We start from the raw sequence: 60,948 nt of genomic DNA on the forward strand, positions 1-60,948 counted from the left end.
CTCTTGTGTAGACTGTGGCACAGCTCTGGGCCTCGGTGCTGGTAGGAGGATTGGGCCGGACTCTGTGAGGTCCCCCCAGTTCTGAGTTCTGGGGTGGGTGGTCCCCTCGGGGCTCGCTCGAAGTGCTCACTGTTCCCCTTAAGGGCCTGGACCCTCCCCTTTGCAGGCCGGAGGAGAAACTCAGAACAGGACCCCGAATCTGAACAGAAAGCAGGGAGGGGGTCCCACAGGTGGCCGCAGCTGCCCAGGGCCTCCCGAGGGTCCTAGGTTGGAGAGAGGCTGGGTCCTCACCTCCTCCTCACATCCTGCCTGGCCTCCCAGCGCTGACCACAGGGGCAGGTTTCTGTTGAGGCCCCTGTTCCAGGGCTGGGGGTCTGCTCAGTCCTCCCTCGGGGGCCTGGGAGTCCACCCTCTGCGGACCTGAAGGCTCACCCCTCACACCAAACACCTGACCTCCTGAGGACCCCGACCCAGAGGTCAGGAAACATCTCATCTGCTGACCGAGCTCTGACGCCTCCAAGGCCCCCACGGAAGGGCAATGGATCCCTCCCTGTGTTGGGGTCTAACGTCCTCAGTCCTTCCTTCCTCGCGTGCAGGCTGGACTCTGGGCAGGACCTGGGATTGTTCCGTCTGCCAGTGTGAGTCCCTGCTCCTTATACCAGGTCTCCAGTCTCTCAGAGACCCTGACGTCAGGACAGGCCTACCGTGCTCATCCCGCCCCGGGGCCTCCCACGGCCACCTGCAAGGGCGGTGATCTGGTGGGTCCCTTTTCTCCTCCCTCAGGGTCCCCTCAGTCCTGCCTAAGGGCCCTAACCTTAGTCCACCAGGGACCTGACATTTTACCCTCTGCGCTCATGAGACCCCGCCCCTTATCCCAGGTCCCCAGCTTCTCTGAGACCCGGATGTCAGGAAGTGCTGCACGTGACGGCCCCCCAGGACCAACTCAATTCTGGGATCCAGGTTGCCCTCAGTGCTCCCTCAGGGCCCTCACCTTGACTCCACACAGGACCTGGGATTCTCTCCAGTGCCCACCAGACACTCCGCAACTGATACCCCCTCTGCAGCCTCGCTTAGACCCCGCCCCGTGCTCCCCCATTCCAGGGTGTCTGAGACCCGGATGTCAGGAAGTGCTGAAGCTGTTCATCCTGCCCTATGTCTCGAAGGGCCAACTTGGCCCTGGGATCCAGGCTCCCCGCAGTCCACACTCAGTGCTCTCACCCTGACTCCACATAAGACCTGGCACTCTCTCCTGTGCCCGCCTAGGATCCCGCCCCTTATACCCCCCCGCCAGCCTCTCTGAGACTCCGCCCCGTGCTCCCTCTCCCCAGCGTCTCTGAGACCCGGATGTCGGGAAGTGCTGCACGTACTCATTCCGCCCTATGGCCTCCCAAGGGCAACTCTGTTCTGGGGTCCAGGATCCCCTCAGTCCTCCCTAAGGGCCCTCACCTTGACTCCACGCAGGACGTGGGATTGGCTCCCGTACTCATCACACACCCCGACCTTTATACCGTCTACCCAGCCTCTCTGAGACCCCGCCCTGTGCTCCCCCTCCCCAGCATCTCTGAGACCCGGATGTCAGGAAGTACTGCATGTGCTCATCCCGCCCTATGGCCTCCCAGGGCCAACTCTGTTCTGGGATCCAGGCTCCCCTCAGTCCTGCCTCAAGGCCCTCACCTAGACTCCATGCAGGACCTGGGATTCTCTTCTGTGCCCACCAGACACCCCGACCCTTATACCCTCTCCCTACGCTCTCTGAGACCCCGCCCCGTGCTCCCACTCCCCAGCGTCTCTGAGACCCGGATGTCACGATGTGCTTCACGTGCTCATCCCGCCCTATGGCCTCCCAGGGCCAACTCTGTTCTGGGGTCCAGGCTCCCCTCAGTCCTCCCTCAGCGCCTTCACCTTGACTCCACGCAGGACCTGGGATTCTCTCCCGTACCCATCAGCCACCCCGACCTTTATACCGCCTACCCAGGCTCTCTGAGACCCCGCCCCGTGCTCCCCCTCCGCAGCGTCTCTGAGACCCGGATGTCAGGAAGTACTGCATGTGCTCATCCCGCCCTATGGACTCCCAGGGCCAACACTGTTCTGGAGTCCAGGCTCCCCTCAGTCCTCCCTTAGGGCCCTCACCTTGACTCCATGTAGGACCTGGGAATCTCTACCTCGCTCACCAGAACCCCGACCCATATATCACCTCCCCAGCCTCTCTGAGACCCCGCCCCGTGCTCCCCCTCCGCAGCGTCTCTGAGACCCGGATGTCAGGAACTGCTGCACGTGCTCATCCCGCCCTATGGCCTCCCAGGGCCAACTCTGTTCTGGGGTCCAGGCTCCCCTCAGTCTTCCCTCAGGGCCCTCACCTTGACTCCACGCAGGACCTGGGATTCTCTACCTTGCTCACCAGACCCCCGACCCATATAACGCCTCACCAGCCTCTCTGAGCCCCCACCCCGTGCTCCGCCTCCACAGCGTGTCTGAGACCCGGATGTCAGGAAGTACTGCATGTGCTCATCCTGCCGTATGGCTTCCCAGGACCGACTCTGTTCTGGGGTCCAGGCTCCCCTCAGTCCTCCCTCGGGGCCCTAACCTTGAGTCCACGGAGGATCTGGGATTCTCTCCTGTGCCCACCAGACACCCCGACCCTTATACCGCATCCTCAGCCACTCTGAGACCCCGCCCCTTACACCCCCTCCCCAGCGTTTGTGAGACCCGGATGTCAGGAAGTGCTGCACGTGTTCATCCCGCCCTATGTTCTCCAAGGGCCAATTCTGTTCTGGGATCCAGGTTCCCCTCCTCCTCCCTCAGTGGTCTCACCTGAACTCCAAGCAGTCACTGGATTCTCTCCTGTGCCCGCCTGAGACCCCGCCCCTTACACCCCCTCCCTAGAGTCTGAGACTGGGATGTCAGGAAGTGGTGCAGGTGCTCACCGCGCCCTATGTCCTCCCAGGGCCAACTCTGTTCTGGGGTTCAGGCTCCCCTGAGTTCTCCCTCAGGGCCCTCACCTTGACTGCACGCAGGACCTGGGATTCTCTCCTGTGCCCGCCTGAGACCCCGCCCCTTATAACCCCTCTCCAGCCTCTCTGAGACCTTGCCCCTTACACCCCCTCCCCAGCGTCTCTGAGACCCGGATGTCAGGAAGTGCTGCATGTGCTCATCCCGCCGTATGGCTTCCAACAACCAGCTCTGTTCTGGGGTCCAGGCTCCCCTCAATTCTCCCTAAGTGCTCTCACCTTGACTCCACGCAGGACCTGGGATTCTCTCCTGTGCCCGCCTGAGACGCCGCCCCTTATACCCTTCCGTAGCCTCTATGAGACCCCGCCCCTTATACCCGCTCCGCTGTCTCTGTGAGACCCTGACCCTTATACCCTTCCCTGCCTTCAGTCCTGGGTGGCCCTGGGGCGGAATGAGCACTTGGCAGCGAGTCCTCACTTACGTATCCGGGTCTCAGAGAGGCTTCAGAACAGGTATAACCGTCCGCTCTCAGGTGTGCTATGGCTAGAATCCCAGGTCCTGCGTGGAGTCAAGGTGAGGGCCTTGAGGGAGGACTGAGGAAAACGTGGACCCCAGAACAGAGTTGGCCCCTTGAGGTCATAGGGCGGGATGAACACATCAGCACTTCCTGACTTCCGGGTCTCAGAGAAGCTGGGGACCTGGGATAAGGGGCGGGGTCTCATGAGCGCAGAGGGTAAAATGTCAGGTCCCTGGTGGACTAAGGTTAGGGCCCTTAGGCAGGACTGAGGGGACCCTGAGGGAGGAGAAAAGGGACCCACCAGATCACCGCCCTTGCAGGTGGCCGTGGGAAGCCCCGGGGCGGGATGAGCACGGTAGGCCTGTCCTGACGTCAGGGTCTCTGAGAGACTGGAGACCTGGTATAAGGAGCAGGGACTCACACTGGCAGACGGGACAATCCCAGGTCCTGCCCAGAGTCCAGCCTGCACGCGAGGAAGGAAGGACTGAGGACGTTAGACCCCAACACAGGGAGGGATCCTTTGCCCTTCCGCGGGGACCTTGGAGGCGCCAGAGCACGGTCAGCAGATGAGATGTTTCCTGACCTCTGGGTCGGGGTCCTCAGGAGGTCAGGTGTTTGGTGTGAGGGGTGAGCCTTCAGGTCCGCAGAGGGTGGACTCCCAGGCCCCCGAGGGAGGACTGAGCAGACCCCCAGCCCTGGAACAGGGGCCTCAACAGAAACCTGCCCCTGTGGTCAGCACTGGGAGGCCAGGCAGGATGTGAGGAGGAGGTGAGGACCCAGCATCTCTCCATCCTAGGACCCTCGGGAGGCCCCGGGCAGGTGCGGCCACCTGTGGGACCCCCTTCCTGCTTTCTGTTCAGATTCGGGGTCCTGTTCTGAGTTTCTCCTCTGGTCTACAAAGGGGAGGGTCCAAGCCCTTAAGGGGAACAGTGAGCACGACGAGCGAGCCCCGAGGGGACCACCCACCCCAGAACTCAGAACTGGGGGGACCTCACAGAGTCCAGCCCAATCCTCCTACCAGCACCGAGGCCCAGAGTTGTGCCACAGTCTACACAAGAGATGCGGCCCTCCATTCCTCTTACAGGGGCTCCAGGAACCGGGAGGCGAAGGCCCAGGTCTGAGGACCGTGTCCTCAGGGCACAGAGCAGAGGAGTCCCAGGCAGCGCCAGGAGTCAAGGGGAGGTGCATGCCCTGAGTGTGTGCCCAGGGGCTCCCCCTCCCAGAACAGAGGGCACCCCACAACATGCAAGTCACCCCACCCCCCTGACAGCCCCAGAACCTGGGGCTGTGCTGGCTGCACCCTGAGGAGCCCCCTCACTTCCTTCTTCAGGTTGGCAGGGGACAGGCCGCCCAGGAGGAGTGCCCCTGTGAGGCCCGAGGGCAGCCTTTAAGAGGAGACCTGTAAGTGGCCTTTGTCAGAGCTGCCCAGGGTGCCTTTCTCCGCCGAGGCCGCTCACACCCCCTCTCTTCCCCAGGTATGAGGTCCCCGCCTGTCATCTGTGCGCACACTCCCGTGGGCGGCTCGACCCCAGTGATCAGGTCCCCGGTCGAGATGAGTGAGCTCCGCCAGCCTCAGGCCGACCTTCAGGCCCCAGTCCCGGCCCAGGTCCAGTGGAGGCGCTGCTGCTGGGGGCTGCGGGGGAGAAGGCCACATCCCCCTGGTCCTCCGCCTCCCCTGGAGCACCCTCCTTCTCCACCTATGCAGAGTCCTTGCCCCAGGAGGCACTTGTTGTGCTGATGGCTGACCTGGTGGCGTTCCTGCTCAAGTATCGCCCCAGGGAGCCGACGTCCAAGGCGGAGATGCTGAGTATGGTCCTCCGGGAGCATCGGGACCACTTCCCCGTGGTCTTCAGCCATGCTTGCGAGTGCATGCAGCTGTTGTTTGGCTTGGACGTGAAGGAGGTGGACCCCCGCGAGCGCGCCTATGTCCTGGTCCCCACCCTGGGCCTCACCTGGGATGCGGTGCTGAGCGACGGGCAGAGCACGCCCGAGGCCGGCCTCCTGGTGCTGGTCCTGGGCGTGATCACCCTGTTCGGTGACCGCGCCCCTGAGGAGGAGGTGTGGGGAGTGCTCGGCAACATGGGGTTGTGTGCCGGGAGGGAGCCCTGCACCTATGTGGAGCCCAGGGAGCTGCTCACCGAAGTGTGGGTGCAGGAGGGCTACCTGGAGTACCGGCAGGTGCCCCACAGCGACCCTGCCCACTACGAGTTCCTGTGGGGTGCCCGGGCCTACGCGGAGACCAGCAAGTGGCAGGTCCTGCAGCATCTGCTCAGGGTCAGTATCTTGGATCCCAGGTCCTTCCCATCCCTGTGTGCAGAGGGTGTGAGCGACGAGGAAGAGGGAGCCTGAGCCAGAGCAGCAGCCAGGCTACTTCCAGGCCCAAGTTCACTGGTAGCAAGTGAGACTGGTCCTTCACTCGGAGTTTGAAGAGAGAACAGTCGAGTTTCCAAGTAGTGAGGGCCCCTGCGAGTGGGGGGAACATGGTGTGTAGCATCTTTGGGTTCCTGTTGTGTAAGATGACATGGAATTTCATCTCTGTTTTCTTTGGGAATTTTTCACATATTGTCTCATTTAAAAGAAGGTTTAATAAGCTTCAGTATCTAAGTTTGCAAATGACATTAATCACACATGTATTTGCATTAGTTCAGTTCAATGACAAGAGTTTTGCAATTGTGTAAAACAAATTGTAAGATTCCCATATTATTTTGTGATGGTGAACAAGATAACATGGCATTGGAATAGGAATTTACTTGGAAATGTGAAAGTAATTAGCAGTACAACTGAAGGCCACCACGTTGTCCCTCGGGACACCCCGTCGTCCTCTCAGTGGTGGGTGCCCTGCCGTGGGACTTTCCTGTTCCAGCCATAGGGCAGGGCCAGGCCCCGGGCATGTGGGCCAGAGGGGGAGTGGCTGACCTGGGGGAGCGGGCACTGCCGGCACCCATCTTCCTGGCGAGACATCACCCGCAGGGCCCTCAGGAAGGGAGGCAGTGGGGGGATGGAGGGCCGCCAGGTGGGGTGTAGTGGAGGCACATTGTTGGGGACACTGGTGGGGGCGCCGTGACCCCCGGACTCTGGTGGCTGTTACAAGTTCCTCTCTGTGTTATCATGCCCTCTGTTCAATGGTTTCAGTCAAAGTTTCTCTTAGTAAATTTCTCTGAAAGTTTCAGCTGGGTCTGGCCTCTGTTGTGGGCAATGGAGGGAAAGGGATGCTGCAGGTGAGGGCGGGGGTCAAGCGTCGGAGTCCTGCTCAGCACCCATGGGACACCTCTCCAGTGAGAGGGTAGGGTAGGCACTTTGCAGACCCAGAGATGGTGAGCGCTTTTTTCCATTTCATAGGTGAACTGTAAAGTTTTAGTGAAAACTGATAATTGCCTAAAAAGGCAGTAGAGAAGTTAAAATGTAAATGAAAACCTTGACTATCTCAGCAGGAAAAAGGGAACATAGGAGCAACAATAGTTGGACAGACACTGCTATGGACTGAATATTTGTAAACCTCTGCCCCTCATTCACCTGTTAAATTCTAACCCCCAAAGGGATGGGATTTGGAGGTGGGGCCCTAGGAAGTGATTAGCCCATGAGGGGGGAGCCCTCATGAATGATTACCTCCCTTATAAAAGAGGCCCCAGACGGCTGCCTCATTCTTTTGTGCCATGTGAGAAGATGGCTAGTTGATACAACTAGACAAGAAATCAGTCCATATGAAGAAGAGCTTTATGACTATTATTTATTACTCAGCTGTACAAAGGAACGAAATTGGGTCATTTGTAGATGCGTGGATGGATCTAGAGACTGTCATACAGAGTGAAGGAAGTCAGAAAGAGAGAAACAAATATCGTGTATTAATGCACATATGTGGAACCTAGATAAATGGTACAGATGAACCGGTTTGCAGGGCAGAAATAGAGACACAGACGTAGAGCACAAACATATGGGCACCAAGGTGAGAAAATGGTGGGGGCGGGCGGGGGGTGTGATGAATTGGGAGATCGGGATTGACAAATGTACACTAATATGTATAAAATGGGTAACTCATAAGAACCTGCTGTCTAAAAAAATACATAAAATAAAATTCAAAAATTAAAACAAACCAAAGAAATAAGAATAGGTTTATGACATTATCAATCACAGTAGAAAACCACCTGTGAAGACAAGTGGACGTACTTGCCACAATGGGCTCTGCATCGCCAAGTTTGCTCCCCCAACTCCGCAGCCTTGCAGGGAGGCCTTCCTATTGGTGGAAGGCCAATGGGCGTGTCTTTTGCTTCCGGAGGCACCAAGCCTTGGGACCTCAGGCCCTCAGTGCGCGTGGCTATTGGTGCTTCCGTAGCAAAGCCCCTCCTCACGTGCTCTTCTGATCCAACCACTTTCCCTGTAAAGAGACGTCTAGAACGTTCTCCCTCATCTTCCTGGGGCTTCCGGGAGCAGCCGGAAACGCACGTGGCGTTCGCACAGAGTGCCTGGGACAGTCGGCAGCACAGTTCCTGGCTGCTCTGCTGAGACGAGCTCTTCAGCCCCTCGTGAGCCGGACTCCGGAGCCATCCACAGAGTCAGAGCAAGTCAGGAGACAGGCGGGGGCTTTGCCGGGGGCTGGACTCTGCAGGTACCGGGGGCTCTGGGAAGGAGTGGAGGTCGGGGGAGGGCTACGGGCTGCTCGGTTGGGAGTGGGGGAGCGGCGGCGGAGGGTAGCGGGCTGAAGGGGGGCTGAGGGAAGGGTCCCCCAGTGAGCGGGTCAGAGGGGAGGACCGCTGGCTTCCGGGGTGGCTGGTGGGGGGCGTTCTGGAGTCGGGGTGCAGAGGGTGGGGCTAATGGCTAAGCGTGGGTGGGGGGCCGGAGCGGAGGGCTTGCTGCCGGTCGGGTGGGGCCGGCTTTGGGGCCAGAGGAGAGGATGACTGGCTGCGGGGGTGGGGAGCACGGGACGGGCGGGCCTCACCCCCCACCCCCCACCCCCCACCCCCGGGGCCGAGACCGGAAGGGAGGGCTAACGGTTCCTGCGTGTGGCGGGAGGAAGGGGTCGCTACTCCTGGCTGAGGCGGGGGTCGATGGGGAGGACTCCCGGGCGCGGGTGTGGTAGGCATTAGGGGAGCTCCCGCCGGGGCGGGGCGGGGGGGTGGACGCTCGTGGCAGTTAGGGGGCTCCAGCTCCCGGGTGGGCGGGGGCAAGACGGGTGGGCTGTGCGTCTGGGGTACGAGAAGCGAGAGCCCCCGGCGCTGAGTGTGCTCGGGGGAGGACTCCCCGGTGTGGGGAGGTGAGAGAGGCAGTCTGGCCCGTACGCATGGCGGGGCGCCCGGCTTCCAGGGCCCAGAGCAGAGCGCCACCAGCTGGTGGGTGGGGGAGGGTGTATGGAGGGGATGTAGTGCGAGGGGCCGGGGAGGAGCCGCCTGGCCACGGGGGGCGTAAGTGATGCTGAGAGGGGGAGGCGCTGGGGCTGCTGTGATCTGGTGGAGGTTGTTGGCCATGGCAGATGGATTTGTGGGGGTCCAGGGAGGGGCTCTGGCCCGCTGCATGAGGCATCGAGAGCTTCAGGTCGCCTCTGTCCGGGTGGCACAGGAATTGCAGAGGTGGGTGGGCAGGGCAAGGCCCTGGCCTCCACACAGAGTACACAGATTCCTTACGAGGGTGCTTTGCACATTCACCCGGACACGCCGTACCAGAGTTGTAAAAATGTCTCCATAAATTTAGCAGTATTGCAAGTTTACATGATAAGTTTTCTCGTCACGGGGGAATTTTATTTGATGGTACTAATGATAATATATCTTCAAATATTGGGAAACCCATGGATCAAAGAAAAAAATCACAGAGGGACTTAGAAAATATTTCAACGTGAATACTAAAAAAGCACAACTTACCAAAATTAGTGGGAGGCAGCAAAAAGCGACAGGAGGAAACTGCATTCCTCTAAATGCTTCTGTTAGAAAAGAGTCAGGACATAAAATCAGTGAGCTAACAGTCCATGTAGAGATGCTAGAAGAAGAAGAGCAAAGGAAACATAAAATGAAGTAATAAGAGAGCTAAGAGAGGAAATCAGTGATAGAAAGCAAATTATGGACACGACGAACAAAGCCATGCGCTTCTTTCAAAAGAGCAAGGAAACCGAGAAAGCCCTAGAACGATGAATCACGGAAAAATAGAAAGAACGCTGATCACCAATATGAGGAATGAGAGAGGGCCAACGTTACAGATCAGATGTACATTAAAAAAGAGGATATAGGGGAATATTATGGAAATGTTTATGCTAACAAATTGGAAGGCTTGAGAAATTCCTTGGGAAAAAGGCAGCTTCCTAAAACTGAGGCCAGAAATGTAGAAAAGGTGACGAGCCTTCTATCTGTCTTTTTTTTTTTAATTATTTTATTTTATTTTATTATTGTTTCTTGAGTCGTCCGCAACAAGTGCTCTTTTGTTATTATTTTTAAATTTTATTCTTACTTTTGGCTGCGTTGGGTCTTTGTTGCTGCGCGCGGGCTTTCTCTAGGTGCAGCGAGCGGGGGCTACTCTTCGTTGCGGTGCGCAGGCCTCTCATCACGGTGGCTTCTCTTGTTGCAGAGCACGGGCTCCAGGCATGTGGGCTTCAGTAGTCGTGTCACGTGGACTCAGTAGTTGTGGCTCGTGGGCTCTAGAGCGCTGGGTCAGTGGTGGCGGCGCGTGGGGTTAGTTGCTCCGCGGCTTGTGGGATCTTCCCGGACCAGGGATCGAACCTGTGTCCCCTGTACTGGCAGGTGGATTCTTAACCACTGTGCTACCAGGGAAGTCCCTAGCTTTCTATCTTGTAAATAAATGTAATTTATAAAAAAAGTTTCCTAAAGTCAAACAAACCAAACAGGGCAGGGAGGTGCTCCAGGCTGCTGCTGTGAGGGGCACTAGGGTGGCCTGTGTGGCACAAACATGATCCTCTCCTCTTTGCACCCACAGGCCGATTCCCACACTTCACCAGCCTGTGCACACCTGTTTGATCGCTTCCCCCCACCCTCAGGTCCTCGAAGATGGCGATGGCTCTGGCGGTATTGCGGGACTGGTGCAGGTCGATGGGCGTGAACGCTCAGCGATCTCTGCTCATCCTGGGAATCCCAGATGACTGCAAAGACCAGGAGTTCCAGGAGGCTGTGCAAGCTGCCCTGCGTTCCCTGGGCAGGTACCGAGTGCTGGGCAAGGTCTACAGAAAGGAGCTGGGGTCGAGTGTTGCCCTGGTCGAGTTTGCTGAGTGTTTAAGTCGAAGCTTGCTCCCCCGCCAAATACCAGGCAAGGGAGGGCCCTGGACTGTGGTCTGCCTGCCCCAGGCCCCTGATGCTGATTCACAGGATAGACCCAATTTCCCTGCGCAGCCCCAGAGACAAGCAGTGGTTGGCAGGGCAGGTGAGGCAGGAACTGCAGGTCACTCAGGAACTGCAGGGGAGGAGGAAGCTGCAGGGGAGGCGGGAGTCGCAGGTATGGAGGGAGGCACAGGTGAGGAGGAAGCCTTAGGTGAGAAGGGAGCTGAAGGTGAGGAGGGAGCTGCAGGTGAGGAGGGAGGTGGAGGTGAGAGAGGTGCAGGTGAGGAGGGAGCTGAAGGTGAGGCAGGAGCTTCAGGTGAGGCAGGAGCTGCAGGTGAGGAGGGAGCTGCAGGTGAGGCAGGAGATGCAGGTGAGGAAGGAGCTGCAGGTGACGAGGGAGCTGCAGGTGAGGCAGGAGATGCAGGTGAGGAAGGAGCTGCAGGTGAGGAGGGAGCCTCAGGTGAGGCAGGAGCTGCAGGTGGGGAAAGATCTGAGGGTCGAGCAGGAGCTGAAGGTGAAACAGGAGTGTCAGATGAGGAAGGAGCTGCAGGTGACGACGGAACCTCAGGTGAGGCAAGAGATGCAGGTGAGGCAGGAGCTGCAGGTGAGGAAGGAGCTGCAGGTGAAGCAGGAGATGAAGGTGAAGCAGGAGCTGAGTCAGATGAGGAAGGAGCTGCAGGTGCGGAAGGAGCTGAGGGTGAAGCAGGAGCTGAGGGTCAAGCAGGAGCTGAAGGGGAAGCAGGAGCTGAGTCAGATGAGGAAGGAGCTGCAGGTTACAGAAATGTTGCAGGCGTGGCAGGACTTCTGAGTATGGCAGGACCCACGGGCGAGGCAATGACTGCGCCTGAAGAAGCAGTTGTGACAGCGGCAGGCGCCATGGGTGAGGCAGGGCCCGGGACCCAGCAGTGGAGGCAGGCCTTGCAGCCCCTGCTAGACAGCATGGGCTACCAGGAGCTGGGAACCTTCTCTGGGATGGAAGAGCCGGGCCACGGGGAAGAGTCCTCTGAGAGCTGGCTGGAGCAGGCCAACGACATGCTGCACCTGTGGCGCCACGTGTCTGAGAGGGAGAGGAGGAGGAGGCTGGTGGAGAGCTTGCGCGGCCCCGCGCTGGACCTCCTGCGCGGCCTCCTGGCGGAAGATCCCGAGCTGGCTGCCCAGGACTGCCTGGCCGCGCTGGTGCAGGTGTTTGGGAACAAGGACCCCCGGGGGAGTGCTCGGCTGAAGTTCGTGACCTGTGCCCAGCGGCCCCAGGAGACTCTCTCTGCGTACGTGATGCGCCTGGAAGGCCTGCTGCAGTCGGCCCTGGAGAAGGGGGCCATCCACCCGGCCATGGCGGACCAGGCGCGCGCCCGGCAGGTGCTGATGCGGGCCCGGCTGAACGACACGCTCCGGGACACGCTGAGGACGATGCGGCTGATGAGGAGGCCTCCCGGCTTTGCGGGGATGCTGCGGCTCATCCAGAAGACCGAGGCCCGGGAGGCCGACCCGGCTAGCAGGGAGCACTTCCCAGGGCAGGAAGAGGCCCGTGTGGACGTTGGAGGCCTGGCAGCAGCCGCCCAGGCCGCCGCGGCCCATGAGGCCATCACCGCAGGCACCACTGCACATGGCACCAAGGCCTCCCCGGCTGGTGAAGATACCACCGCCCAGGCCGCCCGTTCCAAGGAAGGGAGCGCCGAGGACCACCCGGCACGTGAGGAGGCCAGTGGGGCAGTTGCCGGCACTGCCAAGGCTGGCGAGGCGGGCCCTGAAGACCATGGTGCCGCCAGGGCAGCCCCTGGCCCTGGGGAGACCAGCAAGGCATCCGCGGCCACTCAGGAAGACGGAAGTGCTGCCGCCCCTGCGGGCCTAGGTCAGGCAGGACCCTCAGATGTCCCCAGGGTCCCCATGCCTGGCCGGATGGGCAGTGCTTCCCCGGTGGCCCCAGGAGGTCCTGGCTGGGAGCCAGAGGGCCTCACCCAGGCAGAAGGCCAGGAGGCCGAGGAGAGCCCCGAGGAGGGGCTCAAGCCCATCCCAGAAGAGCCGGGAAATGAAGACGGGGCTGCAGAGATGAGCCCCCCGGGGTCCACCTCGGGCCAGTAGGCTCAGCAGGTCCCGGGGCCCCCAGGCTTGGAGGCAGGGGGAGGCCAGGCCCGGCAGCCTACTGGCCCCATATTAGGGGCTACTCAAGGTGCCTGGGCCTCCCTCCTGAGAGGGGACCCCTATTCGTCATCCCCTGGGGCAGGTTGCTCCCTGTACTGGCAAGCCCAAATGTGTCCCTGTAGGCCCCAGAGGGACCCAGGTGTCAAGGAAGCCCCCAGCCCCCGCTCCCCTCCCCCCAACACACACACCCTAGCCATCGACCCCCCCCCCCCGCAGAGCCCTGAGGTGTGCCACGTGCCAGCCAAGGCTCTGGTCTCTGTGGGCCAGTGTCGTGAGCTCGACGTGTGCTTTCTGGGCATAGATTCAGGCCCAGCGCTGCCTGTTGTTGTGGAAATGTGCGTGTGTTCTCCTCTGAGCAGTTCCCCCAAGCCCTGCGCGGCGTGGAGACCCCGAGCCCAGTCCCAGGAGCCGGCGGGAAGGACGGGATGGACGAGGTCACAGCCAGCACCCACCCCAGGACCTGGGATCCCACCTGGGACCTTGGGAAGGAAGACCTTGACCGGGGCTGCAGGAGGTCTGCGGGAGGCCCCCCAGGGCTTGTGTTCTGCTGGGCCACCCCGTTGTTCCTCGGGACTCCACGTCCCCGGCTCGGTGGCGCGCGCCCTGCTGTGGGACTGTCCTGTGGCCGCCATAGGGCAGGGCCGGGCCCCGGGCATGTGGGCCAGAAATGGAGGGTCTGCCCTGCGGGGAGCGGGCATGGCCGGCGCCCATCTTCCTGGCGAGAGGCCACCCGCGGGGCCCTCAGGAAGGGAGACTGTGGGGAGACGGAGGGCCGCCGGGTGGGGTGTAGCGGAGGCACCGTTTTGAGGACCCTGGGGGGAGGGCCGGGACCCGTGGGCTCCGGTGGCCGTTAGAAGTTCCTCTGTGTGTTGTTATGCCCTCTGTTCAATGGTTTCAGTCAATGTTTCTGTTTAATAAATTTCCCTGAACGTTTCATCTGAGTCTGGCCTCTGCTGTGGGCAATGGAGGGAAAGGGCTGCTGCGGGTGAGGGCGGGGGTCCAGAGTCCGATTCCTGCTCAGCACCCATGGGACACCTCTCCAGGGAGAGGGTAAGGTAGGCACTTTGCAGACCCAGACGTCGTGAGGGTTTTTCTTCCAGTTCACAGGTGAATTGTAAAGTTTTAGCGCCCTTGACCGTGGGCCGCGTCTCGGACGATGCTCGTGCTTGAAATCGTGGGTGCTGTGCACGGCCCGGAAGGCCAGGGGTCACACAGGAGGACCTCTGACCTCGTGGGCCACACGTGGGTCCGTGCACGTCTGCCTGGCCCGGGGGCTCCGGGACCAGAAGGCCGTGCCCGGTTTGCACGAGCGCTCGGCCCGTGGCTCTGCACCCGTGCACGAGTGTCTTCGTGCCCCCTGCGATGACGGGCGTGAAGCAGGAGGCTGACGTGCTGACGGGCCTGCCCTTTATGATGTCACTTGCTGGCTGGGCTGTGATGTCACCCCCGAGCCACCGGAGCACTTCTGTGAGGGGCTGAGCGGGAGTGTGAGCCCAGGGTGCTGCCGGCCGCGCTGCACTGTCCCGTTTACGTGGCGGAGGGACACGCCGCGCTCCGCATGGCTGCGGACGAGAAGGGCCCCGCCGCGCTCCTCATGGCTGCGGACGAGAAGGGCCCCGCCGCGGGCAGGGCGCCCGGCTTCGGCGAGGCGCCTCTTCCTCCCGACACAGCGGCTCCGGCCCTCGGCTCAGGGAGCTGCACCCCCCAGTCCCTCGCCCTGGACCAGCCCGTGCCCGCGGGACACCCCGACCTCAGGCTGCTGCCTGGAGAAGCCGCTTTCCAGGATTTGACGGAAGAGCCTTTGTTGAAAGGGCCTCGCACCGCCTGCGAGGCCGTGTGGGAAGGCAGCCTGCTCTTCCACCCCTTTCCCAGGAAGCTGTGGACGATCGTCCACAGCAGTCGCTTTGCGTCCATTTGGTGGAATGAAGACGGGACTTGCATAGGCTTCAACAGGCCGCTGTTTCAAAAGGAGGTTTTGGACAGGGATGGCCTAGACAAGGTGTTCAAGACAGAATGTATGAAGAGCTTCACCCGCCAGCTTAACTGCTACGGATTCAGCAAAGTGCACCAGGACATGCACACGTCCCTCTGCGTGACCAACCTGTCCACGAAGGAGCGGCCCGCCCACGTCCTGAGCGAGGTAAGGAGGGCGGGGGATGGCGGGGGAGGAGCCCTCTCCAGGGGCTGAGCCGCTGGGCCCGGGGGTGGGGGGCGGGTGCCAACCCCGGGGCCGCCTGGGACGGTGGCAGGCGTGTCGGGAGAGCTTCCTTTAAAGGTGGTACTTGGGGACCGGCGTGTCGGCCGGAGCTGGCAGTGCCGCGCGCTGTGTTGGGACGTTGTTATGGGGGGACCCGAAGCGTTCTCAGCACAGGGACGTCACTTCTCTCCCTCCTCCTTTTCCCTTTGGTGTGTCTGTGTGAGGTGATGCGTGTGAACTGGACCCCCTGTGGTGATCGTTTCACAGCACACGCGGGCAAGGCGTCATCCTGTATTCCTGACACGTGGGCAGTGCCGCTCGTGCCTGACACGCAGTCACACCGGGGGACAAGAGGACACTGCTGCAACGCTGGCCCTTCCCGTCCTCCTGCTCGGGGACAGTGGCCCACCGGGGGGGAGGGGGGAGGTCTGTGTGCCCCCTCGACTCCCATAGCTCCAGAGCATCACTTGAGTGGGGGCGCAGGTCCCTTCCTGGGAAGCAGTCAGTGTCCCCGATCTGGCCCCTGGAGGTGCTGGCCAGGGGGAGATTCGGACACTTCCTTAGAAAGCTACCGAACCTTGTTGCAGTCTCGTACCTGCAAACGCCAAGTCCCCTTTCGTGGGCCTTGTACTCATACTAAGGGGCCATTTTCAGTCATTTTCCAAGGGCGAAAGGTGATGGTGAGTGAGCGAGTCTCGGGGATGTAAAAGCTGGGGCACAGCGTCCTGCTGGGAACGGGTCCCGCTTTCTCCAAAGAGGCCTTGGGTCGGCTGGGGGAGGGCGCCCAGGGGCCCAGCCAGGCGGCTGCTGCTTGCGAGCAACTCTTTTGTGACTCGGGGTTTCCTTTTCTCTCTCAACTGCGACCTCAGTTACACTTCTACCACAGTCCCCTGTTTCAGAGAGACTGCCCGCACCTCCTGGTGAGGATGAAGCCGAGAGTGCGCACTAAACCAGCATCCGGGCCGGTGGACGGCGAGCCGGCAGCCCCGGGGCACCTCCCGGCGCCCAGCGCCGCGGAGCCGCAGGACGGCCTCCCACCGTATCCTGAGCACATCCAGGGGACCCCGAGCCACCCGCAAGTCGACCATGCCTCCGCCCTGGCCAGGACTGGCTCTGTCGCTCCAGCCCCTCCTCGGACAGCAGCCGAGCCCCCCGCGCCGCATCCCAGCATGCAGGTTCTGGTCCCTCTAGTCCCTGTCCTGGCAGAGGTGGCCCAGCCAGCCGAGGTCCCCTGGCTCTGCTGCTCCTGGCCTCCCGCCCAGATGAGTCCTCCCTGGCCCGTGCCGGGCCTGGCCGCCGCACCCCCCGAAGTCCTCAGCCTGCCCCCCCACCCCGCGCAGCTCCCGGGGGCCGCGCTGCTGCCTCTTGCGCACCCTGGATGCCTGAGGTGGCCGCCAGGCCTGCCGCCCCCCTGACCTTGATCCGTTGGCCGCTGAGCCACTTCTGCCATCGCTGCGTGGGCTCCCGCTCTTTCCTGGAATACCCGGCCCCTCCAGGCAGGCCCACAGAGGACCCTGACCAGGCAGACCCTGCAGACACACGGAGGTGGTGACGCGGCCAGAACCTTGCAGGGCAATAAAGAGCACGGGGACTTGAGAGCGATGTTCCACCCAACACGTGTTTGGCGCCTCCGTCCTGGGCGTGGCTGAGCAGTTGATTCCCCTCAGCAGGAAACGATGACAGGTGACAGCCCACCCCCGGCACGGTGCGGGCACCTAGCAGACACCTGGAGAAGCCCCTCAGACGCCCTGTGTCCACTCACTAGAAAGACCCTTGAAGGGCTGGACAAGCACAAGGAAGGCCCTGGCACCCGCGGCTTCACAGTTGCGGGGGCATCGTGTCCAGCAGGGTCTCGATTTGACAGATGAGAAGAGCTCAGGCCTCCCCGGTCAGAGGTCTGAAAAGAGCCCTTCCTGTCCTGAGACGCACAGGTGTGGAGGTGACGGTCCCTGGCAGGGGCCTGCGGGTGTTCAGTTTGGGGGTGCTCTCTGGTGTCTGGACAGCAGGATTGAGGTTTGCTTTTCACTGCAGGTCCTGCGTCTGGAGACATTTTCCTGCTTCTCTTTTCCTTGCCTTTCGAGCTAAACACTTCAAGGGCGCCATGCTCCACCACCCTCTGGGCGCTGGGGTGTCGAGCTTATACTGCGAGTCCTTGTGGTCAGTGCCCAGTGGTGTGTACAGAGCACTGAAGGCCAGAGCACACCCCCAGCTCACAGCTGCTGCCTCCACGTGTGGGGGATGTGCTGGGGGACCTGGCCAGGACTCTGTGGCTGTCACAGCGATAGGGCGACATCCCCTTCCAAACACTGCTAAGAAGGGGGCGGGGAGCGGGAATTGCCTGGAGTTCCAGGGGTTAGGACTCTATGCTTTCACTGCGGTGGCCCGGGTTCAATCCCTGGTCGGGGATCTAAGATCCCCCAAGCCTTGTGGGGTGGCCAAAAACACAGAAAAAAAAAAAAAGGTGGGTTGGGGGAGGAGGGGAAGTAGACCCAAGGTACCAGGAATGATCCAAGCACCAGTGCTAATCCCAAGGTGCATGTATTTGGAGATAGCACCCTTGGGGAAGTCAGTAAGGTTAAATGAGGTCACAAGGGTGGGACCCTAGTCCGACAAGAGCGGTGTCCTTTGGAAAAGAGGAAGAGACACCGAAGATCTCCCTCCCTCTCTCCCTCCCTCGCCCTCTCTTCCTCCCTCCCATCCTCCCTCCCTCTCTCTCCCTCCGTCCCTCTCTCTCTCCATCCCTCCCTCCCCCTCTGCCCCCCTCTCCCTGCTCCCTCCCTCTCTCTCTCTCTCTCCCCCTACCTTCCTCCCCCTCTCTCTTTCCCTCCCTCGCCACCCCTCCCTTTATCTCTCTCCCTCCCTCCCCCTCTCTCCCTCCTTCCCTGCTCCTTATCTCTCTCTCCCTTCCCTGTCTCTCCCTCCCTCCCCTCTTCCCTCTTGCCCTCCTTCCCTCCCCCTTCCCCTCTCTCTCTCCCTTCCTCCCTTCCCCTCTATCATTCCCTCCATCTCTCTCTCTCTCTCTCTCTCTCTCCTCTCTCCTTCACTCCCTACCGCCTCTCTCCCTCCCTCATTCCCCTTCTCTCTCTCCTTCCCTCCGTCCCTCTCTCTCTTGCTTTCGATTCCTCCCTCCATCCTGTGTCTCTCTCTCTCTCTCTCTCTCTCTCTCTCTCCCTCCCTCCCTCCCTCCCTCCCCCCAACCTGTGCAGGGAAGCAGCCAAGTGAGGGACCAAGAGAAAACCAGCTGTGTGCGAGCCAGGACGAGACGCCTTCCCTCACCTGGAACTGCACTTTCCAGCAAGTTGAGGTTGGACTTCTAGCCACCAGGACTGGGACCCAGTACATTTCAGTAGTTTTGGCCACCTCCTCTGTGGGACCTTGCTATGGCAGCTCTAAGCAGACTAGCACAGCCTGCTTTCATTATGGGTCCAGCGACCAGACAGCACCGCAGTAAGGGAATCACAGATTTGAACAGCACTGTGCAAAGACTAGGTCTCATGACATGTGTAGACTATTAGCCCCAAGAACAGAATAGACACGTGCTCGTCAAGCGTACCTAGAACGTTCTCCAGGGTACTCCACGTGTCAGGCCACACAGCATCCCCCAGTGAACTTAAGGGGATACAAACAAAAGGGCTGAAATCATACAAAGTACGTTCTCTGGCCAAAAGAGAGTGAAATTAGACCTCAATAACAGAAGGAAATGTGGGAAATCTGCAAAGAGAGGGAAATTGAGCCGTGCGTCCCCAAATACCCGCATTAGTCTGGGACGATGCCAAATCCCACGGCACAGGATGAGGGGCTGAAACAGCAGACACAGATTCTCACGGTGGTTCCGACCAGGAGGCCGAGAGGGAGGGTCCAGCAGGGGTGGCTTGTACTGCGGCCAGTCTCCTTGGTTGCAGGTGGCCGTGCTCTTACCGCCCCTCACGTGGTCACCCTCTGTGCACGCACCCCCAGCCCCTGCCTTCTCTCCTTGCGTGTGCTGATCCGCTCTTCCCTCAAGGGCACCAGCCATCTTGGATTAGACCTCATCCTAATGGCCTCATTTCAACCTAAGAACCACTAACTCCAGTCACAGTGACATTCTGAGGTTCTAGGAGATTAGGGCTTCAACATGCACATTTTGGGGGGACGCAGTTCAGTCCATAACAATAGCCCAGGGAACGGACAAGGCATCACAAGGGAAATTAGAAAATACTTTGAAATGAAGAAAACACATACCAAAGCCCCCAGGACTTATGGCACGCGGCCAAAGAGGCACTTGGGACCTAAAGCTGCAAACACCCCTGTTCCAATGGAGGCGACACCTCAAATCAACAGCCTCATCTTGAACAGGGACAAGCGAGAAGAAGAGGAAGGCGAGCCCAAGCATCCTGACAACAAATTTTCACGAGAAAAGAAAAACTGCGCTAATCTACGTACGCGGGGATCACAAGACGTGTACTGGTTGGGAACCTTCACTACATGGGGGAGGGCGCATCTTTCTTACACGCTCAGTAACAAGAGCTACATCCACCGACCACTTCATTTGGCCCAGGCTTTTTACAAGCAGGTCACATCATGGGGAAATTCACACCAATGCTTTTGCCTTGTACTATTAGGAGGCCCATTTTACAGATGGAGAAATCGAGGCATAGGGAGTCTCCATGATTTGATCAGCTTGTCACTAGAAGGACTCTTATTCAAGCTACGCATCATATGCGTGCAAAGCCCCATCCCCGCACTGGCCTGACCTGTCTCCCCAACAGTCAAGGGGGATTCAGCTGTCCTCCACGGGGTCCTACTAGCTGATGCCTCAGACCACATAATGGAGAAAACACAGGGAAGCCAGGCATTAGTGCCCATGAGAGCCTGACACTGGATTCTGCCCACGTGGCCTCCCCAGCCCCATCAGGTCACCATCTCTCGTGAAATGGACACGAGGGCCAGGGAGGAGGGTGAGGGTCTAGGACTGAGGGCGTGAGGATGGAGAAGGGTCCTGGACGTGGGGGTCCGAGGCACGGCCCTCTGAAGGCGGCTCCTATGCTCAGGCTTGGGCCCTGCTCTCTCCTTCCACTGCCCACTCTGCTCCCTTCTGCCCCAGCGGCGTGGTGGCCCCACGTTCTCTTGCAGGCTCACTTCCCCGGGCACACTGGCTGTCAGGCAGGCGGCAAGCCTGCATTCAAAGCACGGGGACCGCCGGGCCGGTGGACTCTCCGCATCCCCACGCGGCGTGAGTGTCTGTGCCCTTCAGGGCCCTGCGGATGCACCTCCTCCTGGATGCTTGCTCACACGTGGCTTTACACCCTGCTGCTGTCTTCTGAATGTCACTTGGCTTCACACCCTGCATCCCGCCACCAACCCAGCCCTATGCCTGTGCCCAGCCCCAGCTCAGGGACCACGGACAGGCACATGCCCGGGTCCCCGCACTTGCTCACAAAGGCCCCTAAAGCAGCAGCCGGCGATATTTGCCACAGAGGAGGGTAGGCGAGAGCCAGGCAGGAGGTCAGCCCTTTGCCGAGGAGGCTGGAGCTCAGAGCAGACTTTAGCTGGGGCTGGGGAATGGGGGCTTCTCGGGAAACAGGGCCACGGCTGAGACAACTCACACCAGCCCCTCAGGGGGCAGGCTCAGCACACGTAGAGAACGTCAGAGCTTCCCGCTGACGGGCAGCAGCTCCCGTGTGCCCTGCCCCGCCCTGGTCAGGACTGGCTGGGTGCCGGGGTGGTGTGTGCTCGTCCAGAGTCTACTGGGGAGGGTGCTGCTGCCCCCCTGAAAAGTGCCTCCCTGAATGTCCCTGGGGCGCTCTTGGCGTGTCCCGGCCGCTGCTGCGTTGCCTGCCACGGCCGTCCCTGGGCTAGCACTGTCCCCCATCAGTCAGTTCACTGCACGAACGGGCACTAGGAATCCCTGCTTTCCCCCGGCAGTGCCCCACGGGGCTCTGGTCCTGGAGCACCCGTTGTCCCAAGAGCACCCCTTTCCTGCTGGGGTCCAGGGCTGCAGCTCACCGGCAGAGGCATCTGCTCCCACCTGCCTCCCCCGGCCAGCCCAGGGCAGGTCAGATGGGATCTGGTGGGTGCTGTTCCTTCCACCTCTCTGGGGCGGCGGACCCTCTTCACAGCCTGCATCACCGGGACCCCAAAGCCCTCTCCTGCCTGGCTCCTTTCCAAACCCTCATGCGGGTCTGCGGGTCTGCGGGTGGCTGGGACCTGGGGGAGCGTCCTGGGGACCACCCCTGCCATCTGCTACAGCCTGTCCGTCTGCTCAAACACCCTGATCGGGGACACGAGAGTCCTAGGCGGCTCTGCGGGTGGCTGACAGGACACGCCTGTGCCTCTCGCACTCAGGCTCAAAAACCAAAACCTCACGGTCACATTCAGAAGGCCATCAGTGTACTCAAACATTTGGGCATTACGTAGGGAATGATTTCAAAATAAGTCGGAAGCACAGAGATTCGCCCCACATCCCCGCGGCAACGATCATCACTTACCAACCACGAGGAGGCTCGCCGAGTGGCTGCATCACGTCCTGCCAGCTCCACCCGAACCATGATATTGGTGGGGGTGGGGGATGCTTCTCTGGGACTTTCAGATAAACATACATGCACGAGGTCATCAGGACCGGGGCCTAAGCGGCTCTTAGTCGGGGGACAGGTTCCGGACAGAGTGGGCGCTGTGGGCAGCAGGGTCACCCTGAGGGGGACTCGGGGCTGGGCCCCACGAGGACGCCCCCGACCCCAACGGGGCCGCTCGGCAGCTGGCGGCTGCCCTCCTGACAGACTCAGCACAGCCCCGCGGGGACGGATGGGTGCAGCTCAAGGACCTAAGGGTGCGGGTTGCTTGAGGGAAATGCCCTCCGCCAGCTCCCTGTGGGGCAGCCTCTCTCTGGAGCACCTCCAACCCTGCCCAGGGCCTTAAAGGCACAGAGTCTGGCATCTCACATCTAAGGGGCAGAGGCGCCGGACGTAAGACCCTGGGGGAGGAAGCACAGTGGTCTGTGTCTGTGTTGTCATGGCTTGAGGACTAACCCCCGACCCCGGTGTGCCTTCGATACAGATGGCCGTGACAAAACTGCTTCTGCTCAGAATTCAGTGGCAAAGGGTCATCCCATGACCCCTCCTAAGTGAAGAGGACGCTGGCAGTGCTGTGTCCCCACTTGTGCGGGGAGGAGAGGAAGACAAGATGGGGACGAGCACCTGACGGCTCTCCAATGCCACACTGCCTAGTAGAGGCTCAACAAAAGCAGGGCTTACCTTTTGTGATGACAAAATCCCCTTCTTTTCCGGCAGGAGTGTCTGAGCAGGTTACATTGGCCCTGAAATTCTCCACCTTTTCCAAGTGCCCACCTGCTATATGGCAGGTGCTTCAAATCCAGGATCCCACGTAAGGTTCACGTTGTCGTACGGCGCTCAGCAGGGAGGGCCGCCTCTTTAGCCCCCGGCCCCGTCTGCACCTCCCACTGCAGTGACCTCCCAATCCCATTAGGCCCAGAAGTTGCTCCTTCCTTTCGATGCCAGGTCACAGCCCAAACCTGTGGGTCTCTGATGCCGCCATATTTCTGCACCTGCCTGAACGCGGCGACACTGGCGGACGTTGCTCCTTAGTGGCTAGGACTTATTTCTAGTATTATTCTGATCCCAGACTCTGTCCCTCTCTCCTCTGGAAATTGCTTTCTTTTCATGACATCTCAGAGAATTTGCAGCTCCATAGGAAACGGAATAGAAAACCAGTCAAAATTGCTGTTCTGTGTGTTTAACTCCTGCAGGATATATTATTCAATTTGGATGTGTGTGTGTGTGTGTGTGTGTGTGTGTCTGTCGGCATGGAGGGAAGGGTGGTGATTTCCCCAGCTGGGGGCAGCTCACGCAAAGCTCCCAGGATTCCAGTCACACGGCGACTCCTTTCCACTTCGGCAGCCTCTCCTCTTTCAAACCCCCTATTTTCATTCATTTCATCCCACTGAAATCTAGACCTTGCTCACAAGTGGCCAAAGTAAACTCCAGGTGACTAAAATGGTCGTTTCCATACAGTTGGTAATTGGCTCTCCCAGGGCAGGGAGAGGAGGGCCAGCCCCGGAAATACCGAGCAGGGCTTCAAAGAGCAAGACCCTCATTTCTCTGGAAATCCTTGCAGATGGCGGGTATGAAACACCTACCTCTTCACTGTGGCCCACTGCAATGCAACAAGAGCCAGCACCCCTTCCTTCCTGCCCCAGGGCGAGATTTCTCTCGGCTTTATCCATGACCCAGAAGGACATCTCACAGCAATGTCCCATTTCAGACTTTCCCCTCCAACCCAAGACACACCCTCTGCATGTCTGGCTGCTGCCACCACCCAGCTTCATCACCATCACCTCCCACAGAAGGAACCCCCACTTCCCAAAGGCCCAAAGTGCCCTGGCTCGGGGCACTTAACACTTCAGGGCTCGCTCCTGGAGCCCCACCGCCTCGTCCCATGTTGTCTTATTCTGTGGGACTTAGGGGACGTCTCACCACTTTCCTCATGTGACAGTGGCTCCTAGACCATCACTCTAGGTGCGGGTGTGTCCTGCTTTTCCTAGCGTTCCCGCTACTAACACAGGCCCTTCCGGAGAGCAGAGGCTCCGTGGAGGTCTGCGGAACAAACAAGCCAGTGGGCAGGGGGCTTATTGACGCCGATGAACCTTCTCCTACTTTCTTAAAATACCCGTGCAAATCCAACTCAACGGAGATAGTTCGTTTTATTTACAGAATGACAGACAAGACAGGGAAGCAAGAATTGGAACAACAATGGCTTTTATTTTTCTATTTCTTCCCCCATCTATATCACTGCTAAGTACTTCCACGTTTCCAGAGCAGTTCTGATTCCAATTCCCTGTTATCTTGTACACGGTCACAAAACGAACTGGGAGATTTCCCAACCTCTCTTACAAACAGCAAAACTCTTGTTCTTGAACTGAATTAGTGCAAATACCTGTGGGATTAACGTCATACACCAAGTTAGACACTGAAGCTTGTTTAGTCTTCTATTCAAAGAACCAACATTTGAAAAATTCCTAAAGAAAACAGACATGGAAGTCCATGTCAACATACACAACAGGAACCCAAAGATGCTGCACACCGGCTTCCCCCAACTCGCCCGGCTCTCACTGCTTAGAAGGCTGACCGCTCCCTCTTCAAACTCAGAGTGAAGGGTCAGCCCCCCTTCCTGCCCCACGGGAGAAGCTGCTGGACGTGGGACTGGCTGCTGCTCTGGCTGAGGCTCCCTCTTCCTCATCGCTCACGCTCTCTGCAGACACGGATGGGAAGAACCTGGGATCCATGCTATTGATCCTGAGCAGATGCTGCAGGACCTGCCACTTGCTGGCCTCCGCATAGGCCCGGGGACCCCACAGGAACTCGTAGCGGGCAGGGTCGCTGTGGGGCACCTGCCGGTACTTCAGGTAGCCCGTCCACACCCACACTTCGGTGAGCAGCTCCCTCCCGCCACAAAACCCAAGGGTGCCTAGCACTCCCCACACCTCCTCCTCAGGGACGCGGTCACCAAACAGGGTGACCATGGCCAGGACCAGCACAGGGAGGCTGGCCTCGGGCGTGCACTGCCAGTCGCTCAGCACCGCATCCCAGGTGAGGCCCAGGGTGGGGACCAGGACGTAGGTGCGCTCGCGGGGGTCCACCTCCTTCACATCCAAGCCAAACACCAGCTGCAGGCACTCGCAAACGAGGCTGAAGACCTCGAGGAAGTGGTCCTGATGCTCCCGGAGGAACGTACTCAGCATCTCCACCTCGGAGGTCGGCTCCCCGGTACGAAACTTGAAGAGCAGGAAAGCCACCAGGTCAGCCATCAGCACAGCAAGTGCCTCGCGGGGCAAGGGATCGGCATAGGCGGAGAAGGAGGGGGCTCCAGGGGAGGCGGAGGACGAGGGGAATGCGGCCTCCTCCCCCGCAGCCCCCAGCAGCGGCGCCTCCACCGGACCCTGGGCCGGGACTGGGGCCTGAAGGTCGGCCTGAGGCTGGCGGAGCTCACTCATCTCGACCGGGGACCTGATCACTGGGGTCGGGCCGCCCACGGGAGTGTGCGCACAGATGACAGGCGGGGACCTCATCCCTGGGGAAGAGAGGGGGTGTGAGCGGCTTCAGCGGAGAAAGGCACCCTGGGCAGCCCTGACAAAGGCCACTTACAGGTCTCCTCTTAAGGGCTGCCCTCGTGCCTCACAGGGGCGCTCCTGTTGGGCAGCCTGTCCCCTGCCAACCTGAAGAAGGAAGTGAGGGGGCTCCTCAGGGTGCAACCAGCACAGCCCCAGGTTCTGGGGCTGACAGGGCAGTGGGGTGACTTGGGTGTAGTGCGGTCCCCTCTGTTCTGGGGGGGAGCCCCTGGGTACACACTCAGGGCACGCACCTCCCCTTGACTCCTGGCGCTGCCTGGGCCTCCTCTGCTCTGTACCCCGAGGACACGGTCCTCAGACCTGGGCCTTCGCCTCCCGGTTCCTGGAGCCCCTGTAAGAGGAATGGAGGGCGCACCTCTTGTGTAGACTGTGGCACAGCTCTGGGCCTCGGTGCTGGTAGGAGGATTGGGCCGGACTCTGTGAGGTCCCCCCAGTTCTGAGTTCTGGGGTGGGTGGTCCCCTCGGGGCTCGCTCGAAGTGCTCACTGTTCCCCTTAAGGGCCTGGACCCTCCCCTTTGCAGGCCGGAGGAGAAACTCAGAACAGGACCCCGAATCTGAACAGAAAGCAGGGAGGGGGTCCCACAGGTGGCCGCAGCTGCCCAGGGCCTCCCGAGGGTCCTAGGTTGGAGAGAGGCTGGGTCCTCACCTCCTCCTCACATCCTGCCTGGCCTCCCAGCGCTGACCACAGGGGCAGGTTTCTGTTGAGGCCCCTGTTCCAGGGCTGGGGGTCTGCTCAGTCCTCCCTCGGGGGCCTGGGAGTCCACCCTCTGCGGACCTGAAGGCTCACCCCTCACACCAAACACCTGACCTCCTGAGGACCCCGACCCAGAGGTCAGGAAACATCTCATCTGCTGACCGAGCTCTGACGCCTCCAAGGCCCCCACGGAAGGGCAATGGATCCCTCCCTGTGTTGGGGTCTAACGTCCTCAGTCCTTCCTTCCTCGCGTGCAGGCTGGACTCTGGGCAGGACCTGGGATTGTTCCGTCTGCCAGTGTGAGTCCCTGCTCCTTATACCAGGTCTCCAGTCTCTCAGAGACCCTGACGTCAGGACAGGCCTACCGTGCTCATCCCGCCCCGGGGCCTCCCACGGCCACCTGCAAGGGCGGTGATCTGGTGGGTCCCTTTTCTCCTCCCTCAGGGTCCCCTCAGTCCTGCCTAAGGGCCCTAACCTTAGTCCACCAGGGACCTGACATTTTACCCTCTGCGCTCATGAGACCCCGCCCCTTATCCCAGGTCCCCAGCTTCTCTGAGACCCGGATGTCAGGAAGTGCTGCACGTGACGGCCCCCCAGGACCAACTCAATTCTGGGATCCAGGTTGCCCTCAGTGCTCCCTCAGGGCCCTCACCTTGACTCCACACAGGACCTGGGATTCTCTCCAGTGCCCACCAGACACTCCGCAACTGATACCCCCTCTGCAGCCTCGCTTAGACCCCGCCCCGTGCTCCCCCATTCCAGGGTGTCTGAGACCCGGATGTCAGGAAGTGCTGAAGCTGTTCATCCTGCCCTATGTCTCGAAGGGCCAACTTGGCCCTGGGATCCAGGCTCCCCGCAGTCCACACTCAGTGCTCTCACCCTGACTCCACATAAGACCTGGCACTCTCTCCTGTGCCCGCCTAGGATCCCGCCCCTTATACCCCCCCGCCAGCCTCTCTGAGACTCCGCCCCGTGCTCCCTCTCCCCAGCGTCTCTGAGACCCGGATGTCGGGAAGTGCTGCACGTACTCATTCCGCCCTATGGCCTCCCAAGGGCAACTCTGTTCTGGGGTCCAGGATCCCCTCAGTCCTCCCTAAGGGCCCTCACCTTGACTCCACGCAGGACGTGGGATTGGCTCCCGTACTCATCACACACCCCGACCTTTATACCGTCTACCCAGCCTCTCTGAGACCCCGCCCTGTGCTCCCCCTCCCCAGCATCTCTGAGACCCGGATGTCAGGAAGTACTGCATGTGCTCATCCCGCCCTATGGCCTCCCAGGGCCAACTCTGTTCTGGGATCCAGGCTCCCCTCAGTCCTGCCTCAAGGCCCTCACCTAGACTCCATGCAGGACCTGGGATTCTCTTCTGTGCCCACCAGACACCCCGACCCTTATACCCTCTCCCTACGCTCTCTGAGACCCCGCCCCGTGCTCCCCCTCCGCAGCGTCTCTGAGACCCGGATGTCAGGAAATACTGCATGTGCTCATCCCGCCCTATGGCCTCCCAGGGCCAACTCTGTTCTGGGGTCCAGGCTCCCCTCAGTCCTCCCTCAGGGCCCTCACCTTGACTCCACGCAGGACCTGGGATTCTCTCCCGTACCCATCAGCCACCCCGACCTTTATACCGCCTACCCAGGCTCTCTGAGACCCCGCCCCGTGCTCCCCCTCCGCAGCGTCTCTGAGACCCGGATGTCAGGAAGTACTGCATGTGCTCATCCCGCCCTATGGACTCCCAGGGCCAACACTGTTCTGGAGTCCAGGCTCCCCTCAGTCCTCCCTTAGGGCCCTCACCTTGACTCCATGTAGGACCTGGGAATCTCTACCTCGCTCACCAGAACCCCGACCCATATATCACCTCCCCAGCCTCTCTGAGACCCCGCCCCGTGCTCCCCCTCCGCAGCGTCTCTGAGACCCGGATGTCAGGAACTGCTGCACGTGCTCATCCCGCCCTATGGCCTCCCAGGGCCAACTCTGTTCTGGGGTCCAGGCTCCCCTCAGTCTTCCCTCAGGGCCCTCACCTTGACTCCACGCAGGACCTGGGATTCTCTACCTTGCTCACCAGACCCCCGACCCATATAACGCCTCACCAGCCTCTCTGAGCCCCCACCCCGTGCTCCGCCTCCACAGCGTGTCTGAGACCCGGATGTCAGGAAGTACTGCATGTGCTCATCCTGCCGTATGGCTTCCCAGGACCGACTCTGTTCTGGGGTCCAGGCTCCCCTCAGTCCTCCCTCGGGGCCCTAACCTTGAGTCCACGGAGGATCTGGGATTCTCTCCTGTGCCCACCAGACACCCCGACCCTTATACCGCATCCTCAGCCACTCTGAGACCCCGCCCCTTACACCCCCTCCCCAGCGTTTGTGAGACCCGGATGTCAGGAAGTGCTGCACGTGTTCATCCCGCCCTATGTTCTCCAAGGGCCAATTCTGTTCTGGGATCCAGGTTCCCCTCCTCCTCCCTCAGTGGTCTCACCTGAACTCCAAGCAGTCACTGGATTCTCTCCTGTGCCCGCCTGAGACCCCGCCCCTTACACCCCCTCCCTAGAGTCTGAGACTGGGATGTCAGGAAGTGGTGCAGGTGCTCACCGCGCCCTATGTCCTCCCAGGGCCAACTCTGTTCTGGGGTTCAGGCTCCCCTGAGTTCTCCCTCAGGGCCCTCACCTTGACTGCACGCAGGACCTGGGATTTTCTCCTGTGCCCGCCTGAGACCCCGCCCCTTATAACCCCTCTCCAGCCTCTCTGAGACCTTGCCCCTTACACCCCCTCCCCAGCGTCTCTGAGACCCGGATGTCAGGAAGTGCTGCATGTGCTCATCCCGCCGTATGGCTTCCAACAACCAGCTCTGTTCTGGGGTCCAGGCTCCCCTCAATTCTCCCTAAGTGCTCTCACCTTGACTCCACGCAGGACCTGGGATTCTCTCCTGTGCCCGCCTGAGACGCCGCCCCTTATACCCTTCCGTAGCCTCTATGAGACCCCGCCCCTTATACCCGCTCCGCTGTCTCTGTGAGACCCTGACCCTTATACCCTTCCCTGCCTTCAGTCCTGGGTGGCCCTGGGGCGGAATGAGCACTTGGCAGCGAGTCCTCACTTACGTATCCGGGTCTCAGAGAGGCTTCAGAACAGGTATAACCGTCCGCTCTCAGGTGTGCTATGGCTAGAATCCCAGGTCCTGCGTGGAGTCAAGGTGAGGGCCTTGAGGGAGGACTGAGGAAAACGTGGACCCCAGAACAGAGTTGGCCCCTTGAGGTCATAGGGCGGGATGAACACATCAGCACTTCCTGACTTCCGGGTCTCAGAGAAGCTGGGGACCTGGGATAAGGGGCGGGGTCTCATGAGCGCAGAGGGTAAAATGTCAGGTCCCTGGTGGACTAAGGTTAGGGCCCTTAGGCAGGACTGAGGGGACCCTGAGGGAGGAGAAAAGGGACCCACCAGATCACCGCCCTTGCAGGTGGCCGTGGGAAGCCCCGGGGCGGGATGAGCACGGTAGGCCTGTCCTGACGTCAGGGTCTCTGAGAGACTGGAGACCTGGTATAAGGAGCAGGGACTCACACTGGCAGACGGGACAATCCCAGGTCCTGCCCAGAGTCCAGCCTGCACGCGAGGAAGGAAGGACTGAGGACGTTAGACCCCAACACAGGGAGGGATCCTTTGCCCTTCCGCGGGGACCTTGGAGGCGCCAGAGCACGGTCAGCAGATGAGATGTTTCCTGACCTCTGGGTCGGGGTCCTCAGGAGGTCAGGTGTTTGGTGTGAGGGGTGAGCCTTCAGGTCCGCAGAGGGTGGACTCCCAGGCCCCCGAGGGAGGACTGAGCAGACCCCCAGCCCTGGAACAGGGGCCTCAACAGAAACCTGCCCCTGTGGTCAGCACTGGGAGGCCAGGCAGGATGTGAGGAGGAGGTGAGGACCCAGCATCTCTCCATCCTAGGACCCTCGGGAGGCCCCGGGCAGGTGCGGCCACCTGTGGGACCCCCTTCCTGCTTTCTGTTCAGATTCGGGGTCCTGTTCTGAGTTTCTCCTCTGGTCTACAAAGGGGAGGGTCCAAGCCCTTAAGGGGAACAGTGAGCACGACGAGCGAGCCCCGAGGGGACCACCCACCCCAGAACTCAGAACTGGGGGGACCTCACAGAGTCCAGCCCAATCCTCCTACCAGCACCGAGGCCCAGAGTTGTGCCACAGTCTACACAAGAGATGCGGCCCTCCATTCCTCTTACAGGGGCTCCAGGAACCGGGAGGCGAAGGCCCAGGTCTGAGGACCGTGTCCTCAGGGCACAGAGCAGAGGAGTCCCAGGCAGCGCCAGGAGTCAAGGGGAGGTGCATGCCCTGAGTGTGTGCCCAGGGGCTCCCCCTCCCAGAACAGAGGGCACCCCACAACATGCAAGTCACCCCACCCCCCTGACAGCCCCAGAACCTGGGGCTGTGCTGGCTGCACCCTGAGGAGCCCCCTCACTTCCTTCTTCAGGTTGGCAGGGGACAGGCCGCCCAGGAGGAGTGCCCCTGTGAGGCCCGAGGGCAGCCTTTAAGAGGAGACCTGTAAGTGGCCTTTGTCAGAGCTGCCCAGGGTGCCTTTCTCCGCCGAGGCCGCTCACACCCCCTCTCTTCCCCAGGTATGAGGTCCCCGCCTGTCATCTGTGCGCACACTCCCGTGGGCGGCTCGACCCCAGTGATCAGGTCCCCGGTCGAGATGAGTGAGCTCCGCCAGCCTCAGGCCGACCTTCAGGCCCCAGTCCCGGCCCAGGTCCAGTGGAGGCGCTGCTGCTGGGGGCTGCGGGGGAGAAGGCCACATCCCCCTGGTCCTCCGCCTCCCCTGGAGCACCCTCCTTCTCCACCTATGCAGAGTCCTTGCCCCAGGAGGCACTTGTTGTGCTGATGGCTGACCTGGTGGCATTCCTGCTCAAGTATCGCCCCAGGGAGCCGACGTCCAAGGCGGAGATGCTGAGTATGGTCCTCCGGGAGCATCGGGACCACTTCCCCGTGGTCTTCAGCCACGCTTGCGAGTGCATGCAGCTGTTGTTTGGCTTGGACGTGAAGGAGGTGGACCCCCGCGAGCGCGCCTATGTCCTGGTCCCCACCCTGGGCCTCACCTGGGATGCGGTGCTGAGCGACGGGCAGAGCACGCCCGAGGCCGGCCTCCTGGTGCTGGTCCTGGGCGTGATCACCCTGTTCGGTGACCGCGCCCCTGAGGAGGAGGTGTGGGGAGTGCTCGGCAACATGGGGTTGTGTGCCGGGAGGGAGCCCTGCACCTATGTGGAGCCCAGGGAGCTGCTCACCGAAGTGTGGGTGCAGGAGGGCTACCTGGAGTACCGGCAGGTGCCCCACAGCGACCCTGCCCACTACGAGTTCCTGTGGGGTGCCCGGGCCTACGCGGAGACCAGCAAGTGGCAGGTCCTGCAGCATCTGCTCAGGGTCAGTATCTTGGATCCCAGGTCCTTCCCATCCCTGTGTGCAGAGGGTGTGAGCGACGAGGAAGAGGGAGCCTGAGCCAGAGCAGCAGCCAGGCTACTTCCAGGCCCAAGTTCACTGGTAGCAAGTGAGACTGGTCCTTCACTCGGAGTTTGAAGAGAGAACAGTCGAGTTTCCAAGTAGTGAGGGCCCCTGCGAGTGGGGGGAACATGGTGTGTAGCATCTTTGGGTTCCTGTTGTGTAAGATGACATGGAATTTCATCTCTGTTTTCTTTGGGAATTTTTCACATATTGTCTCATTTAAAAGAAGGTTTAATAAGCTTCAGTATCTAAGTTTGCAAATGACATTAATCACACATGTATTTGCATTAGTTCAGTTCAATGACAAGAGTTTTGCAATTGTGTAAAACAAATTGTAAGATTCCCATATTATTTTGTGATGATGAACAAGATAACATGGCATTGGAATAGGAATTTACTTGGAAATGTGAAAGTAATTAGCAGTACAACTGAAGGCCACCACGTTGTCCCTCGGGACACCCCGTCGTCCACTCAGTGGTGGGTGCCCTGTCGTGGGACTTTCCTGTTCCAGCCATAGGGCAGGGCCAGGCCCCGGGCATGTGGGCCAGAGGGGGAGTGGCTGACCTGGGGGAGCGGGCATTGCCGGCACCCATCTTCCTGGCGAGACACCACCCGCAGGGCCCTCAGGAAGGGAGGCAGTGGGGGGATGGAGGGCCGCCAGGTGGGGTGTAGTGGAGGCACATTGTTGGGGACACTGGTGGGGGCGCCGTGACCCCCGGACTCTGGTGGCTGTTACAAGTTCCTCTCTGTGTTATCATGCCCTCTGTTCAATGGTTTCAGTCAAAGTTTCTCTTAGTAAATTTCTCTGAAAGTTTCAGCTGGGTCTGGCCTCTGTTGTGGGCAATGGAGGGAAAGGGATGCTGCAGGTGAGGGCGGGGGTCAAGCGTCGGAGTCCTGCTCAGCACCCATGGGACACCTCTCCAGTGAGAGGGTAGGGTAGGCACTTTGCAGACCCAGAGATGGTGAGCGCTTTTTTCCATTTCATAGGTGAACTGTAAAGTTTTAGTGAAAACTGATAATTGCCTAAAAAGGCAGTAGAGAAGTTAAAATGTAAATGAAAACCTTGACTATCTCAGCAGGAAAAAGGGAACATAGGAGCAACAATAGTTGGACAGACACTGCTATGGACTGAATATTTGTAAACCTCTGCCCCTCATTCACCTGTTAAATTCTAACCCCCAAAGGGATGGGATTTGGAGGTGGGGCCCTAGGAAGTGATTAGCCCATGAGGGGGGAGCCCTCATGAATGATTACCTCCCTTATAAAAGAGGCCCCAGACGGCTGCCTCATTCTTTTGTGCCATGTGAGAAGATGGCTAGTTGATACAACTAGACAAGAAATCAGTCCATATGAAGAAGAGCTTTATGACTATTATTTATTACTCAGCTGTACAAAGGAACGAAATTGGGTCATTTGTAGATGCGTGGATGGATCTAGAGACTGTCATACAGAGTGAAGGAAGTCAGAAAGAGAGAAACAAATATCGTGTATTAATGCACATATGTGGAACCTAGATAAATGGTACAGATGAACCGGTTTGCAGGGCAGAAATAGAGACACAGACGTAGAGCACAAACATATGGGCACCAAGGTGAGAAAATGGTGGGGGCGGGCGGGGGGTGTGATGAATTGGGAGATCGGGATTGACAAATGTACACTAATATGTATAAAATGGGTAACTCATAAGAACCTGCTGTCTAAAAAAATACATAAAATAAAATTCAAAAATTAAAACAAACCAAAGAAATAAGAATAGGTTTATGACATTATCAATCACAGTAGAAAACCACCTGTGAAGACAAGTGGACGTACTTGCCACAATGGGCTCTGCATCGCCAAGTTTGCTCCCCCAACTCCGCAGCCTTGCAGGGAGGCCTTCCTATTGGTGGAAGGCCAATGGGCGTGTCTTTTGCTTCCGGAGGCGCCAAGCCTTGGGACCTCAGGCCCTCAGTGCGCGTGGCTATTGGTGCTTCCGTAGCAAAGCCCCTCCTCACGTGCTCTTCTGATCCAACCACTTTCCCTGTAAAGAGACGTCTAGAACGTTCTCCCTCATCTTCCTGGGGCTTCCGGGAGCAGCCGGAAACGCACGTGGCGTTCGCACAGAGTGCCTGGGACAGTCGGCAGCACAGTTCCTGGCTGCTCTGCTGAGACGAGCTCTTCAGCCCCTCGTGAGCCGGACTCCGGAGCCATCCACAGAGTCAGAGCAAGTCAGGAGACAGGCGGGGGCTTTGCCGGGGGCTGGACTCCGCAGGTACCGGGGCCCCTGGGAAGGAGTGGAGGTCGGGGGAGGGCTACGGGCTGCTCGGTTGGGAGTGGGGGAGCGGCGGCGGAGGGTAGCGGGCTGAAGGGGGGCTGAGGGAAGGGTCCCCCAGTGAGCGGGTCAGAGGGGAGGACCGCTGGTTTCCGGGGTGGCTGGTGGGGGGCGTTCTGGAGTCGGGGTGCAGAGGGTGGGGCTAATGGCTAAGCGTGGGTGGGGGGGCCGGAGCGGAGGGCTTGCTGCCGGTCGGGTGGGGCCGGCTTTGGGGCCAGAGGAGAGGATGACTGGCTGCGGGGGTGGGGAGCACGGGACGGCCGGGCCCCATCCCCCACCCCCCCAACCCCCCTCACCCCCCACCCCCGGGGCCGAGACCGGAAGGGAGGGCTAACGGTTCCTGCGTGTGGCGGGAGGAAGGGGGAGCTACTCCTGGCTGAGGCGGGGGTCGATGGGGAGGACTCCCGGGCGCGGGTGTGGTAGGCATTAGGGGAGCTCCCGCCGGGGAGGGGCGGGGGGGCGGACGCTCGTGGCAGTTAGGGGGCTCCAGCTCCCGGGTGAGCGGGGGCAAGACGGGTGGGCTGTGCGTCTGGGGTACGAGAAGCGAGAGCCCCCGGCGCTGAGTGTGCTCGGGGGAGGACTCCCCGGTGTGGGGAGGTGAGAGAGGCAGTCTGGCCCGTACGCATGGCGGGGCGCCCGGCTTCCAGGGCCCAGAGCAGAGCGCCACCAGCTGGTGGGTGGGGGAGGGTGTATGGAGGGGATGTAGTGCGAGGGGCCGGGGAGGAGCCGCCTGGCCACGGGGGGCGTAAGTGATGCTGAGAGGGGGAGGCGCTGGGGCTGCTGTGATCTGGTGGAGGCTGTTGGCCATGGCAGATGGATTTGTGGGGGTCCAGGGAGGGGCTCTGGCCCGCTGCATGAGGCATCGAGAGCTTCAGGTCGCCTCTGTCCGGGTGGCACAGGAATTGCAGAGGTGGGTGGGCAGGGCAAGGCCCTGGCCTCCACACAGAGTACACAGATTCCTTACGAGGGTGCTTTGCACATTCACCCGGACACGCCGTACCAGAGTTGTAAAAATGTCTCCATAAATTTAGCAGTATTGCAAGTTTACATGATAAGTTTTCTCGTCACGGGGGAATTTTATTTGATGGTACTAATGATAATATATCTTCAAATATTGGGAAACCCATGGATCAAAGAAAAAAATCACAAAGGGACTTAGAAAATATTTCAACGTGAATACTAAAAAAGCACAACTTACCAAAATTAGTGGGAGGCAGCAAAAAGCGACAGGAGGAAACTGCATTCCTCTAAATGCTTCTGTTAGAAAAGAGTCAGGACATAAAATCAATGAGCTAACAGTCCATTTAGAGATGCTAGAAGAAGAAGAGCAAAGGAAACATAAAATGAAGTAATAAGAGAGCTAAGAGAGGAAATCAGTGATAGAAAGCAAATTATGGACACGATGAACAAAGCCATGCGTTTCTTTCAAAAGAGCAAGGAAACCGAGAAAGTCCTAGAACGATGAATCACGGAAAAATAGAAAGAACGCTGATCACCAATATGAGGAATGAGAGAGGGCCAACGTTACAGATCAGATGTACATTAAAAAAGGGGATATAGGGGAATATTATGGGATATTATGGAAATGTTTATGCTAACAAATTGGAGGACTTGAAAAATTCCTTGGGAAAAAGGCAGTTTCCTAAAACTGAGACCAGAAATGTAGAAAAGGTGACGAGCCTTCTATCTGTCTTTTTTTAAAAAATTATTTTATTTTATTTTATTTTATTATTGTTTCTTGAGTCGTACGCAACAAGTGCTCTTTTGTTATTATTTTTAAATTTTATTCTTTCTTTTGGCTGCGTTGGGTCTTTGTTGCTGCGCGCGGGCTTTCTCTAGGTGCAGCGAGCGGGGGCTACTCTTTGTTGCGGTGCACAGGCCTCTCATTACGGTGGCTTCTCTTGTTGCAGAGCACGGGCTCCAGGCATGTGGGCTTCAGTAGTCGTGTCACGTGGACTCAGTAGTTGTGGCTCGTGGGCTCTAGAGCGCTGGGTCAGTGGTGGCGGTGCGTGGGGTTAGTTGCTCCGCGGCTTGTGGGATCTTCCCGGACCAGGGATCGAACCTGTGTCCCCTGCACTGGCAGGTGGATTCTTAACCACTGCGCCGCCAGGGAAGTCCCTAGCCTTCTATCCTGTAAATAAATGTAATTTATAAAAAAAGTTTCCTGAAGTCAAACAAACCAAACAGGGCAGGGAGGTGCTCCAGGCTGCTGCTGTGAGGGGCAGTAGGGTGGCCTGTGTGGCACAAACATGATCCTCTCCTCTTTGCACCCACAGGCCGATTCCCACACTTCAGCAGCCTGTGCACACCTGTTTGATCGCTTCCCCCCACCCTCAGGTCCTCGAAGATGGCGATGGCTCTGGCGGTATTGCGGGACTGGTGCAGGTCGATGGGCGTGAACGCTCAGCGATCTCTGCTCATCCTGGGAATCCCAGATGACTGCAAAGACCAGGAGTTCCAGGAGGCTGTGCAAGCTGCCCTGCGTTCCCTGGGCAGGTACCGAGTGCTGGGCAAGGTCTACAGAAAGGAGCTGGGGTCGAGTGTTGCCCTGGTCGAGTTTGCTGAGTGTTTAAGTCGAAGCTTGCTCCCCCGCCAAATACCAGGCAAGGGAGGGCCCTGGACTGTGGTCTGCCTGCCCCAGGCCCCTGATGCTGATTCACAGGATAGACCCAATTTCCCTGCGCAGCCCCAGAGACAAGCAGTGGTTGGCAGGGCAGGTGAGGCAGGAACTGCAGGTCACTCAGGAACTGCAGGGGAGGAGGAAGCTGCAGGGGAGGCGGGAGTCGCAGGTATGGAGGGAGACACAGGTGAGGAGGAAGCCTTAGGTGAGAAGGGAGCTGAAGGTGAGGAGGGAGCTGCAGGTGAGGAGGGAGCTGAAGGTGAGGAGGGAGCTGCAGGTGAGGAGGGAGCTGCAGGTGAGGAGGGAGCTGAAGGTGAGGCAGGAGCTGCAGGTGAGGAGGGAGCTGCAGGTGAGGAGGGAGCTGAAGGTGAGGCAGGAGCTGCAGGTGAGGAGGGAGGTGGAGGTGAGAGAGGTGCAGATGAGGAGGGAGGTGCAGGTGAGGAGGGAGCTGCAGGTAAGGCAAGAGATGCAGGTGAAGAAGGAGCTGCAGGTGACGAGGGAGCTGCAGGTGAGGCAAGAGATGCAGGTGAGGCAGGAGCTGCAGGTGAGGAAGGAGCTGCAGGTGAAGCAGGAGATGAAGGTGAAGCAGGAGCTGAGTCAGATGAGGAAGGAGCTGCAGGTGCAGAAGGAGCTGAGGGTGAAGCAGGAGCTGAGGGTCAAGCAGGAGCTGAAGGGGAAGCAGGAGCTGAGTCAGATGAGGAAGGAGCTGCAGGTTACAGAAATGTTGCAGGCGTGGCAGGACTTCTGAGTATGGCAGGACCCACGGGCGAGGCAATGACTGCGCCTGAAGAAGCAGTTGTGACAGCGGCAGGCGCCATGGGTGAGGCAGGGCCCGGGACCCAGCAGTGGAGGCAGGCCTTGCAGCCCCTGCTAGACAGCATGGGCTACCAGGAGCTGGGAACCTTCTCTGGGATGGAAGAGCCGGGCCACGGGGAAGAGTCCTCTGAGAGCTGGCTGGAGCAGGCCAACGACATGCTGCACCTGTGGCGCCACGTGTCTGAGAGGGAGAGGAGGAGGAGGCTGGTGGAGAGCTTGCGCGGCCCCGCGCTGGACCTCCTGCGCGGCCTCCTGGCGGAAGATCCCGAGCTGGCTGCCCAGGACTGCCTGGCCGCGCTGGTGCAGGTGTTTGGGAACAAGGACCCCCGGGGGAGTGCTCGGCTGAAGTTCGTGACCTGTGCCCAGCGGCCCCAGGAGACTCTCTCTGCGTACGTGATGCGCCTGGAAGGCCTGCTGCAGTCGGCCCTGGAGAAGGGGGCCATCCACCCGGCCATGGCGGACCAGGCGCGCGCCCGGCAGGTGCTGATGCGGGCCCGGCTGAACGACACGCTCCGGGACACGCTGAGGACGATGCGGCTGATGAGGAGGCCTCCCGGCTTTGCGGGGATGCTGCGGCTCATCCAGAAGACCGAGGCCCGGGAGGCCGACCCGGCTAGCAGGGAGCACTTCCCAGGGCAGGAAGAGGCCCGTGTGGACGTTGGAGGCCTGGCAGCAGCCGCCCAGGCCGCCGTGGCCCATGTGGCCATCACCGCAGGCACCACTGCACATGGCACCAAGGCCTCCCCGGCCGGTGAAGATACCACCACCCAGGCCGCCCGTTCCAAGGAAGGCAGTGCCGAGGACCACCCAGCACGTGAGGAGGCCAGTGGGGCAGTTGCCGGCACTGCCAAGGCTGGCGAGGCGGGCCCTGAAGACCATGGTGCCGCCAGGGCAGCCCCTGGCCCTGGGGAGACCAGCAAGGCATCCGCGGCCACTCAGGAAGACGGAAGTGCTGCCGCCCCTGCGGGCCTAGGTCAGGCAGGACCCTCAGATGTCCCCAGAGTCCCCATGCCTGGCCGGATGGGCAGTGCTTCCCCGGTGGCCCCAGGAGGTCCTGGCTGGGAGCCAGAGGGCCTCACCCAGGCAGAAGGCCAGGAGGCCGAGGAGAGCCCCGAGGAGGGGCTCAAGCCCATCCCAGAAGAGCCGGGAAATGAAGACGGGGCTGCAGAGATGAGCCCCCCGGGGTCCACCTCGGGCCAGTAGGCTCAGCAGGTCCCGGGGCCCCCAGGCTTGGAGGCAGGGGGAGGCCAGGCCCGGCAGCCTACTGGCCCCATATTAGGGGCTACTCAAGGTGCCTGGGCCTCCCTCCTGAAAGGGGACCCCTATTCGTCATCCCCTGGGGCAGGTTGCTCCCTGTACTGGCAAGCCCAAATGTGTCCCTGTAGGCCCCAGAGGGACCCAGGTGTCAAGGAAGCCCCCAGCCCCCGCTCCCCTCCCCCCAACACACACACCCTAGCCATCGACCCCCCCCCCCCCGCAGAGCCCTGAGGTGCGCCACGTGCCAGCCAAGGCTCTGGTCTCTGTGGGCCAGTGTCGTGAGCTCGACGTGTGCTTTCTGGGCATAGATTCAGGCCCAGCGCTGCCTGTTGTTGTGGAAATGTGCGTGTGTTCTCCTCTGAGCAGTTCCCCCAAGCCCTGCGCGGCGTGGAGACCCCGAGCCCAGTCCCAGGAGCCGGCGGGAAGGACGGGATGGACGAGGTCACAGCCAGCACCCACCCCAGGACCTGGGATCCCACCTGGGACCTTGGGAAGGAAGACCTTGACCGGGGCTGCAGGAGGTCTGCGGGAGGCCCCCCAGGGCTTGTGTTTTGCTGGGCCATCCCGTTGTTCCTCGGGACTCCACGTCCCCGGCTCGGTGGCGCGCGCCCTGCTGTGGGACTGTCCTGTGGCCGCCATAGGGCAGGGCCGGGCCCCGGGCATGTGGGCCAGAAATGGAGGGTCTGCCCTGCGGGGAGCGGGCATGGCCGGCGCCCATCTTCCTGGCGAGAGGCCACCCGCGGGGCCCTCAGGAAGGGAGACTGTGGGGAGACGGAGGGCCGCCGGGTGGGGTGTAGCGGAGGCACCGTTTTGAGGACCCTAGGGGGAGGGCCGGGACCCGTGGGCTCCGGTGGCCGTTAGAAGTTCCTCTGTGTGTTGTTATGCCCTCTGTTCAATGGTTTCAGTCAATGTTTCTGTTTAATAAATTTCCCTGAACGTTTCATCTGAGTCTGGCCTCTGCTGTGGGCAATGGAGGGAAAGGGCTGCTGCGGGTGAGGGCGGGGGTCCAGAGTCCGATTCCTGCTCAGCACCCATGGGACACCTCTCCAGGGAGAGGGTAAGGTAGGCACTTTGCAGACCCAGACGTCGTGAGGGTTTTTCTTCCAGTTCACAGGTGAATTGTAAAGTTTTAGCGCCCTTGACCGTGGGCCGCGTCTCGGACGATGCTCGTGCTTGAAATCATGGGTGCTGTGCACGGCCCGGAAGGCCAGGGGACACACAGGAGGACCTCTGACCTCGTGGGCCACACGTGGGTCCGTGCACGTCTGCCTGGCCCGGGGGCTCCGGGACCAGAAGGCCGTGCCCGGTTTGCACGAGCGCTCGGCCCGTGGCTCTGCACCCGTGCACGAGTGTCTTCGTGCCCCCTGCGATGACGGGCGTGAAGCAGGAGGCTGACGTGCTGACGGGCCTGCCCTTTATGATGTCACTTGCTGGCTGGGCTGTGATGTCACCCCCGAGCCACCGGAGCACTTCTGTGAGGGGCTGAGCGGGAGTGTGAGCCCAGGGTGCTGCCGGCCGCGCTGCACTGTCCCGTTTACGTGGCGGAGGGACACGCCGCGCTCCGCATGGCTGCGGACGAGAAGGGCCCCGCCGCGGGCAGGGCGCCCGGCTTCGGCGAGGCGCCTCTTCCTCCCGACACAGCGGCTCCGGCCCTCGGCTCAGGGAGCTGCACCCCCCCAGTCCCTCGCCCTGGACCAGCCCGTGCCCGCGGGACACCCCGACCTCAGGCTGCTGCCTGGAGAAGCCGCTTTCCAGGATTTGACGGAAGAGCCTTTGTTGAAAGGGCCTCGCACCGCCTGCGAGGCCGTGTGGGAAGGCAGCCTGCTCTTCCACCCGTTTCCCAGGAAGCTGTGGACGATCGTCAACAGCAGTCGCTTTGCGTCCATTTGGTGGAATGAAGACGGGACTTGCATAGGCATCAACAGGCCGCTGTTTCAAAAGGAGGTTTTGGACAGGGATGGCCTAGACAAGGTGTTCAAGACAGAATGTATGAAGAGCTTCACCCGCCAGCTTAACTGCTACGGATTCAGCAAAGTGCACCAGGACATGCACACGTCCCTCTGCGTGACCAACCTGTCCACGAAGGAGCGGCCCGCCCACGTCCTGAGCGAGGTAAGGAGGGCGGGGGACGGCGGGGGAGGAGCCCTCTCCAGGGGCTGAGCCGCTGGGCCCGGGGGTGGGGGGCGGGTGCCAACCCCGGGGCCGCCTGGGACGGCGGCAGGCGTGTCGGGAGAGCTTCCTTTAAAGGTGGTACTTGGGGACCGGCGTGACGGCCAGAGCTGGCAGTGCCGCGCGCTGTGTTGGGACGTTGTTATGGGGGGACCCGAAGCGTTCTCAGCACAGGGACGTCACTTCTCTCCCTCCTCCTTTTCCCTTTGGTGTGTCTGTGTGAGGTGATGCGTGTGAACTGGACCCCCTGTGGTGATCGTTTCACAGCACACGCGGGCAAGGCGTCATCCTGTATTCCTGACACGTGGGCAGTGCCGCTCGTGCCTGACACGCAGTCACACCGGGGGACAAGAGGACACTGCTGCAACGCTGGCCCTTCCCGTCCTCCTGCTCGGGGACAGTGGCCTGCCGGGGGGGAGGGGGGAGGTCTGTGTGCCCCCTCGACTCCCATAGCTCCAGAGCATCACTTGAGTGGGGGCGCAGGTCCCTTCCTGGGAAGCAGTCAGTGTCCCCGATCTGGCCCCTGGAGTTGCTGGCCAGGGGGAGATTCGGACACTTCCTTAGAAAGCTACCGAACCTTGTTGCAGTCTCGTACCTGCAAACGCCAAGTCCCCTTTCGTGGGCCTTGTACTCATACTAAGGGGCCATGTTCAGTCATTTTCCAAGGGCGAAAGGTGATGGTGAGTGAGCGAGTCTCGGGGATGTAAAAGCTGGGGCACAGCGTCCTGCTGGGAACGGGTCCCGCTTTCTCCAAAGAGGCCTTGGGTCGGCTGGGGGAGGGCGCCCAGGGGCCCAGCCAGGCGGCTGCTGCTTGCGAGCAACTCTTTTGTGACTCGGGGTTTCCTTTTCTCTCTCAACTGCGACCTCAGTTACACTTCTACCACAGTCCCCTGTTTCAGAGAGACTGCCCGCACCTCCTGGTGAGGATGAAGCCGAGAGTGCGCACTAAACCAGCATCCGGGCCGGTGGACGGCGAGCCGGCAGCCCCGGGGCACCTCCCGGCGCCCAGCGCCGCGGAGCCGCAGGACGGCCTCCCACCGTATCCTGAGCACATCCAGGGGACCCCGAGCCACCCGCAAGTCGACCATGCCTCCGACCTGGCCAGGACTGGCTCTGTCGCTCCGGCCCCTCCTCGGACAGCAGCCGAGCCCCCCGCGCCGCATCCCAGCATGCAGGTTCTGGTCCCTCTAGTCCCTGTCCTGGCAGAGGTGGCCCAGCCAGCCGAGGTCCCCTGGCTCTGCTGCTCCTGGCCTCCCGCCCAGATGAGTCCTCCCTGGCCCGTGCCGGGCCTGGCCGCCGCACCCCGCCAAGTCCTCAGCCTTCCCCCCCACCCCGCGCAGCTCCCGGGGGCCGCGCTGCTGCCTCTTGCGCACCCTGGATGCCTGAGGTGGCCGCCAGGCCTGCCGCCCCCCTGACCTTGATCCGTTGGCCGCTGAGCCACTTCTGCCATCGCTGCGTGGGCTCCCGCTCTTTCCTGGAATAGCCGGCCCCTCCAGGCAGGCCCACAGAGGACCCTGACCAGGCAGACCCTGCAGACACACAGAGGTGGTGACGCGGCCAGAACCTTGCAGGGCAATAAAGAGCACAGGGACTTGAGAGCGATGTTCCACCCAACACGTGTTTGGCGCCTCCGTCCTGGGCGTGGCTGAGCAGTTGATTCCCCTCAGCAGGAAACGATGACAGGTGACAGCCCACCCCCGGCACGGTGCGGGCACCTAGCAGACACCTGGAGAAGCCCCTCAGACGCCCTGTGTCCACTCACTAGAAAGACCCTTGAAGGGCTGGACAAGCACAAGGAAGGCCCTGGCACCCGCGACTTCACAGTTGCGGGGGCATCGTGTCCAGCAGGGTCTCGATTTGACAGATGAGAAGAGCTCAGGCCTCCCCGGTCAGAGGTCTGAAAAGAGCCCTTCCTGTCCTGAGACGCACAGGTGTGGAGGTGACGGTCCCTGGCAGGGGCCTGCGGGTGTTCAGTTTGGGGGTGCTCTCTGGTGTCTGGACAGCAGGATTGAGGTTTGCTTTTCACTGCAGGTCCTGCGTCTGGAGACATTTTCCTGCTTCTCTTTTCCTTGCCTTTCGAGCTAAACACTTCAAGGGCGCCATGCTCCACCACCCTCTGGGCGCTGGGGTGTCGAGTTTATACCGCGAGTCCTTGTGGTCAGCCCCCAGTGGTGTGTACAGAGCACTGAAGGCCAGGACACACCCCCAGCTCACAGCTGCTGCCTCCACGTGTGGGGGATGGGCCGGGGGACCTGGCCAGGACTCTGTGGCTGTCACAGCGATAGGGCAACATCCCCTTCCAAACACTGCTAAGGAGGGGGCGGGGAGCGGCAATTGCCTGGAGTTCCAGGGGTTAGGACTCTATGCTTTCACTGCGGTGGCCCGGGTTCAATCCCTGGTCGGGGATCTAAGATCCCCCAAGCCTTGTGGGGTAGCCAAAAACACAGAAAAGGGAAAAAAAGGTGGGTTGGGGGAGGAGGGGAAGTAGACTCAAGGTACCAGGAATGATCCAAGCACCAGCAGCCAGAGGAGCCCCGGGTCTGCCCGGGTGACGGGTGGTCCCATCTGCCGCTCCCGTCTGTCATGATGCCACAGCTAGTGCACGTCATGGGGGTCTCTTGAGCAGCCCAACAGCAGTGCCCCAAATGAACGATGCAAAAATGGACAGAAGGGACGGAAGAAACCGGTCTACAATAGAAGTGGGAGACTTCGGTCCCCCCTGTGATGGATTCAAATGGATCCCCCAGCTCCCACCCCAACCCTTAAGTCCACCTGTTGCAGTGCTAATCCCAAGGTGCATGTATTTGGAGATAGCACCCTTGGGGAAGTCAGTAAGGTTAAATGAGGTCACAAGGGTGGGGCCCTAGTCTGACAAGAGCGGTGTCCTTTGGAAAAGAGGAAGAGACACCGAAGATCTCCCTCCCTCTCTCCCTCCCTCGCCCTCTCTTCCTCCCTCCCATCCTCCCTCCCTCTCTCTCCCTCCGTCCCTCTCTCTCTCCATCCCTCCCTCCCCCTCTGCCCCCCTCTCCCTGCTCCCTCCCTCTCTCTCCCCCTACCTTCCTCCCCCGCTCTCTTTCCCTCCCTCGCCACCCCTCCCTTTATCTCTCTCCCTCCCTCCCCCTCTCTCCCTCCTTCCCTGCTCCTTATCTCTCTCTCCCTTCCCTGTCTCTCCCTCCCTCCCCTCTTCCCTCTTGCCCTCCTTCCCTCCCCCTTCCCCTCTCTCTCTCCCTTCCTCCCTTCCCCTCTATCACTCCCTCCATCTCTCTCTCTCTCTCTCTCTCCTCTCTCCTTCACTCCCTACCGCCTCTCTCCCTCCCTCATTCCCCTTCTCTCTCTCCTTCCCGCCGTCCCTCTCTCTCTTGCTTTTGATTCCTCCCTCCATCCTGTCTCTCTCTCTCTCTCTCTCTCTCTCTCTCTCTCTCCCTCCCTCCCTCCCTCCCTCCCTCCCTTCCCCCCCCCAACCTGTGCAGGGAAGCAGCCAAGTGAGGGACCAAGAGAAAACCAGCTGTGTGCGAGCCAGGACGAGACGCCTTCCCTCACCTGGAACTGCACTTTCCAGCAAGTTGAGGTTGGACTTCTAGCCACCAGGACTGGGACCCAGTACATTTCAGTAGTTTTGGCCACCTCCTCTGTGGGACCTTGCTATGGCAGCTCTAAGCAGACTAGCACAGCCTGCTTTCATTATGGGTCCAGCGACCAGACAGCACCGCAGTAAGGGAATCACAGATTTGAACAGCACTGTGCAAAGACTAGGTCTCATGACACGTGTAGACTATTAGCCCCAAGAACAGAATAGACACGTGCTCGTCAAGCGTACCTAGAACGTTCTCCAGGGTACTCCACGCGTCAGGCCACACAGCATCCCCCAGTGAACTTAAGGGGATACAAACAAAAGGGCTGAAATCATACAAAGTACGTTCTCTGGCCAAAAGAGAGTGAAATTAGACCTCAATGACAGAAGGAAATGTGGGAAATCTGCAAAGAGAGGGAAATTGAGCCGTGCGTCCCCAAATACCCGCATTAGTCTGGGACGATGCCAAATCCCACGGCACAGGATGAGGGGCTGAAACAGCAGACACAGATTCTCACGGTGGTTCCGACCAGGAGGCCGAGAGGGAGGGTCCAGCAGGGGTGGCTTGTACTGCGGCCAGTCTCCTTGGTTGCAGGTGGCCGTGCTCTTACCGCCCCTCACGTGGTCACCCTCTGTGCACGCACCCCCAGCCCCTGCCTTCTCTCCTTGCGTGTGCTGATCCGCTCTTCCCTCAAGGGCACCAGCCATCTTGGATTAGACCTCATCCTAATGGCCTCATTTCAACCTAAGAACCACTAACTCCAGTCACAGTGACATTCTGAGGTTCTAGGAGATTAGGGCTTCAACATGCACATTTTGGGGGGACGCAGTTCAGTCCATAACAATAGCCCAGGGAACGGACAAGGCATCACAAGGGAAATTAGAAAATACTTTGAAATGAAGAAAACACATACCAAAGCCCCCAGGACTTATGGCACGCGGCCAAAGAGGCACTTGGGACCTAAAGCTGCAAACACCCCTGTTCCAATGGAGGCGACACCTCAAATCAACAGCCTCATCTTGAACAGGGACAAGCGAGAAGAAGAGGAAGGCGAGCCCAAGCATCCTGACAACAAATTTTCACGAGAAAAGAAAAACTGCGCTAATCTACGTACGCGGGGATCACAAGACGTGTACTGGTTGGGAACCTTCACTACATGGGGGAGGGCGCATCTTTCTTACACGCTCAGTAACAAGAGCTACATCCACCGACCACTTCATTTGGCCCAGGCTTTTTACAAGCAGGTCACATCATGGGGAAATTCACACCAATGCTTTTGCCTTGTACTATTAGGAGGCCCATTTTACAGATGGAGAAATCGAGGCATAGGGAGTCTCCATGATTTGATCAGCTTGTCACTAGAAGGACTCTTATTCAAGCTACGCATCATATGCGTGCAAAGCCCCATCCCCGCACTGGCCTGACCTGTCTCCCCAACAGTCAAGGGGGATTCAGCTGTCCTCCACGGGGTCCTACTAGCTGATGCCTCAGGCCACATAATGGAGAAAACACAGGGAAGCCAGGCATTAGTGCCCATGAGAGCCTGACACTGGATTCTGCCCACGTGGCCTCCCCAGCCCCATCAGGTCACCATCTCTCATGAAATGGACACGAGGGCCAGGGAGGAGGGTGAGGGTCTAGGACTGAGGGCGTGAGGATGGAGAAGGGTCCTGGACGTGGGGGTCCGAGGCACGGCCCTCTGAAGGCGGCTCCTATGCTCAGGCTTGGGCCCTGCTCTCTCCTTCCACTGCCCACTCTGCTCCCTTCTGCCCCAGCGGCGTGGTGGCCCCACGTTCTCTTGCAGGCTCACTTCCCCGGGCACACTGGCTGTCAGGTAGGTGCCAAGCCTGCATTCAAAGCACGGGGACCGCCGGGCTGGAGGACTCTCCGCATCCCCAGAGGGCGTGAGTGTCTGTGCCCTTCAGGGCCCTGTGGATGACGTCAGTGTGGGTACTGGAACATACATGACGCGTTCCCTATATATACATGTGGTATGTCGATGCATGTGTATATAAGCACATATGTTCTCCTCACATTTTATATATAGAGAGATAGATCGATATAGATATATATATGACACACACTACACTACACAGACATGTAAAATGTATTACTCAGTATGAATGAGGATGAAAAAGTGACAATCACATAACTCCGATAGGTAATATGATCTAATCATGAAACCAAGCGTTCCCCTAAATCACCTGCCACTGCTCAGCCCTCTTCAGCTAAAACTAAACCTTTCTTAAAACAGGTTTCCAAAGTCTGGTGGCTGGTGAGGAGCCCCGAGGGGAAGGTGTGCGGTTCTCTGTGCTCCCCCCACGGTCAGGGGCACGGCAGCCCCCCTTCCAGCATCTGTGCTGGAACTGCAGCCTTTCTCTCAGGGGTTGAGGAGGACCCTCCTGAGTGAGGATGGAGGGGTCGGGTCCAGCAGGCCCGGAACAGAGGGTCCCCCAGCATGTAACTCCACCCGTACTGGGACTCCTGGGGCACCCTGGGCCGGGCTGTCAGGCTGCCCATCCCCCCCCACCCGCCGCCCCCAACTCCTCAGGGATCTCGGGGGTTCAGAGGCTCGGTCTGAGGGGCACAGTCTCAGGTGGGCAGAGGGAGGGGCCCAGGTGCTGCCTGGAGTCGAGGTGAGGACCAGAGGAGGACTGAGGGCCCCCAGGGGGATGCATCTGCAGCCCTCCCGACAGCCCTGGGAGCCCCCCCACCCCGGCATGCTGTCCGGATGGGACTGCACTGATCCCCCTGGGAGGGGCAGGGAAGGGCCTGGGTCAGGGAGGCCGGGGCCAGGTCGGCAGAGGGAAGGAGCCCAGCCCCAGCAGGAGTCAAGGTACAACCGTGAGGGGGACTCGGAGGCCGCAAGGCATCCAGGTTGGCCCTGCTGTCAGCCCTGAGAGACCGCCGGCTGGACTGTGGGAATAAGCGCCACCCCCGACCCCCGCTTCCCTCTCAGGGGTCCTGGCTGGGGAGGGCCTGGGTCTCAGGGGACCAAAGTCAGGTGGGCGGGGGGTGGGCCCTACCAGCTGGGAGGGAAGGTGAGTAGCCAACGGAGGGCTGAGGGACCCCCGCGGGATCATCTCAGCCCTGGGAAGCCCTGGGCTTGGGGGCCTGATGTGTTGTCCATAGATTCCCCCTGGGGGTCTCAGGACAGTGAAAGCCTTGGTGTGAGGGTCCGGCCTCGGATCAACACAGGGGGCGTCCAGGACCTGCCAGAGATCCAGCTGAGGACTCTGAAGGAAGACAGAGGGGACCCCACAGATCCCTGCCCCTGCCATCAGCCCTGGGCGGTCCCGGGACGGAATGAGCACTTGGCAAGGAGTTTTGACTTCCGCATCTGGGTCTCAGAGACACTGGGGACCTGGTATAAGGGGGGGGCCTAAGGTGGGTGGAGGGGAGAATCACAGGTCCTGCAGAGAGTTGAGGTGTGGAACCTGAGGGAGGAATGAGGAGACGCTGGGCCCCAAACAGAGGGGACCCCACAGATCCCCGCCCCTGCCGTCAGTCCTGGGAGGCCCCGGGGTGGGATGAACACACGCAGCCTTTCTTTACTTCCCATCAGGTCTGAGAGACTCTGGGGACTTGTTATAAAGAACGAGGCCTCAGATCGATAGAGGGGAGAGTCCAGGTGCTGCCAGAGTGACGGCAAGGCCCCTGAGGGACGACTGAGCGGAGCCCACAGAAACCCATCCGTGCTGTCAGCTGTGGGCAACAGCTAGGCGGGATGACCACAGGCAGCATTTCCTGACATCCGGGTCCCAGAGAGAGTGGGGACCTGGGGTAAGGGGCGGGGCCTCAGGTGGGCAGAGGGGAGAATCCCAGGTCCTGCCGGGGGTCAGGGTGAGGACCCTGAGGCAGAACTGAGAGGACCCTGGACCCCAGAACAGAGGTGACCTCAGAGGAGCTCGCCCATGCTGTCAGCCCTGGAAGGTCCCGGGCAGGGATGACTGGACGTTGCAGGCTCTCACCTCTGCCACGTGGTTGGGGGTGGAGGCGTCTGGGGATGCGAGGACCTTGGTCTGAGGGGAAACATCAGGGCAGCGGAGGGCGGAGTCCCAGGACCTGCCGGGGGTCAAGGTGTGGACCCCAAGAGGGGACTGGGGGGAGCCCAATCCCCGGAGCAAACAGGGGCCCACAGACATCTGGCCTGACCCAACTGTCAGCCCTGGAAACCCCGGGCATTGTTATTTTCATAGGGATTGCATTGATTGCAGTTCTGTAGGTTGAAATGAGTAGTATGGTCATTTTAACAATATTGATGCTTCCATTTCAAGAATGCAATGTATCTTTCCATCTGTTTGTGTTGTCTTCAGTTTCTTTCATTACTGTCATAGTTTTCAGTGTACAGGTCTTTTGGCCCCTTAGTTAGGTTTATTCCTAGGTATTCTACACTTTTGATGCAATGGTAAATGAGATAGTTTCCTTAATTTCTCTGATACTTTGTTGTTAGTGTATACAAATGCACCAGTTTTCTGTATATTAGTAGTATCATTTAGTAAGCTTCATTTTCTAAGATTGTGAATGGTATTGATCACATATATTTGTACTTATCCAATTCAAGACTGAATTTTGCTATTTGTAAAACCAATTGGGAAACCTTCCATCATAATTTGTGATCCCAAACTAGATAACACAGCATTGGAATAGGAATTTACTTCGAAATGTGAAAGTAATTAACAGCACAATTAATGAGGTCAAGAAATAGAGAAACAAAAGTGAATTCTTGGCTTCTTATCCCTTTTCTTCTGTCATTTTGTCAAATTAAAATATATGTGTATAACCTGAATTTGTTTGGCTTATTTAAGAAAGTTGGAGAAAATTGATCTATGTAAGACCCCTGCTCACTGGCTCATTATTTCCACAAACATTCAAGAAGCCTGTGCTCTTTGGAAGGCCCTATGTTTGTAGTGGGGACACTAGGAAAAGCAGGACACACCCACACCTAGAGTGATGGTCTAGGAGCTGCAGTCACATGAGGAAGATGGTGAGATGTCCCCTAAGTCCCACAGAACAAGTCAACGTGGGACAAGGCGGTGGGGCTCCAGGAGCAAGCCCTGGAGTGTAAGTGCCCCAATCCAGGGCAGTTTGGGGCTTTGGGAAGCGGGGTTTCCTTCTGTGGGTGGTGACGGTGATGAAGCTGGGTGGTGGCAGCCATCAGACATGCAGACGGTGTGTTTTGAGTGTGAGAGGAGAGTCTGAAATGGGACTTTGCTGTGAGATGTCCTTTTGGATCATGGATAAACCTGAGAGAAATCTCATCTTGGGGCAGGAAGGAATGTGTCCTGGCTCTTGTCTCATTGCAGTTGACCACAATGAAGAAGTAGTTGTTTTATACCCACCATCTGCAAGGATTTCTGGAGAAGTGTGGTCACACTCCTTGGAAGTGATGCCCAGAAGTCCATGGACAGGCACTCTTTTCCCTTGTCTGTGAGAACCAGAGCCCATGACATTAAAATGACATTATTATTAGGTAATCTTAAGAGTATTTTGGACAACTCTAAGCAGTGTATAGATTTTTAGTGGAAGTGGAATGAATGAAAAGCATGGTTTGGATGGAAGAGGAGCTGGGAGGGAGGGAAGGAGTTGGTTCTTGACATAAATTCTAGGAGCTTTGGGTTGCATCCTGCTGGGGAAGTCTCCTCCACACCCGAATTAAATAGTAGATCCTCTAGGAAGGAGATTGTGCTGAATTTCATTAACAAAGCAAAGTTTCCTGCTGAATTAGTACTCCCTGTCCTATTGTGTTGCATGCTGTCTGAGATATCCTAGACAACAGCAAAAACAAAACTTCCCAGAGGGCTTCCCTGGTGGCGCAGTGGTTGAGAGTCTGCCTGCCGATGCGGGGAACACGGGTTCGTGCCCCGGTCCGGGAAGATCCCACATGCCGTGGAGCGGCTGGGCCCGTGAGCCATGGCCACTGAGCCTGCACGTCCAGAGCCTGTGCTCCGCAACGGGAGAGGCCACAACAGTGAGAGGCCCACGTACAGAAGGAAAAAAAAAATTGTGAAAAATTCCCAGAGCCGAGAGTTGTGGGATCTGAGGTCCAAATACTAATACAAATAACTGCTAATCATAAAGGTTAGACCAGGCCTTGTGAGGTGCTTTACACACATCCCTGAAACCCTACAAGACAGGGCTCATCACAGCCACTTGCTTCACAGATGACAAACCTGAGGCCATGGGGCTTGGGAATCTTCCCAGGATCACGTGCTCGTAAGTGACGCGGTGGGGACTAGAGCCCACACTGTTCCCACCCACCCCAGCCTGTGGTTGACCTTCTGACTGGCGATTCATTTCTCTTCTCAGTACTACACAATGTCTTTCAGGTGACAAAAAGTAGGCCCCAGAAAGGAAGGTGACAAGGAGAATCAAACATGACGTTAGTGCTGTCTGTGAGCTTTATTAACCTGGGGTCCTCTTGCCCGAGTCCCAGGGTCTTTGAGAGCTGAGGTGCTGACATTTCTGTCCAGTCCCAGAAACTTCCCACGTGACAGCACTCTGTCCCTGGTCTTCCCGCATGTGCCCTCCTGTCCAACTCTGGGACCTGACCTGCTGACCAGCTCATCACTGCTGCCCCTTGTGAAGGCTGCACCCTGCTCCCAGTAGAACTGCCCAGAATCGCCAACCCTCCCCTAACTGGCCTTGCAGAAGTCCCCTGACTGTTTGTCCCTCACCATGGAACCCCTCTGATGGCAAAAATCCCTTCGAATTTGCACAATGACTTTTCGATGTTTGGTCATCCTACTGGGCATCTTCAATATGCTCTCAATATGTTTTCCAAATGAACTGGTGAGTAGAGTGTGATTTGGCCCATAATCTAACAGTTCTTGGGATATAACCCTGAAGGTAGAGGAAGAATTTTTGAAAATACCTGATATTTACAGTAAGATTTTAATGGCGTATTTTCTTTGAAACTGCCCACTGAACACATAAATGGATGAATCAGCTTACCTAGGTGATTAAAACCCAAAGCCTCCTGTATTAGTCTGCTCAGGCTGCCATAACAGAATACTATAGACTGTGTGTAGCTGAAGCAACAGGCATTTACTTCTTACAGTTCTGGAGCCTGGGAAGCCAGAGATCAAGATACCAGCATGGTTGGTTCCTTGTGTGACCTTTCTACCTGGCTTGTGGATGGCCACATTCTCACTACGTCCTCACATGGCAGATGGATAGACAGAAGAAGCAAGGTCTGTGGTGTCGCTTTGTATAGGGGCCCTGATCTTATACTGAGGGTCCCACTCTCATGACCTCATCTAGACCTCATTACTTCCCAAAGGCTCCATCTCCAAATACATCACATTGGGGGTTAGGCCTCAACATATGACTGTTGGGGGACACTGTTGAGTCCATAGCATCTCCCTCATAAATGCTAGATGAGGGAAGACCATGAAACAAACATCTACTAAGGCTGAATTTCTAAAACTTTAGAATACTCCTAGGAGGTGAAAAATGTTTCCTCAGTGGACATGCTACCTTTGATTTTAAAAAGTGAAAGTAATTAACCATCCTCCCACTGTCTCTTGCCACAAGCAGTGTGCCTAATGGCACCTGTGCAGGAGCTCAGGCAAGTTCAGTCACGTGGAGGGATAGGATTGTGAGCTTGCGTCAGATGGAAGGAGAACATTCTCGGCTTAATGAAATTACAGAGATTGTTGCAAAAAGTTCTGTAAAGGGCCATTGAGTGAACAAAGTGAATTCTCCCTGCTGAGATTTACAGAATCATTAGACAATTAGATGTGATCCTGTAGTTGAAAGCATCTGTCACATAGTAGATGCTTGAAAATTTCAGAGAATTTCAAGGCAAATGTGACCTTGAAGACGGCAAATCAAAATAGTTGGTTTTTGTTGAGCATCTACTTCATAACGGTGTGTGGGAGAGGCTCCAATGCCTGTCCACATCTTGTCTTGCTCTCCTTCCTGCCAGTCCACTTATAGTTAGGAAGGGTCATGTGATGACCGTTTGCCACTGAGATACTAGCAGAAGCATTGTCTGTCACATGCAGGCACTTGAGAACCAGCATGCCACTTCCCTGCCTTCTCCCTGCATTCACCAGCAAACATGGTGACCCCGTGTCGAGGTGCTGACACCACAAGATGGAAGCAGCCTGGATCCCTGGGTCCCTAGAGCTAAGGGCCCCTGCCAAACCACACAAGAATTTACCTGCACAAAACCACACTGTTCTTGTGTTAGCCTTTCAAGTGTCAGGGTTTGCCTGTTGCATCAGGTTGCAGTAACTTTAACGGACACAGCTACTATTTCTGTTGTTGGGTTTATATAAATATTTTAATTAGAAAGGTAGTAGTGTATATGTTCCCACCGCAAAAATGTCTAAAACTACAGAAAAAAATCACAGTATCACCTTTACAAAGTTTTTCCACAATTCAGCCTCCTGCTGAGAGGTCACCACAACTAACAATCTAGTGTGCATTGCTTTAAAGTGGCCTATGGGCTTTTTCATAGATATATATACTATAAAAACATATCAGTTTTATTTGACATGCATATATAATGTTGTACATATTGATCTGCCACTAGCCTTTTTCACTGAATTAAAAGGATGTGGGATCTTCCCCTGACAGCACATACAGCTCTATGTCACTTTTGAAACTACCCCCTGAAATGCTAAAGTGTGCCTGTACCATAATTAAACAATTTCTTCCTGATAGATGCATAAGTTGTTTTCCCTCTCTTATATGATTAATAAAATGAAATCAACACCTCTGAATTCTTGGGTAAACGTGGATGTCTTCTGGTAAGGTATACATACTAACATAAAGATTGGGTTAGTGTGAAAAGGGTGTGAATAGTTTAATATTTTATAAATATTTCTGAAATTTTATTCCAAAGGTACTATACCAATTCACATTCTTATAAGCATCACAAATGATTAAGATTGTAAGATATCAGCAGGCATTTCCTCTTTACTTTGGGAAGGAACGATTTGGTCAGAATGACTAGGAGCCGGGGAAGGGGACCAGACAGGACACCCTCTGCCAGGGAGGGGCATTGAGGGCATCCTGGGGGAAGCAATTGCCAGAGTCCATGAGAGACACCACGTGCAAAGCCAAGCCCAGAGAGCTCCAGGCAGGCTGACAGCCAGGGCGCTGAATCCGGAGTTCAGTGTAGGGGGAAAAGGACCCCGAAGGAGAGAAGTTGGGGAGGGGAAAGGATACAGGACAAGGAACGTGAATAGGCTGGGGAAATCTCTGGACCTTCCCAAGCTAGAAGTCGCAGGGTGGTCTGAGTGGTCAGGTCTATTGGATGAATGGACCAGAGGCACGCCGGACAGCCCACCCTAACTTTAGAGTCCCCTCACCTCTGTCAGGAAAAGTACACCTGACTCCCTGCATCATTCAGGGGAGCTTCATCTCCTGACTATACTAGTGGTCCCTGAACCCTTTCCAGTGTTTCAGGGATGGGCTGGGAGCTGTTGTGATGCCTGCTGGAGGCTGGGGACTTTTTCCCCCTGAGTGCAGGGCAATCCTCCATAGAGGTTGGGGCCATGTGAGTGAGTGGGGTGGGTCACTAGGGACAGACAGCTGAGATAGGCCAGGAATACCCATGAGCTGTGGAAGGGAGTGTGCAGCTGCAAAGAGGGTGAAATTGGAAGGGAAAAGCCATGGGATTAATCTCTTCAGCCTCTGCAGCTAAAGGGCTGGGTGTGGACATGCTTTGAAAAACTGTCCAGATGGTGTCCCTTTCTCACACTGCTTCCTGGGGTTTCTGAGTTCTTGGAACACCAGAGGCAAGTGTCCTGTGCTATGATGGCTGGCCTACATTGCCACTAGATACTGTCTGAGATAAAGGATTGGCCCAAGGTGCAGACATTTATAGGGTGAATGGAAAACCCTTGGAGATGGCACCCTTCCTTATTAAACTGATGGAGATGTGTGGGGCCTGATGCAGGAAGTATCATGGAGTGATCAGTTGAGATGGTGTTTGGACCTGGAGAAGACACACTCATAATGACACCCTCAGTAAGTTCCCCATGGGAATTATGAGTTATGTGAGCAGTTGTAGCACTTGATGTTTCTTCCATGTAGGCAGAAGGCCCAGGCAGGAGAGGAGGCAGACTCTACATTTTGAATCAGCGAATGAGACCCTCCAGTAATTTGATTCATTCATCCATCAAATATTATTGAACACATGCTGAGAAAGAATACCAAGTAAACCAAAAAAAAAAAAAAAAGAACATGATAAAGCACTTAATTCAGTCTGGGTGGGAGGATGGTGAGGTATAGACAGATGTGAGAGAGTTTTAGGAAGTTACGAACCATGACATGGTGAGGAGAGTATAAAATGACCTTGAATTCTAAGGTTTCTGACTAGGCAGAAGCTGTTCATCTCAGCTGAGATTGAGGAAGAGCTGGTGGTGAGTTGATGAGGAAAGGTGTGAAGGATGTGGTCAGTATGGACCATGTAGACCTTGAGCTTCTGCCAGCTGACCAGTGGACAGTAGGAAGCATGTCTACCAGGAGAGGAGCCTGGGCTTGACATTAGGTTAGGCTGCATCAATAGGGGTCATGGGAGACCATAGGTTTAGGTTAAAAAGAGTGTTACTTACATGAAAAGATGCTCCACATCACTAACTATTAGAGAAATGCAACTCAAACCCACAGTGAGGTATTACCTCACACTGATGGGAATGGCAATCATTAAAAAGTCTACAAAGAATAAATGCTGGAGGTGGTGTGGAGAAAAAGGAACCCTCTTACACTTTTGGTGGAAATGTAAATTGGTACAGCCACTATGGAAAACAGTATGGAAGTTCTTTAAAAAATTAAAAAGAGAGCTATCATATGATCCAGCAACCCCACTCCTGGGCATATATCTGGAGAAAATCATAATTCAAAAAGATACATGCACACCAATGTTCTATACAGCAGTATTTACAATAGCCAGGACATGGAAGCAACCTAAATGTCCATCAACAGAGGAATGGATAAAGAAGATGTGGTATATATACACAATGGAATACTACTCAGCCACAAAAAAGAATGAAATAATGTCATTTGCAGCAACATGGATGGACCTTAAGATTATCATACTAAGTGAAGTAAGTCAGTCAGAGAAACACAAATATCATGGTATCACTTATATGTGGAATCTAAAATATGATACAAATGAACTTGTCTATGAAACAGAAACAGACTCACAGACATAGAGAACAGACCTGTGTTTGCCAAGGGGGAGGGGGGTGGGGGAGGGATGGATTGGGGGTTTGGGATTAGCAGATTCCAACTATTACATATAGAATGGATAAAAAGCAAGGCCTTACTGCATAGCACAGGGAACTATATTCAATATCCTGTGATAAACCATAATGGGAAAGAAAAATTTTTTTAAAGAGTGTTGCTTAGATAGTGGCCTATATGCTATAGGATGCCATCTCCTCTCCTGCAAACACAGTTGGAAACTAAAGTTGCACAAAGATTAAATTTATGAAAGACTTTAATGGGAGAAAGTACTCAACCAGAAAATCCAATTATAGAAAGTTTTCCTGTATTTAAATATATTTTTCTGTGTATTTATGGCTCATGCATACAGCTACAATAATGACCTTTCATTCTTACATTTGCACTCTCTCTCTGCTTACCCCAATATCCAGACACTTATCTCCTCAAACCTAGTGTGAGTTTTAGGCAGTTGGCAGCTCTTTGGTAACAAAAGTTGTTGATGATAAACAGATCAGAGACCTGGAGGCAACATTGGGCTCTGGTACCTGGAGGCTGGGCTTGCATGCTACATCACTTATCTAGTGGATAGTGGTTGTCAAAATTTTAGATGTGGAACCTCTTATTCCAGCTGAAGCCTTCCGCAGAAATCCAGTCCACAGACATGAGCAAGGCAGACCACTCCGGTGGAAGTGAGGAGTGTGATCCCAGAGTCCTGCCTACCCCCTTGAAGAAGCTGGCCCTGACACTGAGCCACAGAACTCCAAGGTCCTCTTGACCACAGCTGGGAAAGTTCTATGCTGGAAGACCCTTCTTTATTTCTTTCTTTCTTTATTTTTTATTTATTTTTAACTATTTTTTTTATTTTTTGCGTTACGCGGGCCTCTCACTGTTGTGGCCTCTCCCGTTGCGGGGCACAGGCTCCGGACGCGCAGGCTCAGCGGCCATGGCTCACGGGCCCAGCCGCTCCGCGGCATGTGGGATCTTCCCGGACCGGGGCACAAACCTGTGTCCCCTGCATTGGCAGGCGGACTCTCAACCACTGCGCCACCGGGGAAGCCCATGGAAGACCCTTCTTCAGACATGGACCTTATGCTCCTGCACAGGCACCTATTTGTGTGGACTCCGTTCTGCCCAATGCACTGACTCCTAATTTATCTGTCTGGGTTGCCAGCACTGCCAGCAAATATCACCCTAACCTCTGCATTCTCAACATAAGTTATCATCCCATTTCTTGTTTCCCAAACTCTTCATTGCCCACTGAGTCTATTTCTGGACTCTCTAATCAGCAACACTGATCTATGGGTCTACCCTTTAGCCAATATCACACCATCTCAATTACTATAGCCTTTTCTTAAAATCAGGTAGTGTGATTCTTCCAACTTTATTCTACTTTGTCATAATTGTTTTAGCTATTCTTGTTCTTTTGCCCTTCCATAAACTTTTTCTGGCTTTCTATAAACTTTTTGAATCAGCTTGTTTATACCTACAAAAAAATCCTGCTGGAATTTTGACTGGCATTACTTTAAATATATAGATCAATTTACTGAAAATTGACACTGTCACTATGTTGAGTCTACCAGTCCATGAACACAGTAGGTATCACTATTTATTTACTATTCATTTAGGTCTTGATTTCTTTCATTAGCATTTTGTAGTTTTCAGCATACAGATCCCGTGCATGTCTTATTAGACTTATACCTAAATATTGCAATTTTTTAACTATTGAAAATGGTAAGTTTTTTTCAAAGAGGAAATTCATATATTAATGGAGATAATTTGTGAGATTTCTTGTTACATATGAAATTAAACTTGCAGTGGATATCTCTGGACAAATAACTTTTTGACTGGCAGGAAAGTCTTCTAAAACTTTAAATTTTTATAAAAGAATCAGTTTGGTCACTACAGAAGTAACATGTGCTCATCACAGAAATCAGAGTAAATAATAAAAGCACCCATAATCTCACCAGAAAGTGGTAGGTTTTTAATCTTTTTTTTTTCTTTTTTTCCAGTTTTTTCCAAAATGGTTTCCAATTTTTTATTGTAGTTGTATGTAAATACAGTTAATTTTGTGTGTTGATCTTGTATCCTTCAACCTTGCTGGATTTGTTGTAGTTTCCTTGGGATTTTCTCTGACTCCCTCCCAGGCTGCCAGATGTGAGAAAGCCCACAGGGTGCCAAGACAGCAAATGAGCCCCATGCCTTTCCGAGGCTGTACCCTCACTACCAGAGGTTCTTCCAGGTACCATGGTGCCAAGGGCTTCACCCTCTGAAGAGACCATGGGCTGGCCAGCCAGGCACCTGCCCACTCAGCCTAAGCTCTTTGGCCTGCAAAAATAGAGGTTAGAGTCATGATATGATTTTTGCACCAGAGAGGAGACTAAAGACAGCTGTACCAGTACCTACTGTGTACTGGACTCTGACTGGTGCCCAAGAAGGCTGCTGGAGGTGGGAGGAGGCAGGGTCAGGCCTACCCCTTGACTAAGGCAAGTTCTCTGTAGTATTCCACTCCCGTCATTCTGGGTTCACCACAGCCACAGCCTCCACTCTAGTCACCTTCCAGGTGAAACAGTGGAAAGAAAAAACAAAGAGAAGAGAGAAGAGGAGGGAAGAGTAGACCTGATCTCTAGGCCAAATATAAGGACTGCAGAAATACACCAGCCAAATAGAAGCATTGAGGAAGGAAAGAAAGGAGAAGTAATCCTCTGTGTGTAAGAGAGAGATCCTGGGGCTTATAGTCTCTGCTGTTATTTTATTTCAAATACAGAAGTCTGATTTAGTAGTATTCTGGGGTGTTATGAAAGGGAAAGTGAGGATCTCTGACAAGCAGAGAGACAGCAGGAAAGTCAGAACTGGACAGTCAGCCCAGATCTGGTTTTCTGAAGATGACACCTCCCCAAGTTGTGGAAAACACTATGTTGGGGCAATATTATCCTACAGAGCACACACCCCTACCTAAGGTCCCATGTGTCTCCTTAGGACAATCTACACTGTGGCAAGACTTCAGGCATTAAGGAATAGGTTTCTCCACACCCTCTACCCACAACACTCGATCCTGAAGGCCTCTTCTCTCCCTCATTCCAACAGCTATAGACATGAGTCACCTTCTAAATAATGAAAAATAAAGACTGTAAATACAAGACAGACTAGTAAGGAGGAAAAAATATCAGTCCTTGGTCCAAGCAGCAGACAGAATGATTTAAATGCATGCTTCCCGCTTTGAATATAAAGACACTCAGCAGAACTGAGAAGAGGGGGAAAGGAGAAGATTAAGAAACCAAGAAAGCGCATAGCCTCAGACCTGTGTGGAATGGCAATTGCCCCAACCCTCTCCAACTCTTATTCTTATGTGACAACCTTCCCCCCACCTCCTCCCAGATCTGCAATCCTAACTGCCTAGCGCTCATAAAGCAACCCCCAGAGGATGAATCTGACACTTCGAGGGATGATGGAGATTGAAGAGAAAGTCTGGCCTGGATTACAGTAGACTACAAAGAACCCATTGAAATTGCTCCCTGAGAAAATAGTAGACCAGTTTTTAAAAACAGGAAGGAAAGTGAGGGAAGAATAGATGAAGGGATAGAGGAAATGGAAAAGGGAGGGAAGAAAGGAGGGAGGGAAGGAAGATAATTTTTTAAAAATCTATGAAGCAAATAATTGAAAGTGCTATTTTTGAGGACAGGGTGAGCAGAAAGGAGGAGGAAGTAGAAGGAAGTAAGAAGGTTAATGAAAAGTTGTCCAGTGGTAAGAGCCTTGGACAACGGGTTAGGAAACTCAAATTCTAGTCATTGCTCTGCCACTGACTTACTAAATTGCAAGTGCCATCCCTTCTCTGGGTCTCAGTTTCTTCATCTGTGCAATGGGGATGTGTGGGGACTTAGAGCTGCCACCAAGGTCCCTGCCTGCTTAGTTTTCACAGGAGAAAGGCAGACCTCACAGAATTAGGCTGTCAATAGGGATATATGTATCATTTAATTAAATTAGTAATGGATTCAGCAAATATAGGAGTCAGCTGTTTATGAAAAGTTTCTAATACTCCCAAACTCCCATCAACTTACAGAAATCTCATCATATTGCTCCTATTATGCTGCAACTTGCTTTTTCAAAAAACAGCTTTGTTGAGATATAATTCACATACCATGAAATTCACCCATTTAAAGTGTACAGTTCAGTAGTTTTTAGTATGTTCACAGAGTTAGGAAACCACCACCACAGTCAATTTTAGAATATTTCCATCAACCCAAAAAGAAACCCTGTATTCATTAGTATTCATTCACCATTTCCTCCCAACCCCACACCCCAACCACAGACAATTGCTAGAGTCTGCTTTCTGTTTCTACAAGTTTGCCTATTCTGGACCTTTCATATAAATGGAATCCTGTAATATGTGGCCCTTTATGTCTGGCTTCTTTCACTTAGCAAAATGTTTTCAAGAGTTTCATCCATGCTGTAGCCTGTATAATATTTTTATTTTTTATGGCCAAATAATATTCCATTGTATTGATATACCACATGGTGTTGAGCTCATCTATTGATGAATATTTAGGTCGTTTCCAACTTTGAGGTACTGTAAACAGTGCTGCTCTAAACATTCATGTTCAAGTTTTTGTGTGAACATGTTTTCATTTCTCTTGAGTATATTCCTAGGAGTGCAATTGCTGGGTCAAACAGTGACCCAATGTTTAACTTTTTGAACAACTGCCAAACAGTTTTCCAAAGTGGCTGCACCATTTTACAATCCTACAGCAGTGTGTGATGGTTCCAATTTCTCCACATCCTCACCAATACTTATTATTATCTGCCTTTTAGATTCTAGCCATCCTAGTGGTTGTGAAGTGGTATCTCTGTGGTTTTGATTTGCATTTCCCTAATAACCAAAAATCTTGAGTTTCTTCTCATGCAGTTATTGGCCATTCATATACTTTTGTGTGTGTGTGTGTGCAGTACGCGGGCCTCTCACTGTTGTGGCCTCTCCCGTTGCGGACCACAGGCTCTGGACACGCAGGCTCAGCGGCCATGGCTCACGGGCCCAGCCGCTCCGCGGCACGTGGGATCCTCCCAGACTGGGCCACGAACCCGTGTCTCCTGCATCGGCAGGCGGACTCTCAACCACTGCGCCACCAGGGAAGCCCTCATATACCTTTTTTGAAGAAATGTGTATTTAAATATTTTGCCAGTTTTGAAATTGCAACATTTGTCCTTTTATTTTTGAATTGTAAGAATTCTTTATATACTCTGGATACCAGTGCCTTATAATGTATATAATCTACAAGTATTATAATTTTTCAGGGTAAGATTTTTTTCCTCTACCCAAAGCAAATTTCCATGTCATTCCATCTATCTGGCAGGCTTATTATTATTTATCATTTTACTGATAGTGTAACAAGTTCCCAAACAGGGGATCTTCTATTAGACCTCCTATTAATCTCCCATTAGACTTCCACTTTAGGCAGGCTCTAAATTTCATCGCCTGCCCTGTGTACTTTATGTAGCCATCAAAATGGAACACAATGCCTCCAAATTTTTCAGAAACCTCAAGGATAAAAGCTGACTTTGATACTCTCACCTCCCAGGAGTCCTGCGATCATTTCATTTGTGGCTTCTGTGAATTCCATACTTGAATACCAAGGAGTGATGCATTTAAGAAGCTTTGACTTACTCAGTGTTTTAGTCGTTT

At 56.7% G+C, this 60,948-nt stretch overlaps 4 protein-coding genes across 4 annotated transcripts; all 4 read left to right on the forward strand.

The window, feature by feature from the left end:
- Positions 1 to 5,018: 5,018 nt before the first annotated feature.
- On the forward strand, positions 5,019 to 5,815 carry LOC136142308 (melanoma-associated antigen 10-like). Its single transcript, XM_065900300.1, is given in 2 exon segments — positions 5,019 to 5,052; positions 5,055 to 5,815. Coding segments are annotated over 2 exon segments (795 nt in total).
- Positions 5,816 to 30,545: 24,730 nt separating this feature from the next.
- LOC136142309 (melanoma-associated antigen 10-like) lies at positions 30,546 to 31,342 on the forward strand. The gene is given in 2 exon segments (XM_065900302.1): positions 30,546 to 30,579; positions 30,582 to 31,342. Coding segments are annotated over 2 exon segments (795 nt in total).
- Positions 31,343 to 36,009: 4,667 nt separating this feature from the next.
- Positions 36,010 to 38,295, forward strand: LOC136142310 (paraneoplastic antigen Ma6F-like). Its single transcript, XM_065900303.1, has 3 exons — positions 36,010 to 36,152; positions 36,433 to 36,445; positions 37,198 to 38,295. The coding sequence occupies exons 1-3, from the start codon at positions 36,010 to 36,012 to the stop codon at positions 38,293 to 38,295; spliced, it is 1,254 nt and encodes a 417-aa protein (XP_065756375.1).
- Positions 38,296 to 39,718: 1,423 nt separating this feature from the next.
- LOC136142311 (heat shock transcription factor, X-linked-like) lies at positions 39,719 to 41,933 on the forward strand. The gene is made up of 3 exons (XM_065900304.1): positions 39,719 to 39,823; positions 39,991 to 40,461; positions 41,418 to 41,933. The coding sequence occupies exons 1-3, from the start codon at positions 39,719 to 39,721 to the stop codon at positions 41,931 to 41,933; spliced, it is 1,092 nt and encodes a 363-aa protein (XP_065756376.1).
- The last annotated feature ends 19,015 nt before the right edge of the window (positions 41,934 to 60,948 follow it).

Source organism: Phocoena phocoena, chromosome X (genome assembly GCF_963924675.1).
Source record: "Phocoena phocoena chromosome X, mPhoPho1.1, whole genome shotgun sequence".
Classification (NCBI taxonomy): Eukaryota; Metazoa; Chordata; class Mammalia; order Artiodactyla; family Phocoenidae; genus Phocoena; species Phocoena phocoena.

Coding starts and splice junctions, on each gene's coding strand:
- LOC136142310 (XM_065900303.1), top strand. CDS start 36,010: ATGGCTCTGGCGGTATTGCGGGACTGGTGCAGGTCGATGGGCGTGAAC.
- LOC136142311 (XM_065900304.1), top strand. CDS start 39,719: ATGACGGGCGTGAAGCAGGAGGCTGACGTGCTGACGGGCCTGCCCTTT. Junction 39,824..39,990: donor CGAGCCACCGGAGCACTTCT/GTGAGGGGCTGA, acceptor CTCCCGACACAG/CGGCTCCGGCCCTCGGCTCA. Junction 40,462..41,417: donor CCGCCCACGTCCTGAGCGAG/GTAAGGAGGGCG, acceptor CCCCTGTTTCAG/AGAGACTGCCCGCACCTCCT.